The following is a 72089-nucleotide window of genomic DNA, read 5'->3' on the forward strand; positions in this document are numbered from 1 at the left end:
GACGAGGCCCTTGAGCCAATACCGCCAAGATACAATCATGCAGATCAACCGGACCGACCACCCCGTGGACGGGACAAAGCGGCTAATTACGCCAAACACCAGCCCGTGCCCTCTCATCGTAGAGGCAGGGAAACAACGGCTCTGGGATACACATACGACTTACGTCAGGACCTGGACAATAGAGCCGGCTAGACCAGATCAATCTATGGATCAAGGGGGGTGCTCCCACACGAGACGATGGCCATCCAGGCTGGCGCGACAAGCACAACCAAACTCGGGCCGAGAACCGGACACGGATGTCATCTGAACTACGTCGTGACGTCGCCCGATATAGAGGCCTCGCACACCCCATGTGCTTTACCGATGAGGTAATGCAGCAACAGTTTTTGGAAGGGTTTAAACCCATAAACATCGAGGCATACGATGGAACGACGGATCCCGCGGTTTGGATTGAAGATTTTCTTCTCCACATTCACATGGCTCGCGGTAACGATCTCCATGCCATCAAATACCTCCCTCTAAAGCTAAAAGGGCCAGCACGACACTGGTTGAATAGCCTCCCAGAGAACTCCATTGGCAGTTGGGAGTATTTAGAGGATGCTTTTCGGGACAACTTGCAGCGCACTTCTGTCCGGCCACCGGACGCTGGTGACTTAAGTCACATAGTCCAGCAACCCGGAGAGTCAGCCCGCAAACTCTAGACTCGGTTGTTAATCAGAAAGAACCAAATTGTCGACTGTCAGAACGCCGAAGCCTTAGCGGCATTTAAACACAGCGTCCGCGACGAATGGCTTGCCCGACACCTCGGTCAGGAAAAACCAAAGACAATGGCAGTTTGACTGCACTCATGACCCACTTCTGCGCGGGCGAAGATAGTTGGTTGGCTCGTAGAAGCAACAGTACCAGCAACCCCGGCACCTCTGAAGCCAGGGATGGCAATGGAAGGCCTCGACACAGCAAAAATAAGCGTCGGAACAACAATGAAGAAACCGAGGATACGACGGTCAACGCCAGATTCAGCGGCTCCAAAACCGGTCAACGGAAGAAGTCGTTCAAAGGAAATAGGGACGGCCCTGTCGGCGTTCTGGGAATGGGGGTCCCCAGACTTGCCTGCATGCGGCCCACAGCGTGGCTCTGCTAGCCGGCCTGTACGGCCCATCTTCATCAACAAGGCATTCAAGACCCTCGTGAGGGGCCAAGGCTCGCGAGGCGGACGACACAAGACCTCCTCAGGAGCGGCCTCACCAAGCTGGCTCACGAGGGGCAGAGAGATCAAGGTGAGGCAAACCTTGCGAGGTTCTCATGACGTGAGCCATGACGATCGGGACCAGGCGGGCGCCAGGCAGGTGCCAGCGCGCAGTGTCCTTGTTTCCTCTTTGGTGCAAAGGGGGCAAGCGTAGGCGAGGAGTACCGAGGCATCAAGCAAAGGTTTCCCTATCGGTGCAACAAGACCAAGACCAGTAGGACGGCAGGACGGAGGTCACCGTGGAGCCCAAGACGGCGTCACCACCGCGGATCTGCCCCCTCGCTATGACGGCACTCCCGACCACGCGGAGTTCTTGCAGCTTTACGAGCTGAGCATTGAGGCGGCCAACAGCGACGAAAAGGTCATGGCGAATTGGTTCTCCATGGCTCTCAAGGATGGTGCCCGCTCTTGGCTCCTGAACCTGCCTCCCGGCTCCATCTCCTCCTGGGACGAGATGCGCGACCGCTTCGTCGCCAACTTCCAGGGCACTTGCAACCGCCCTCCGGCCGCGGGTGACCTGCGCCGCGTCAAGCAGCAACCACGAGAGCCCCTGCAGAAGTATATCCAGCGCTTCAACAACGTTCGCCTCAAGATCCCCAAGGTGACGGACGAGGCCATCACCTCCGCGTTCTCTGATGGCGTCTGCAACGTCAAGATGAAAGAGGAGCTCGCCATCCACGAGGAGATGTGCACGTCTCTGGAGCTGTTCAACCTGGCGACCAAGTGCGCAAGAGCCGAGGAAGGGCGCCTCTCCCTCCTCGAGCTCCCAGCTGCTGACCCGGAGGAGAAGAAGGCCAAGGCCAAGGACGTGAAGCGCAAGGGAGCGGCCGTGCTCGCGGCGGAGCCGGACACCAAGCGCGGCAGGGACCTGCCCGAGTCATCCAAGAGCAGCCGACCATTTTGCACCTTCCACAACCTGCACACCCACAACACCAGTGACTGCCAGGAGCTCAGGGCCATTCGAGAAGGACGCTTCGGTCGACGCCCCGAGCGCAGCGACCGGGGCTACGGCCGAGGAGGAGGACGCGGTGGCGGATGTTGGGACGACCAAGGCCCACGTCAGGAGTGGCGCGACCGGCCTCGCGAGGACCGCTGGCAGGATCAGCCACGCGAGGGCGCCTGAAGGGATCAGCCTCGTGAGGATCGCCCCCAGGGCAACACTGGCCTTCCTCCACTGCTGCCACCACCAAGAAGGAATGACGCTCACCATCAAGACGAGGGGGTTGGGTGCTTCCAGGAGCCACGTGCTATCGCCTGCATCTTGGGCGAAGCTCAAGCCCCAGCCTCACAGCGTATCTTCAAGCAGTTTGCTCGCGAGGTGAACGCAGTCCTGCCCAAGCTCGAGGCCACGCGCCCGCTCAGGTGGTCCAAGTGCGCCATTACCTTTAGCTCAGCAGACCAGCTGAAGTGTGCGGCCAGTGCTGGTGCCCTCCCGATGCTCTGCTCACCAGTCATCAGCAACGTGCAAGTCACCAAGACCCTTATCGACGGCGGCGCAGGGCTCAATGTCCTGTCCGCCGACATGTTCGACAACCTCCAAGTGCCATATGACCAGCTTCAGCCTACCAAGCCTTTCTCAGGAGTGACTGACGGGTCCACCACCCCGATAGGGCAAGTCCGCCTCCCAGTCACCTTCAGGCAGCGCGACAACTACCGCACCGAGCTCATCGACTTCGACGTCGCCCACATTCGCCTCCCATACAACGCCATCCACAGGTATCCAGCCCTCGCCAAGTTCATGGTAGTGACCCACCACGGCTACAACGTCCTCAAGATGCCAGGAAGCAGCGGGATCATCACGGTCCCTTGCGAAGAAAGAGATGCGGTGTGCTCCCTCGAGCGCGCCTTCCAAGCCGCGGCAATCGAAGACCCAGACAGCAAGAACGAGTACTCTGTTGAGGCCATCCCCAAGAAGAAGAAGCAGCTACTCCGCGCGGGGCCTCAGGGGAGCGGCGCCTCAAGCGGCGCCACGTCAGGATCGACGCCCGCGCCTGGGACGCCACCCTCTCTCGCATAGGAAGGCGCGCCCAGTGCCCTCCTCGGGCTGGGCTCGGGGGCTCTCTTCTAGAGGGCCTCAGACCTTGCCAACATCACGAGGGAGGCGCTCAGGCACCACTTGGAGGCGTGCTTCACGACACGTTTCCCTCAGGAGAACACAGGGCGAGGAGCGCCCACCGCTCAGGAGTTCATCACCAAGACCACTCAGGAACTGCAAGACGCAAGGGCCATGCGTGGCGGCCGCCGCTCACCAGGCGCAGCTCCCCATCCAGCCGAGGATGCCGGGCTGCGTGTCTGCATCGATGTCCCAGGGCTCAACAGGGCCGCATCTCAGGAGCTCTTCTGGCCTTCGCGCGTGGGATGCTGTGAGGGTCCGCCTCACAGCTATGTTCGCATGCCATTCAGCCTGCCGAGCGTGGCGTCCGCCTTCCAGCGCAACCTGCGGAGTGTCCTGGCGGCTCAGGAGGCCAGGCACCACGCTTTCCAGGCGAAGATGGAGACGGTCCTCAAGGAGCCACCTGGGCCCCCAGAGCCTCCTGAGGCTCAGGGACCCGGAAGCTCGTGAGGAGCAACCCCTTCGCCATGCATCTTCAGCTCCCCAACATCCCTTCATCAACAGAACCAGGTGATATTTTCCAAGTTTGTTTAGCTGGGAGCGCCCTCAGGGCTGCATCATTCCCAGGCCGCGTGGGTCCGTCCCTGTGGCATGTATCCCTCTTATGCCTTTAGCTTACCTTGTGGGGGCGCCCCTCGGGCTGTATCATCCCCAAGCCGCTCGGGCCTGACCCAGTGGCACATATCTTCCCTGCATTTACTTGAGCCAGTTTGAACTCCATGATTAATCTACCTATGACTAGCACCTGCTTGATTCTCACCCGCCACGGGGGCTACTCACGCTGGCACGGCGCTTGCGCTCGGGTCCGTCCCTGCAACGTCGACAAATCTGAGCGGTCGAGCTCTGGCTCGCGGCACGCCCCGCGCATGTCACCTCACCAGGCCCTCAGTGCCTTCATCTCCTCGCGGAGCAACCGGCGGCAGACCAGCAACCATAATGGCAAACTGTGTCTCTCCTTGTGCTGGATTGCACGGATCTCCTGAGGATGACGGCAGGCGGCACCGCGAGCTCCCTCTTCTCCCATGCAATCCGCTTGCATGTTAAAAGGGGGGCTCCTGAGCATCGCGACTCAGGAGCTCTTACTGGCTCTCCAGCCCTCACCCCCTGGCCTTGACCACGGCATGCGACCTGGCATACCAGCGGCGGCTAAGCTCGCTCGAGGGCCGGGACCTGAGGACGTAGAGCACAAAGGAGAGCGCAGAGAAGAGGGGGAGGCTCGTATGGGCCCGGCCTAGCCACGCCACGGATACCTACACACGAATCTGACACATCATGAGGGATCGGCTTCGGGCTGTCAAGATAAGTTTCGTGTCCCGGCCGGCCAAACCGCTAAGGCCTAGGAATCACACTAGCCGCAGCCCTGGCACGGCAACATCACCTCCCTTTCTTATCTTTCGATGGCTGCATGAGTGCTAAAGGGGACCTCCTGAGCATCGCACCTCAGGAGCTCTTACTGGACCTCGGGCCGCTCACCTCCTGGCCTTGACCACGGCATGCGACCTGGCATACCAGCGACGGCTGCAGCCTACCTGGGGACCGGGACCTGTCGGCGTAGAGCATCGAGTCGTCGCGAGGTTAGAAAGGGGAGACCGAGCTGAAGCAGGACTCGCGCCCACGCGAGTTCATAATAAGGATAATATTGAGAAAAGACATTACAGACCCTTTACACGCCCCCACAGGGTACTTCCTGATTCCTTGCAGGGTACAAAAGACAAGAACTTGGTGGAACCCTATCTACACACGCCGCTGCGGCCGAGGCCATCATCAACAGTGGGCCACGGGAGGCCGGCGCCAACCCCATCCAGATTAGCGACGGCGGTGGCTGGACGCTACAGCCTTGCTCCGAGCGCGGCGAGAGCTCGGGGGCACGTAGCTATCATCGCTCGTCTCCAGAGTCTCGTAGAGCTCAGGAGAAGTGCTGGACTCCCATGAGCCACTGCTTCTACTAGAGGAGCCGCCGGTGGGGCCCGCATCGTCCTAACGCTCCCCACCGGGGCAGCACTCCAAGCGGCGGCCCTCCGCGTCGAAGACCTTGAAGAAGAGCGTGGAGGCGCCATCAAACTCAAAATCGATCGCGAGGGCGCCCTCAGCACGGCAAACCCGTGCGACCTCACCCCAGCTGCGGGTCATGAAGATCTTGCCGGAGGAGACTACTTCAACTTCTGCCCCGGTCGCCGGAGCATCGCAGTCAGCATGCTGCAGCCAGAGCGCGAGGGGTCCCCTTGGCGGCAGCACATCGGAGAAGAACCGCGTGAAGCGGATCCAGGAGCGCGGAGGCATCGCCGCCCACAGCACAAGTTCGCGCGAGGAGTCCGCGGCGTGAACTCCTGGGGCAGTGGAGCGCGCCACCACGGCGCGGCGGCCATGGCCGCGGCGCGGCCGGCGCCGCTCGCTGTTTCTTCCTCTTGAGCCCTCGGCTTGAGCGTACAAGGGCAACGGGTACCCAAGAGGCGGCCGCTCGTACCAGGGCCTCGTCACCTCCGCCCTCGTGACAATGTCGCGACGATGGACCGACCTCTTCTTTGGCGGAAGCGGCCCGGGCTCGTCGCGGGGAGCTTTCCCTTTTTCCTTGGCGGAAAACCTTCAGATTGGCGCCATTGGTGTCGCTGCTAGCGGTGGAGCGAAGGAGAAGAAGCAAGCGAAAGGGGAAGAGATGGGGGACGGGGGATCCGCCCCTCTCCCCATTTATAACAGGAGAAGGCAAACTAGCGCCTCCTACGATCACTGGTAATGATGGTTTTTCCTTGCATGTCGTAGGGACTTATCAAGTCGGGCAGTTGCCAAGGCAGCGTGGGGAAGTGGAGATGCCCACGTCTAATCAACCGCCACGCATCAACCAAGGCCGCAGGCTGTGAGGGCCCGCGGCGCTCCGCACTTGCCCTTTGGCTTCGCCTTGAAGCCAAGTCCGAACGTGCCTTGGGCCCGGGGGCTACTGTCGGTGTTCTGGGAATGGGGGTCCCCAGACTTGCCTGCCTGCGGCCCACGGCGTGGCTCTACTAGCGGGCCCGTACGACCCATCTTCATCAACAAGGCATTCAAGACCCTCGCGAGGGGCCAAGCCTCGCGAGGCAGACGATGCAAGACCTCCTCAAGGAGCGGCCTCACCAGGCTGGCTCGCGATGGGCGGAGAGATCAAGGCGAGGCAAACCTCGCGAGGTTCTCATGACGTGAGCCATGACGATCGAGACCAGGCGGGCGCCAGGCGGGTGCCAGCGCGCGCAGTGTCCTTGTTTCCTCTTTGGTGCAAAGGGGGCAAGCGCAGGCGAGGAGTACCGAGGCGTCAAGCAAAGGTTTCCCTATTGGTGCAACAAGACCAAGACCAGCAGGACAGCAGGACGGAGGTCACCATGGAGCCCAGGACGGCATCACCACCAGAGCCTTTCGCAGGCGAAGACCACCTTTAGTCAGGATAGCTTGTACTCGCTGTCCCCTTTCAAATTGGCCGTTGTTGGCTCCCTTCCCGCTCAATATTTGGGAAGAGGACCAGGGCCTCTATAAATAGGACTAGCCACCAAAGTAGGAGGCATCTCATCTTGAGCTGATCCTTAGCCACACACCGAACGCAGGAACACCTCAACCTCAGGAGGCTGTTCTCCCCTTGTACTGTTCATCCTCAGCCCGAGAGGCAATCCACCACCACACACTGGAGTAGGGTATTACACCACAACGATGGCCTGAACCAGTATAAATCTTGTGTCTCTTGTGTTGCGAGTTCATCGAGCTTAGCCTTTAGATCGCGGAGTGTGTGAGGGCGTGATCGGTGGAGGAGAGATCTTCATGCGCACCCCAGTGTTCGAACCTTGAGGGTTTTGCCGGAACCCGTGATCCGACAGGCCCATCCAACTTGGATAAAATACTGGATAGGCCTTGTCAAATCCATGGCACCCCTGACAAGCCTGCTAACCACACCAACAGAAACTGCTGGGTTTTTAAACAGGCCGGTAAATTAAATACCGAACACAAGGGGAAAGGGCCTGAAAGCGAGGACGACGACGAGGCCCGCCCTCCAACACAGGAGGACAGAAGAAGTTTCCCCCCGAGGTGAAAACCGTGAACATGATATATGTCACCCACATCCCCAAAAGGGAGCACAAGCGCGCACTAAGGGACGTCTACGCCGTCGAGCCGGTCGCCCGAAATTCAACCCATGGTCGGCTTGTCCGATCACCTTCAATCGCAGGGACCACCCAACCAGTATCCGTCACGGTGGTTCGGCGGCCCTGGTACTCGATCCCATCATCAACGGATACCATCTCACTAGAGTCCTTTTGGACGGCGACAACAGTTTAAACTTGATTTACCAAGACACTATCCAAAAAATGGGTATTGACCCGTCAAGAATCAAGCCTAGTAACACTACCTTCAAAGGAGTAATACCGAGCGTCGAGGGCCGCTGCACGGGCTCCTTAACACTGGAAGTGGTATTCGGCTCTCTAGATAACTTTCGAAGTGAGGATTTGATCTTTGACATCGTCCCTTTTCACAGCGGCTATCACGCACTGCTCAAACGAACTGCTTTCGCCCACTTCAATGCAGTCCCACATTATGCTTACTTAAAGCTCAAAATGCCCGGACCGCGCGGCATCATCACAGTCAATGGAAATATGGAGCGCTCCCTCCGTACTGAGAGCACACCGCGGCCCTAGCAGCCGAGGTACAGAGCGGCCTCATCAAGCCAAACAGCTCATCGGTCATCAAGACCCACGACACTGCCAAGTGAGTCCGATCTACACTACAGCATGATAGCTTGGCGGATCCAGAGCTTGAATAGCAGATCAGCCTCTGCCGATCGCCCAATAAGGTTGCGGTATATGTATCACGCGTGCATAATTACACACTCAAAATACCTTGGGCAGTGCCGAAGGCACACTGCGGATCAGGTTCATAATACGGCTCGACCCTATTCGGACCTGAACCTTTTTTTTTCTCTTGTTCCTTTTTCTTTCTTCTTTTGCTAAAGGTTCATTAAAAACCTACTTACTCTACGGTTGTACAGGGGCTCCCCTCTCTTATAAATGACCATCCATTCCTCCTATCAAAGGATTCCTCACCAAGGAGAAACGGCGCAGACGTGCGGCAGGGCACCACTGGGATCTTCAAAACCACTACTTTTAGGCCATGTGTAAAACTTTCCCTTGTGTAAAATTCTCGGCATGTAAAATAGCCTTGATATTAATGGCACTATCTATAATAGCACGCCTCGACGTATTACTCAGGATATAAAGGAAATAGTTGACAACCACTTTTGTTTGGTACTAACTTATTTTGTCATATGTATTCCCTCCTTACTTCAGATTGCCACACGTGCTTTAATCCAACCTTAACACTGGGGGATGTATTCGGGCCTGCATGTTTTCTAGTCCGAACACCTACAGGGTACTCTTCGGCATCCCGAATATCGCACTATATGCATCAGCTCCAAATCATGTCTTTGGTCTATAGTTGGGTTGCCCGGCTCCTGTGGTTACCACCTAACGTTCCGCTCGTTCGGCTAAGGTGGTAAAGGGAGAACTACTGCGATTGTATTTCTGGTTCGTTCAGTCAAATACCTCAGTAGAGAAAGCCGAAAACTGAATGTCATGATAAAGCGAGAGCTGGTCGGCGATTCAGTGACTTACTACAAATCGATAGCGGTTCATTACGTGTTATACGAGGGGCTGGTCTTCGTCGAGCCGCGTGGAAAAAGGCACCTCAGTTTGGATTGCCGTACACGCACAAGGGGCTCGTACTTAGATCCACTATCAAACTCCTATGGCTAAGTGAAAGTAATAAAGCCACATAGTCTGATTGCCAAGTTCGCCCCGCGGACGCCTACTTTACGGACCAAGACCTTGGATAAAGTGCGGACACGCCTTACACCGAACACCCTCGTAGCATCTACGTGGGGGCTGAAGCCGATGACTGGCAACTCTCAGAATTAAACGGCCGCACAGGAGGAAAATTGCTTAAGATAAAAGGAGGAAATATATTACAACCATGGGTTCACAAACACAGTTTTTACAACCCGGATACATCTACTCAAATATAACGTCCTTGGAGCATTGGCCCTCTACTATTCGGGCACCCGCCAGGACGTCTTCAAAGTACCTCTCCAGCTTGCGGTGGTCCTTGCCTTCGGGCGGGCCTGCGGTCGCCATGTTAGTGGCCTTCATCTTTGCCCAATGCATCTTGACACGGGTGAAGGCCATCCGAGCGCCCTCTATGCACGCCGAGCGCTTCACAACATCAACTCGAGGCAGCGCATCGACGAGTCGCCTCATTAAACCGAAGTAGCTGCTGGGAATTGGTTCGGCTGGCCAAAGCCGGATTATTAGATCCTTCATGGCCATGCCGGCCACCCTATGTAGCTCCATCAGCTGCTTCATCTGGTCGTTCAGAGGCATCGGATGCTCCAGCGCAAGAAACTACGACCAGAACAGCTTCTCGGTCGAGTTCCCCTCCTGGGCTCGGAAGAACTGTGAGGCATCGGCGGCACTCCTTGGAAGATCCGCAAATGCGTCTGGAGGACTCCATAGCCTTGTGAATAACGCATACCGCTGACCTCCAAAAATACTCTGCAAAAGAAAGGCCTTACCAGCCGCTATCTGCTTCACCTGGTGGATCTCCTCGTGAGCACTTCGGGACTCGACCCGTGCCGCCTTAGCATCTTGGAGAGCTTTGGCAAGTTCGGACGATTGAGCTGAAGCCTTCTCCTCCAAACCCTCGCACTTGAGGATGGCGTCCTTTAGCTCCTGCTCGACCTCGGCCACCCGAGCTTCGTGTTCTCGGAGGGCGGCCTGTTCGGTCTCCAGCTCTGCAGCCGCTTTGTCAGCGGCTGCCTTGTTTGCCTTCTCCTCTTTTTGGGCTTGGGCAAGGGTGCCTTTGAGGGTCTCAACCTCGGCTGCACCAACTATGCCCATAAACAAAAGCATTACATGAGTTCATCTCTGAATATACCTATCGATTATGATATACAACCAAAGTTCTAAATATGCATACCTTGCGTTTCATCGAACCACTTGTTAACGCAGTCGATTTCGTCATCGGCCAGCTTCAATTTCCGATTGAGTTCGGAAACTTCGGCGGCCTGGGAGGTTGCTGCCAACAGAGAAGCCTGTTACAAAATAGACAAGTATGTTAGCTCTTCCGAATACTATGTGGACCCTCTATTCGGTTTTTCTCCAAACCAGGCAGAGTCTCAGGGGCTACTATCTATGCATAGGTATATTCCTTTATAGGAAAAAAGCGTCTAGAGCATTACGTCGCATACCTCGAAGCCTGTTAGTAGGCTGGTAAAAGCTTCGTTCAGTCCGCTCCTGGCAGACTGAACCTTCTCTACCACCGCACCCATTAGGGTGCGGTGCTCCTCCACGATGGAAGCACATTGCAGTGCTTCCACTAGAGTATTCGGCGCCTCCGGATTAGTGGAGGTCGCCGATGGAACTGATGCCCCCTCCTTTGAGGGGGGATGCTCACCCAATCCCGGAACCACATTAGTCTCCGGGAGAGTGTCCGGCTGGGGCCCGGATTGTTGATGGTCCCCACCGTCGGTTGCCATAGGGGTAGCCTTTCCTATGTCTTCGGTGACCGAGGTATTACCCTAGGGCGCCTTCTTAACAGCCTCGCGCCGCCCCTCCGCGGCCTGGAGAAGTCCTTCGGGATAACACCTCGGTGTCATCCATGGCGGTAGGCGAGGGGGCTCGTGGCGGCTTCTGCATCCCCAAGCTTAATTCCTACTCGTCCTTGATACGTCTCCAACGTATCTATAATTTTTGATTGTTCTATGCTATTATATTATCTGTTTTGGATGTTTAATGGGCTTTAATATGCTCTTTTATATTATTTTTGGGACTAACCTATTAACCGGAGTCCCAATGCCAGTTGCTGTTTTTTTGCCTATTTCAGTGTTTTACAGAAAAGGAATATCAAACGGAATCCAAACGGAATGAAACCTTCGCGAGGATCTTTCTTGGAACGGAAGCAATCCAGAAGACTTGGAGTTGAAGTCTGGAACTCCGCGAGGAAGCCACAAGGCAGGAGGGCGCGCCCAGGGGGGTAGGCACGCCCCCACCCTCGTGGGCCCCACGGAGCTCCACCGACCTATTTCTTTCGCCTATATATACCCTTATACCCTGAAAACATCGAGGGGAGCCACGAAACCACTTTTCCACCGCCGCAACTTTCTGTACCCGTGAGATCCCATCTTGGGGCCTTTTCCGGCGCTCCGCCGGAGGGGGGATCGATCACGGTAGCCTCTCTGATGATGTGTGAGTAGTTTACCACATACCTTCGGGTCCATAGTTATTAGCTAGATGGCTTCTTCTCTCTCTTTGGATCTCAATACAAAGTTCTCCTTGATGTTCTTGGAGATCTATTTGATGTAATACTTTTTGTGGTGTGTTTGTCGAGATCCGATGAATTGTGGGTTTATGATCAAGATTATCTATGAACAATATTTGATTCTTCTCCGAATTCTTATATGCATGATTTGATATCTTTGCAAGTCTCTTCGAATTATCGGTTTAGTTTGCCTACTAGATTGATCTTTCTTACAATGGGAGAAGTGCTTAGCTTTGGGTTCAATCTTGCGGTGTCCTTTCCCAGTGACAGTAGGGGCAGCAAGGCACGTATTGTATTGTTGCCATCGAGGATAAAAGGATGGGGTTTATATCATATTGCTTGAGTTTATCCCTCTACATCATGTCATCTTGCCTAATGCGTTACTCTGTTCTTATGAACTTAATACTCTAGATGCATGCTGGATAGCGGTCGATGTGTGGAGTAATAGTAGTAGATGCAGAATCGTTTCGGTCTACTTAGCACGGACGTGATGCCTATGTTCATGATCATGCCTAGATATTCTCATAACTATGCGCTTTTCTATCAATTGCTCGGTAGTAAGTTGTTCACCCGCCATAATATATGCTATCTTGAGAGAAGCCATGGTGAAACCTATGGCAGCCGGGTCTATTTTACATCATATTAGTTTTCTGTCAACTAGCTATTTCCGTCGCCGTTTATTTTGCAATCTTTATTTTCTAATCTGTACAACAAAAATACCAAAAATATTTATCTTATTATCTTTATCAGATCTCACTTTTGCAAGTGGCCGTGAAGGGATTGACAACCCCTTTATCGCGTTGGTTGCAAGGTTCATGATTGTTTGTGCAGGTACTAGGCGACTTGCGTGTAGTCTCCTACTAGATTGATACCTTGGTTCTCAAAAACTGAGGGAAATACTTACGCTACTTTGCTGCATCACCCTTTCCTCTTCAAGGGAAAACCAACGCATGCTCAAGAGGTAGCAAGAAGGATTTCTGGCGCCGTTGCCGGGGAGATTTGCGCCAAGTCAAGTCAAGATTTGATCTCCCGACAACTAGCCATTTCTGGCGCCGTTGCCGGGGAGATCTACGCACAAGTCAAGACATACCAAGTACCCATCACAAACTCTTCTCCCTCACTTACATTATTTACCATTTGCCTCTGGTTTTCCTCTCCCCCACTTCACCTTTGCCGTGTTATTCGCCCTTTTTCGTTTGTCTCTTTTTGCTTGCTTCTTGTGTGTCCGTGTGTTAGATCATTTGTTTCGCCATCATGGCCAGTCCTTATATCATTGTTAGTACTCCCGATAATGAAGTTCTTAATTTTGAACAAAGGGAGGGAGAAATTTTAAAATATGCTTGGTATAGAATTTGCAATGCTCAGAATAGATCCACTAGGAAGCAATCTACTTCCGTTCTTCTTCGCATTTTTTATGTAGGCATCACTCCTTGGAACAGATATATCCTTGATACCATTACTGGAGGGAATTTATTGGGTAGCCATACTTTTGATTCTTATAATGCTATGATAGATTTGTTTGGCCCACCACCTCTTTTGGTTAATGGAACTACTTTAACTTTGGAACATGTGATGCAAAGGCTTGAAATTATTGAAAATAAAATAGCCACTGTAGAGTTGATCGAAAATTTGGATAAAAAGATCCACAACCAAATTACCCAATATGGATCTATTGCCAAGTTTATGTATGTTCCTAAAAATAAGGGTGAATCTTCTAGTAAGGAGAATGCGGATCTCAAATCAATAAGTGTTCACGCCAACTTTTTCGCTATCATTAAGGAACCTTTTGCTACAAATGAATTTCTTGATTTCTTGCCTAGGAGTTTGATCATCAATAGAAATAAAGAAACTCCTAAGGGTTATAAGTGTTCAATTGAATAATTGCATACCAAAGATGACAATACCTAGATCTATTCTTGTTTTATGCCTAGCTAGGGGCGTTAAACGATAGCGCTTGTTGGGAGGCAACCCAATTTTATTTTTGTTCCTTGCTTTTTGTTCCTGTTTAGTAATAAATAATTCATCTAGCCTCTGGTTAGATGTGGTTTTATGTTTTAATTAGTGTTTGTGCCAAGTAAAACCTATAGGATCTTCTTGGATGATAATTATTTGATCTTGCTGAAAAAGACAGAAACTTTCTGCTCACGAAAACAATTGTTAAAAATCACCAGAGAGTGATAAAATACTGATTCCAATTGCAGTAGAGCAATAAACAAATTATCTAGGTCGTCCTATTTTTGCAGAATTTTTGGAGTTACAGAAGTATGCGTTTGAATCAGATTTCTACAGACTGTTCTGTTTTGACAGATTCTGTTTTTCGTGTGTTGTTTGCTTATTTTAATGAATCTATGGCTAGTATCGGGGGGTATGAACCATAGAGAAGTTGGAATACATTAGGTTTAACACCAATGTAAATAAAGAATGAGTTCACTACAGTACCTTAAAGTGGTGGTTTGTTTTCTTACACTAACGGAGCTCATAAGATTTTTCTGTTGAAGTTTTGTGTTGTGAAGTTTTCAAGTTTTTGGGTAAAGATTTGATGGATTTTGGAATAAGGAGCAGAAAGAGCCTAAGCTTGGGGATGCCCAAGGCACCCCAAGGTAAAATTCAATGACAACTAAAAGCCTAAGCTTGGGGATGCCCCGGAAGGCATCCCCTCTTTCGTCTTCGCCTATCGATAACTTTACTTGAGGCTATATTTTTATTCACCACATGATATGTGTTTTGCTTGGAGCGTCTTGTATGATTTGAGTATTTGCTTTTTAGTTTACCACAATCATCCTTGCTGTACACACATTTTGGTAGAGACACACATGAATCAGAATTTATTAGAATACTCTATGTGCTTCACCTATATCTTTTGAGCTAGATAATTTTTGCTCTAGTGCTTCACTTATATCTTTTTAGAGCACGGTGGTGGTTTTATTTTATAGAAACTATTGATCTCTCATGCTTCACTTATATTATTTTGGGAGTCTTTTAGAATAGCATGGTAATTTGCTTTGGCTATAAAATTAGTCCTAATATGATGGGCATCCAAGATGGGTATAATAAAAACTTCCATATAGAGTGCATTGAATACTATGAGAAGTTTGATACTTGATGATTGTTTTGAGATATGAAGATGGTAATATTAGACTCGTGCTAGTTGAGTAATTGTGAATTTGAGAAATACTTGTGTTGAAGTTTGCAAGTCCCGTAGCATGCACGTATGGTAACCGTTGTGTAACAAATTTGAAGCATGAAGTGTTTCTTTGATTGTCCTCCTTATGAGTGGCGGTCGGGGACGAGCGATGGTCTTTTCCTACCAATCTATCCCCCTAGTAGCATGCGCATAGTGCTTGGTTTCGATGACTTGTAGATTTTTGCAATAAGTATATGAGTTCTTTATGACTAATGTTGAGTCCATGGACTATACGCACTCTCACCCTTCCATCATTGCTAGCCTCTTTGGTACCGTGCGTTGCCCTTTCTCACCTTGAGAGCTGGTGCAAACTTCACCGGTGCATCCAAACCCCGTGATATGATACGCTCTATGACACATAAACCTCCTTATATCTTCCTCAAAACAGCCACCATACCTACCTATTATAGCATTTCCATAGCCATTTCAAGATATATTGTCATGCAACTCTCCACCGTCTCATTTATTATTACACGCTTTATCATTGTCATATTGCCTTGCATGATCATGTAGTTGACATCGTATTTGTGGCAAGGCCACCATGCATAATTTTTCATACATGTCACTCTTGATTTGTTGCCTATCCCGGTACACCGCCGGAGGCACTCATATAGAGTCATATTTTGTTCTAGTATCGAGTTGTAATCCTTGAGTTGTAAATAAATAGAAGTGTGATGATCATCATTATTAGAGCATTGTCACGTGTGAGGAAATAAAAAAAGGCCAAATAAAAAAAGAGAAGGCCAAATAAAAAATAGAAAGGCCAAATTAAAAAAGAGATGGCCAAAAAAATGAGATAAAAAGAGAGAAGGGACAATGCTACTATCCTTTTTCCACACTTGTGCTTCAAAGTAGCACCATGATCTTCATGATAGAGAGTCTCTTATTTTGTCACTTTCATATACTAGTGGGAATTTTCGTTATAGAACTTGGCTTGTATATTCCAACAATGGGCTTCCTCAAACGCCCTAGGTCTTCGTGAGCAAGCAAGTTGGATGCACACCCACTTAGTTTCTTTTGTTGAGCTTTCATACATTTATAGCTCTAGTGCATCCATTGCATGGCAATCCCTACTCCTCGCATTGACATGAATTGATGGGCATCTCCATAGCCCGTTGATTAGCCGCGTCGATGTGAGACTTTCTCCTTTTTTGTCTTCTCCATACAACCCCCATCATCATATTCTATTCCACCCATAGTGCTATGTCCATGGCTCACGCTCATGTACTGCGTGAAAGTTGAAAAAGTTTGAGAATACTAAAGTATGAAACAATTGCTTGGCTTGTCATCGGGGTTGTGCATGATGAGAGCATTTTGTGTGACGAAAATGAAGCATGGACAAACCATATGATTTTGTACGGATGAGCTTTCTTTGGCTATGTTATTTTGAGAAGACATAATTGCTTAGTTAGTATGCTTGAAGTATTATTATTTTTATGTCAATATTAAACTTTTATCTTGAATCTTTCGGATCTGAACATTCATGCCACAATAAAGAAAATTACATTGAAAATTATGTTAGGTAGCATTCCACATCAAAAATTCTGTTTTTATCATTTACCTACTCGAGGACGAGCAGGAATTAAGCTTGGGGATGCTGATAGGTCTCCGATGTATCTATAATTCTTGATTGTTCCATGCTATTATATTATCAGTTTTGGATGTTTAATGGGCTTTAATATGCTCTTTTGTATTATTTTTGGGACTAACCTATTAACCAGAGGCCCAGTGCCAGTTGCTGTTTTTTTCCTATTTCAATGTTTTACAGAACAGGAATATCAAACGGAATCCAAATGGAATGAAACCTTCGCGAGGATCTTTCTTGGAACGGAAGCAATCCAGAAGACTTGGAGTTGAAGTCTGGAACTCCGCAAGGAAGCCACGAGGCAGGAGGGCGCGCCTAGGGGGGGTAGGCACGCCCCCCACCCTCGTGGGCCCCACGGTGCTCCACCGACCTATTTCTTTCGCCTATATATACCCTTATACCCTAAAAACATCGAGGGGAGCCACGAAACCACTTTTCCATCGCCACAACTTTCTGTACCCGTGAGATCCCATCTTGGGGCCTTTTCCGGCGCTCCGCCAGAGGGGGAATCGATCACGGAGGGCTTCTACATCAACACAATAGCCTCTCCGATGATGTGTGAGTAGTTTACCACAGACCTTCGGGTCCATAGTTATTAGCTAGATGGCTTCTTCTCTCTCTTTGGATCTCAATACAAAGTTCTCCTCGATGTTCTTGGAGATCTATTTGATGTAATACTTTTTATGGTGCGTTTGTCGAGATCTGATGAATTGTGGGTTTATGATCAAGATTATCTATGAACAATATTTGATTCTTCTCTGAATTCTTATATGCATGATTTGATATCTTTGCAAGTCTCTTCGAATTATCGGTTTAGTTTGGCCTACTAGATTGATCTTTCTTGCAGTGGCAGAAGTGCTTAGCTTTGGGTTCAATCTTGCGGTGTCCTTTGATACGTCCATTTTGCATCATACTTTTATATCGATATTTATTGCATTATGGGCTGTTATTACACATTATGTCACAATACTTATGCCTATTCTCTCTTATTTTACAAGGTTTACATGAAGAAGGAGAATGCCGTCAGCTGGAATTCTAGGCTGGAAAAGGAGCAAATATTAGGGACCTATTCTGCACAACTCCAAAAGTTCTGAAACTCCACGGAAGTTATTTTTGGAAATAATAAAAAATACTGAGCGAAGAAAATACCAGAGGGGGCCCACACCCTGGCCACGAGGGTGGGGGGCGCGCCCTACCCCCTGGGCGCGCCCCCCTGCCTCATGGGCCCCCTGGTGGCCCTCCGGTGCCCATCTTCTGCTATATGAAGTCTTTCGCCCGAAGAAAAATCATAAGCAAGCTTTCGGGACGAGACTCCGCCGCCACGAGGCGGAACCTTGGCGGAACCAATCTAGGTCTCCGGCAGAGCTGTTCTGCCGGGGAAACTTCCCTCCGGGAGGGGGAAACCATCGCCATCGTCATCACCAACGATCCTCTCAACGGGAGGGGGTCAATCTCCATCAACATCTTCACCAGCACAATCTCCTCTCAAACCCTAGTTCATCTCTTGTATCCAATCTTTGTCCCAAACCCTTAGATTGGTACCTGTGGGTTGCTAGTAGTGTTGATTACTCCTTGTAGTTGATGCTAGTTGGTTTATTTGGTGGAAGATCATATGTTCAGATCCATTATGTATATTAGTACCCCTCTGATTATGAACATGAATATGCTTTGTGAGTAGTTACGTTTGTTCCTGAGGACATGGCAGAAGTCTTGCTATTAGTAGTCATGTGAATTTGGTATTCGTTTGATATTTTGATGAGATGTATGTTGTCTCTCCTCTAGTGGTGTTATGTGAACGTCGACTACATGACACTTCACCATTGTTTGGGCCTAGAGGAAGGCATTGGGAAGTAATAAGTAGATGATGGGTTGCTAGAGTGACAGAAGCTTAAACCCTAGTTTATGCGTTGCTTCGTAAGGGGCTGATTTGGATCCATATATTTCATGCTATGGTTAGGTTTACCTTAATACTTCTTTTGTAGTTGCCAATAGGAGTTAATCATAAGTGGGATGCTTGTCCAAGTAAGGACAGCACCCAAGCACCGGTCCACCCACATATCAAATTATCAAAGTACCGAACGCGAATCATATGAACGTGATGAAAACTAGCTTGACAATAATTCCCATGTGTCCTCGGGAGCGCTTTTCTCTATATAAGAGTTTGTACAGGCTTCTCCTTTGCTACAAAAAGGATTGGGCCATCTTGCTGCACTTTATTTACTTTTATTACTTGTTACCCGTTACAGTTTATCTTATCACAAAACTATCTGTTACCTATAATTTCAGTGCTTGCAGAGAATACCTTACTGAAAACCGCTTGTCATTTCCTTCTGCTCCTCGTTGGGTTCGACACTCTTACTTATCGAAAAGGCTACGATAGATCCCCTAGACTTGTGGGTCATCAAGACTCTTTTCTGGCGCCGTTTCCGGGGAGTGAAGCACCTTTGGTAGGTGGAATTTGGTAAGGAAAAAATTTATATAGTGTGCTGAAATTTATTGTCAATTGTTACTATGGAAAGTAATCCTTTGAGGGGCTTGTTCGGGGTATCTTCACCCCGACCAGTAGAGCAAATAGTTGCTCCTCAACCTACTCAACCTACTGAAAATGAAAATGTGTACTTTGAGATTCCTTTGGGTATGATAGAGAAACTGCTAGCTAATCCTTTCGCAGGAGATGGAACATTGCATCCCGATTTACACTTAATCTATGCTCGATGATGTTATCAAGAAGAAGGTCTTCCCTTTATCTTTGAAGGGATATGCATTGACATGGTATAGGCTATGTGATGATATGGGATCATGGGATTATAAGCGATTGAAATTGGAATTTCATCAGAAGTTTTATCCTATGCATCTTGTTCATCGTGATTGTAATTATATATATAATTTTTGGCCTCGCGAAGGAGAAAGCATCGCTCAAGCTTGGGGGAGGCTTAAGTCAATGTTATATTCATGCCCCAATCATGAGCTCTCAAGAGAAATGATTATTTAGAATTTTTATGCTCGGCTTTCTGACAACAATCGCACCATGCTCGATACTTCTTGTACTGGTTCTTTTATGATGAATACTATTGAATTCAAATGGGATTTATTGGAAATAATTAAACGCAACTCTGAAGATTGGGACCTCGATGAAGGTAAGGAGTCAGGTATAACACCTAAGTTTGATTGTGTTAAATCTTTTATGGATACCGATGTCTTCCATAAATTTAGCACTAAATATGGACTTGACTCTAAGATAGTAGCTTCCTTTTTTGAATCTTTTGCTACTCATGTTGATCTCCCTAAGGAGAAGTGGTTTAAATATCATCCTCCCATAGAAGTAAAAGTAGTTGAACCTATTAAAGTTGAAGAAAAGACTATCACTTATAATGATCCTATTGTCCCTATTGCTTATGTTGAGAAACCACCTTTTCCTGTTAGGATAAAGGATCATGCTAAAGCTTCAACTGTGGTTCGTAAAAGTAATATTAGAACTTATAAACCTCCTGAGCAAGTTAAAGTTGAACCTAATATTGCTATCGTTAAAGATCTCTTGGCTGATAATATCGATGGGCATGTTATTTATTTCTGTGATGAGACTGCTAGAATTGCTAAACCTGGTTCTAAAGATAAACATAGACCTGTTGTGGGCATGCCTGTTATTTCTGTTAAAATAGGAGATCATTGTCATCATGGCTTATGTGATATGGGTGCTAGTGCTAGTGCAATACCTATTTCTTTATATCACGAAATTATGCATGACATTGCACCCACTGAGTTAGAAGATATTGATGTCACTATTAAGCTTGCCAATAGAGATACTATCTCACCAATTGGGATTGTTAGAGATGTTGAAGTCTTGTGTGGGAAAATATCCTGCTGATTTTCTTGTTCTTGGTTCCCCACAAGATAGCTTTTGTCCCATTATATTTGGTAGACCCTTTTTGAATACCGTCAATGCTAAGATAGACTGCGAAAAGGATGTTGTTACTATTGGTTTGGATGATATGTCTCATGAGTTTAATTTTTCTAAATTTCATAGACAACCTCGTGATGAGGAATTGCCTAGTAAGGATGAAATTATTGGTCTTGCTTCTATTGCCGTGCCTCCTAATGACCCTTTAGTACAATATTTGCTTGACCATGAAAATGATATGTTTATGAATGAAAGAAGGGAAATAGATGAAGTATTCTTTAAATAAGGACCTATTCTGAAACACAATCTGCCTGTTGAAATCCTAGGGGATCCTCCTCCACCCAAGGGTGATCCCGTGTTTGAGCTTAAACTGTTACCTGATACTCTTAAATATGCTTATCTTGATGAAAAGAAGATATATCCTGTTATTATTAGAGCTAACCTTTCAGAGCATGAAGAAGAGAAATTATTGAAAACTCTGAAGAAGCACCGAGTTGCTATTGGATATACTCTTGATGATCTTAAGGGCATTAGTCCCACCTTATGTCAACACAAAATAAATTTGGAAGAAGACGCCAAACCAGTTATTGATCACCAACGACGACTAAACCCTAAGATGAAAGAAGTGGTAAGGAAGGAAATATTAAAGCTCCTTGAGGCAGGTATTATTTATCACGTTGCTGATAGTCAGTGGGTAAGTCCTGTCCATTGTGTCCCTAAGAAGGGAGGTATTACTGTCGTTCCTAATGATAAAGATGAATTGATCCCGCAAAGAATTATTACAGGGTATAGGATGGTAATTGATTTTTGCAAATTAAATAAGGCTACTAAAAAAGTTCATTACCCCTTACCTTTTATTGATCAAATGCTAGAAAGATTATCCAAACATACACATTTTTGCTTTCTAGATGGTTACTCTGGTTTCTCTCAAATACCTGTGTCAGTTGATGATCAAGCAAAGACCACTTTTACTTGCCCTTTCGGTACTTTTTCTTATAGACGTATGCCTTTTGGTTTATGTAATGCACCTGCTACCTTTCAAAGATGCATGATGGCTATATTCTCTGACTTTTGTGAAAAGATTTGTGAGGTTTTCATGGACGATTTCTCCATTTATGGATCCTCTTTTGATAATTGCTTGAGCAACCTTGATCGAGTTTTGTAGAGATGTGAAGAAACTAATCTTGTCTTGAATTGGAAGAAGTGCCACTTTATGGTTAATGAAGGCATTGTTTTGGGGCATAAAATTTCTGAAAGAGGTATTGAAGTGGATAAAGCTAAAGCTGATGCTATTGAAAAGATGCCGTGTCCTAAGGACATCAAAGGTATAAGAAGTTTCCTTGGTCATGCCGGTTTTTATAGGAGGTTCATTAAGGACTTCTCAAAAATTTCTCGGCCTCTGACTAATCTCTTACAAAAAGATATACCTTTTGTCTTTGATGATGATTGTGTAGAATCATTTGAAATACTTAAGAAAGCATTAATCTCTGCACCTATTGTTCAGCCACCTGATTGGAGTTTACCCTTTGAAATTATGTGTGATGCTAGTGATTATGCTATAGGTGCTGTTCTAGGGCAAAGAGTTGATAAGAAATTAAATGTTATCCAATATGCTAGTAAAACTCTAGACAATGCCCAGAGAAATTATGCCACTATTGAAAAAGAATTCTTAGCAATTGTATTTGCTTGTGATAAGTTCAGACCTTATATTGTTGATTCTAAAGTAACTATTCACACTGATCATGCTGCTATTAAATACCTTATGGAAAAGAAAGATGCTAAGCCTAGACTTATTAGATGGGTTCTCTTGCTACAAGAATTTGATTTGCATATTATTGATAGAAAAGGAGCTGAGAACCCCGTTGCAGACAACTTGTCTAGGTTAGAGAATGTTCTTGATGACCCACTACCTATTGATGATAGCTTTCCTGATGAACAATTAAATGTCATAAATGCTTCTCGTACTGCTCCTTGGTATGTTGATTATGCTAATTACATTGTTGCTAAATTTATACCACCTAGTTTCACATACCAGCAAAAGAAAAAGTTTTTCTATGATTTAAGGCATTACTTCTGGGATGACCCACATCTTTATAAAGAAGGAGTAGATGGTGTTATTAGGCGTTGTGTACCTGAGCATGAACAGGAACAAATTCTACGCAAGTGTCACTCCGAGGCTTACGGAGGACACCACGCTGGAGATAGAACTGCACATAAGGTATTGCAATCCGGTTTTTATTGGCCTACTCTCTTCAAGGATGCCCGTAAGTTTGTCTTATCTTGTGATGAATGTCAAAGAATTGGTAACATTAGTAGACGTCAGGAAATGCCTATGAATTATTCACTTGTTATTGAACAATTTGATGTTTGGGGCTTTGATTATATGGGACCGTTTCCTGCCTCTAATGGGTATACACATATTTCAGTTGCTGTTGATTACATTACTAAGTGGGTAGAAGCTATTCCAACTAGTAGTGTTGATCATAAAACTTCTATTAAGATGCTTAAAGAAACTATTTTTCTGAGGTTTGGAGTCCCTAGATATTTAATGACTGATGGTGGTTCACATTTTATTCATGGTGCTTTTCGTAAAATGCTTGCTAAGTATGATGTTAATCACATAATTGCATCTCCTTATCATCCGCAGTCTAGTGGTCAAGTGGAATTGAGCAACAGAGAGCTCATATTAATTTTGCAAAAGACTGTTAATAGATCTAGAAAGAATTGGTCCAAGAAACTTGATGATGCATTATGGGCCTATAGAACTGCATATAAAAATCCTATGGGTATGTCTCCGTATAAAATGGTTTATGGAAAAGCATGTCACTTACCTCTCGAACTAGAACATAAGGCATATTGGGCTATTAAGGAGCTCAACTATGATTTCAAACTTGCCGGTGAGAAGAGGTTATTTGACATTAGCTCACTTGATGAATGGAGAACCCAAGCCTATGAGAATGCCAAACTGTTTAAAGAAAAAGTTAAAAGATGGCATGACAAAAGGATACAAAAGTGTGAGTTTAATGTAGGTGATTATGTGTTGCTATTCAACTTTCGTTTAAGATTTTTTGCAGGAAAACTTCTCTCTAAATGGGAAGGTCCTTAGGTTATCGAGGAGGTCTATCGTTCCGGTGCCATAAAAATCAACAACTTCGAAGCCACAAATCCGAAGGTGGTGAACGGTCAAAGAATTAAACATTATATCTCAGGTAATCCTATAAATGTGGAAACTAATATTATTGAAACCGTGACACCGGAGGAATACATAAGGGACACTTTCCAGAATGTTTCAGACTCCGAAAAGGAATAGGTATGTGGTACGGTAAGTAAACCGACTCCAAAGCAGTTCTAATGGCAATTTTTCTCCGTTTTGGAATATTTAGAAAAATAGGAAAATAAGAAGCAGTCCGGGAAGGACACGAGGCCTCCACGAGGGTGGAGGGCGCGCCCTACCCCCTGGGCGCGCCCCCTGCCTCGTGGGCACCTCGTGCACTCTCCGGACTCCGTTTTCTTGCACGATACTTCTTTCGGTCGGTAAAAATTCATTATATAATCTTTCGAAGGTTTTGACGCTCGTATCATGCAAATATCCTCTGTTTTTGTTTTGAGCTGTTTCTGTAGCAGATTTGGAGCAAGATGTCATCTCAGGACTCGGACGGAGAGAGCTATGTCTCACACCTCATTGCTGACCCAAAGACCTATGGGGATCTATCTCCTTGTGGTCGAACTACAGATGAGGAGGAGGAGGATGCTCATCTAATGAGGTTCAGCGATTCAAGCTCGGAGGAGGAGGATGTCCCTCTACCTCAACCTGGGGATATGCACATGAAGTTCAAGAAGTCTAGTCTCCCTAAGAGGGCTAAACTATCTAACAATCTATCTATTCCTTCTCGTTTTCGGCAGAAAAGCAAAGGAGATTTATGTGACAAGATCTTGAAGCTGGAGTCGGAGGTCGATGATTTAAAGGAGAAAATTGCTCTTCTCAATTACAACATGAAGAAGCTGAAAGCACAATTTACATCATCAACAACTCCATCATCGTCACCTCCGAAGAAAGAGATATAATCACATGGGTATGGGCACTCCCCTTGGCAACTGCCAAGCTTGGGGAGGTGCCCCGGTATCGTATCACCATCACACTCTTATCTTTACCTTTTTCTTAGTTCGATCCTTTTGGTATTATCTTGATCTAGTAGAATAAATTTTAGTGTGATTTAGTTGTGAGTTTTGCTTTATGATCCTTCTAAGTAATCGAGTTCGTGAGCTATATATAATAAAGATTAGTGTTGAGTCAAGGGCTTGATTATCTTGCTACGATCTTGAGGGAATAAAAGAAAAAGAAAGAATAAAAAGAAATAAAGAGATCATATTGATCTTATGAAGAGTAATGACTTCACATAGAGTGAGTATGATGATTAAAGGTTGTTGAGAGTTGACAAACATAGTTTTGGTCATCGTTGCAATTAATAGGAAGTAATAAAGAAAGAGAGGTTTCACATATAAATATACTATCTTGGACATCTTTTATGATTGTGAGCACTCATTAAAATATGACATGCTAAACAGTTGATGTTGGACAAGGAAGACAATGTAATAGGTTATGTTTTCTTATATCTGAGATAAAGTATATTGTCATGGATCATCCAACATGTTGAGCTTGCCTTTCTCTCTCATGCTAGCCAAATTCTTTGCACCAAGTAGAGATACTACTTGTGCTTCCAAATACCCTTGAAACCAGCTTTGCCATGAGAGTCCACCATATCTACCTATGGATTGAGTAAGATCCTTCAAGTAAGTTGTCATCGGTGCAAGCAATAAAAATTGCTCTCTAAATATGTATGACTTATTAGTGTGGGAGAAAATAAGCTTTATACGATCTTGTGATGTGGAAGAAATAAAAGCGACGAACTGCAAAATAAAGGTCCATATCACAAGTGGCAATATAAAGTGACGTTCTTTCGCATTAAGATTTTGTGCATCCAACCCTGAAAGCGCATGACAACCTTTGCTTCCCTCTGCGAAGGGCCTATCTTGTACTATTAGCTTCTACCTTATGCAAGAGTCATGGTGATATTCACCTTTCCTTTTTACATTTTATCCTTTGGCAAGCACATTGTGTTGGAAAGATCTTGATATATATATATATCCAATTGGATGTAAGTTAGCATGAACTATTATTGTTGACATTACCCCTGAGGTAAAAGGTTGGGAGGCGAAACTATAAGCCCCTATCTTTCTCCGTGTCCAATTAAAACTCCGTAACCACAAGTATTGCGTGAGTGTTAGCAATTGTGAAAGACTAAATGATAGTTGAGTATGTGGACTTGCTGAAAAGCTCTTGTATTGACTCTTTCTGATGTTGTGATAAATTGCAATTGCCTCAATGACTGAAATTATAGTTTGTTAGTTCTCAATGAAGTTTCTGATTCATACTTAACATTGTGGATAGATTGTTACTTTAACATAAGAAATCATATGACAAAATATATATATGTTAATGTTATAAGAATGATCATGATGCCCTCATGTCCATATTTTATTTTATCGACACCTCTATCTCTAAACATGTGGACATATTTATCTTTATCGGCTTCCGCTTGAGGACAAGCGAGGTCTAAGCTTGGGGGAGTTGATACGTCCATTTTGCATCATGTTTTTATATCGATATTTATTGCATTATGGGCTGTTATTACACATTATGTCACAATACTTATGCCTATTCTCTCTTATTTTACAAGGTTTACATGAAGAAGGAGAATGCCGGCAGCTGGAATTCTGGGTTGGAAAAGGAGCAAATATTAGAGACCTATTCTGCACAACTCCAAAAGTCCTGAAAATCCACGGAAGTTATTTTTGGAAATAATAAAAAATATTGAGCGAAGAAAATACCAGAGGGGGCCCACACCCTGGCCACGAGGGTGGGGGGCGCGCCCCCCTACCTCGTGGGCCCCCTGGTGGCCCTCCGGTGTCCATCTTCTGCTATATGAAGTCTTTCGTCCGAAGAAAAATCATAAGCAAGCTTTCGGGACGAGACTCCGCCGCCACGAGGCGGAACCTTGGCGGAACCAATCTAGGGCTCCGGTGGAGCTGTTCTGCTGGGGAAAATTCCCTCCGGGAGGGGGAAATCATCACCATCATCATCACCAACGATCCTCTGATCGGGAGGGAGTCAATCTCCATCAACATCTTCACCAGCACCATCTCCTCTCAAACCCTAGTTCATCTCTTGTATCCAATCTTTGTCCCAAAGCCTCAGATTGGTACCTGTGGGTTGCTAGTAGTGTTGATTACTCCTTGTAGTTGATGCTAGTTGGTTTATTTGGTGGAAGATTATATGTTCAGATCCATTATGCATATTAATACCCCTCTGATTATGAACATGAATATGCTTTGTGAGTAGTTACGTTTGTTCCTGAGGACATGGGAGAAGTCTTGCTATTAGTAGTCATGTGAATTTGGTATTCGTTCGATATTTTGATGAGATGTATGTTGTCTCTCCTCTAGTGGTGTTATGTGAACGTCGACTACATGACACTTCACCATTGGTTGGGCCTAGAGGAAGGCATTGGGAAGTAATAAGTAGATGATGGGTTGCTAGAGTGACAGAAGCTTAAACCCTAGTTTATGCGTTGCTTCGTAAGGGGCCGATTGGATGCATATATTTCATGCTATGGTTAGGTTTACCTTAATACTTCTTTTGTAGTTGCGGATGCTTGGAATAGGAGTTAGTCATAAGGGGGATGCTTGTCTAAGTAAGGACAGCACCCAAGCACCGGTCCACCCACATATCATATTATCAAAGTACCGAACACGAATCATATGAACGTGATGAAAACTAGCTTGACGATAATTCCCATGTGTCCTCGGGAGCGCTTTTATATATATAAGAGTTTGTCCAGGCTTGTCCTTTGCTATGAAAAGGATTGGGCCATCTTGCTGCACTTTATTTACTTTTATTACTTGTTACCCGTTACAATTTATCTTATCACAAAACTATCTGTTACCTATAATTTCAGTGCTTGCAGAGAATACCTTACTGAAAACCGCTTGTCATTTCCTTCTGCTCCTCGTTGGGTTCGACACTCTTACTTATCGAAAAGGCTACGATAGATCCCCTAGACTTGTGGGTCATCATCCTTTCCCAGTGACGGTAGGGGCAGAAAGGCACGTATTGTATTGTTGCCATCGAGGATAAAAAGATGGGATTTATATCATATTGCTTGAGTTTATCCCTCTACATCATGTCATCTTGCCTAATGCGTTACTCTGTTCTTATGAACTTAATACTCTGGATGCATGCTGGATAGCGGTCGATGTGTGGAGTAATAGTAGTAGATGCAGAATCGTTTCGGTCTACTTGACACGGATGTGATGCCTATGTTCATGATCATGCCTAGATATTCTCATAACTATGCGCTTTTCTATCAATTGCTCGGCAGTAATTTGTTCACCCACCGTAATATATGCTATCTTGAGAAAAGCCACTAGTGAAACCTATGGCCCCCGGGTCTATTTTACATCACATTAGTTTTTCGTCAACTAGCTATTTCTGTCGCCGTTTATTTTGCAATCTTTATTTTCTAATCTATATAGCAAAAATACCAAAAATATTTATCTTATTATCTTTATCAGATCTCACTTTTGCAAGTGGCCGTGAAGGGATTGACAACCCCTTTATCGCGTTGGTTGCAAGGTTCTTGATTGTTTGTGCAGGTACTAGGCGACTTGCATGTAGTCTCCTACTGGATTGATACCTTGGTTCTCAAAAACTGAGGGCAATACTTCCGCTACTTTGCTACATCACCCTTTCCTCTTCAAGGGAAAACCAACGCATGCTCAAGAGGTAGCAGTCCTCGAGTAGGTAAATGATAAAAGAAATAATTTATGAAGTGTGAATGCTAGCAAAATGCATAAGTTTGATCAATGATAATTTCAATCACTTTTCCTAGCATCATAACATCAATTCTTCTCATAAAATTTCTCATGTTATAGTAGCAACCAATTCACATGTTAAGTTTTAAACAATGAATTCTCTTGAAACTCAACAACCTATGTTCTCAGTCACCAAGCAATTGTAATTCAACTTATTCAACAGAGTCTAAGTAAGAGCTCCACATACTCAACCATCATATAGTCTTCTATGATTGCTAACACTCACCACATACACATGAGCAGAACATTTCAACCAGACACATAGAAAGATAGGGGCTTATAATTTCGCCTCCCAACGTATTCACCTCAAGGGTGATGTCAACAATCATAACTCATGCTACTCATATCCAACTGGATATATGTGCCTAGGTCTTTCCTCACCACATGATGCTTGCCAAAAGAGAAAAATAAAAAGGAATAGAGAGAATAACTTTGACTCTTTGCATAAAGTAAATACATAAAAGTAAAGGATAGGCCCTTCGCAGAGGGAAGTAGAGGTTGCCATGTGCTTATTTGTTTGTATGCTCAACCCCTTAGTGCAAAAAAACGTCACATTATATTGCCCTTTATGATAGCAACCTTTATTATGCAGTCTGACGCTTTTATTCTTTGCCATCACAAGTTCATACAACGCTCAATTTTCTCTTACACTAAATGATCTAACACTTTTACAAGCAATTTTTATTGCCTTATTGCACCGATGACAACTTACTAGAAGGATCTTGCTCAATCCTTAGGTAGGTATGGTGGACTCTTGAAAATAAGATTTGGGTTTAAGGGTTTTTGGATGCACAAGTAGTATCTCTACTTGGTGCGGAATTTTTGGCTAGCAAAGATGGGGGGTAAGCACCACATGTTGAAGGATCTATGACAATATAATTCTATGTGAATATCAGCAAACATAAATCATTACGTTGTCTTCCTTGTCCAACTTCAAAAAATTTGGCATATGATATTCTGATGGGGGCTGACAATCACAAAAGATTTCCATGATAGTGTATTTGCATGTGAAAGTTCTCTTCCTTATACTAATTATTCATGAATTGCTTGTATGACCAATATTGTGATTGTCAAGCCTCAAAAGATTTCACTTTTTAAACCCAATGTGAAGCTACCACTAGGCATGATATAATTTCAACATCATGATATTCAATTCATTCAACAATTTACTCATAGGATATAAGTGAAGCACAAGCATAAATGACAAGCTACCCCAAAAAGATATAAGTGAAGATCATAAGCATAATATTTCTTTCTCTCAAATTAATTAAGTGAAGCAAGAGATAATTTCTTCAAAAATACTAAAGCACACCGTGCTCAAAAATATATAAGTGAAGCACTAGAGCAATTCCATAGAAAAGAACTTCGCTGACGGGATGTGAGTGCCGCTTACCTAGCCTCTCTAGCAACTATTTGAGGACCTCTATTTTATTTAAAAACTTTCAGATCTAAATATTTTATTAAAACATCAAGTAAAATGAAAATAAAATGACATTCCAAGGAGAGCACAACTCATGTGAAGAAGCAAAAACTTAGGATCAACCGATACTAACCGATAATTGTTGATGAAGAAAGGTGGGATGCCTATCGGGGCATCCCCAAGCTTAGATGCTTTAGACTTATTGAAATATTATCTTGGGATGCCTTGGGCATCCCCAAGCTTGAGATTTTGTGTCTCCTTAATTCCTTTTATATCACGGTTTTCCTAAATCTTAAAAACTTCATCCACACAAAACTCAACAAGAACTTGTGAGATAAGTTAGTATAAACCAATGCAAAAAACCTTATCATTCTCTACTGTAGTAAATCACTAAAATTATTATTCAACATTGCATATTAAATGCCTCTGCGTATTTAATACTCCTATCCTCAAATAGAATCATTAAACAAGCAAACATATGCAAACAATGCAAACATAATAGCAATCTGCCAAAACAGTACAGTATGTAAAGAATGCAAGAGTATCAATACTTCTTAAACTCCAAAGATTATGAAAATGTACCAAACTGTAGAGAATTTATCAGAGCTTATTTTGCAAAAAAATCAACATTTTATCACGTTCTAACTTTTCTAGGGAATTTTTGCAACATCGATAAACTATCTGTTTTGAAACAGCAACTCATATACTTGCAAGATAAGCATGGCAAAGGCAATACTTGACATTTTTATTGAAATAAAAGATGCAAAAAATTATTATAAATAACAGAAAGAAAATCCTAGCAAAATAAAATGACGCTCCAAGTAAAACTCATATCATGTGACGAATAAAAATATAGCTCTAAGTAAGGTTACCGATAATGTTGGAGACGAAAGAGGGGATGCCTTCCGGGGCATCCCCAAGCTTAGTTGCTTGGATCTTCCTTGGATGTTACCTTGGGGTGCCTTGGGCACCCCCAAGCTTAGGGTCTTCTCACTCTTTGTTCTCCTCATATCGACATCTCACCCAAAACTTGAAAACTTCAATCACACAAAACTTAACGAAACTTCGTGAGATAGGTTAGTATGATAAAGAGCAAACCATTTCACTTTGGTACTGTCAAAGAAAAGATTCATAATTGTTTCCACACAATGCCTACTGTAGCATATCATTTCCACAATTTATATTGAGTAATATAAGCCATAGAAACTAGAAAACAAGAAAACTATGCATTGAAAACAAAATCTGTCAAAAACAGAATAGTCTGAATGATCTGCAGAATAACCATACTTCTGCTACTCCAAAAATTCTGAAAAATTAGGAACACGTGAGCAATTTTTATATTAATCTTCTTCAGAAAGAATCAACTCAAAAGCACTCTTCTGCTAAAAATGAGAATTATTTTAGTGAGCGCAAAAGTTTTTGTTTTTTAGCAAGATCAAATCAACTATCACCCAACATTATCCCAAAGGCTTTACTTGGCACTTTATTGAATCAAAAGCAATAAAACATGATTACTAAAGTAGCTTAATCATGTGAAAACACAAAAAACAGTAGGTAAAAGTGTTGGGTTGTCTCCCAACAAGCGCTTTTCTTTAATGCCGTTTAGCTAGGCATGATGATTTCAATGATGCTCGCATAAAAGATAAGGATTGAAACACAAAGAGAGCTTCATGAAGCATATGACTAGCACATTTAAGTCTAACCCACTTCCTATGCATAGGGATTCTGTGAGCAAACAACTTATGGGAACAAGAATCAACTAGCATAGGAAGGCAAAACAAGCATAACTTCAAGATTTTCAATACATAGAGAGGAAACTTGATATTATTGCAATTCCTACAAGCATAAGTTCCTCCCTCATAATAATTTTCAGTAGCATCATGAATGAATTCAACAATATAGCTATCACATAAAGCATTCTTTTCATGTTCCACAAGCATAGAAATTTTATTACTTCCACATAAGCAAATTTAGTCTCATGAATAGTAGTGGGAGCAAACTCAACAAAATAGCTATCATGGGATTGAAAATTAAAATCATGATGACAAGTTTCATGGTTATCATTATTCAATATAGCATACATGTCATCACCATAATCATCACAGATAACAACTTTGTTATCATAGTCAATTGAAGCCTCATCCAAAATAGTGAATTCATCATTAAATAAAGTCATGACCTCTCCAAATCCACTTTCATCGTTATAATCATGATAAATAGGAGGCACACAATCATTATAACAAATTAGCACATCAAATCTTGGGGGACTAAAAATATCACTTCATCAAACATAGCATCCCCAAGCTTATGGCTTTGCATATCATTAACATCATGGATATTCAAAGAGTTCATACTAACAACATTGCAATCATGCTCATCATTCAAATATTTTGTGCCAAACATTTTATTGACTTCTTCTTCTAACAGTTGAACACAATTTTCCAATCCATCATTTTCAAGAAAGATATTATAAAGATGATCAATAATATGATGCAACCTCAATTCCATTTTTTTGTAGTTTTCTTTTATAAACCAAACTAGTGATAAAACAGGAAACTAAAAGATTCAGTTGCAAGATCTAAAGATATACCATCAAGCACTCACCTCCCCGGCAACGGCGCCAGAAAAGAGCTTGATGTCTACTACGCAACTTTATTCTTGTAGACGCGTGTTGGGCCTCCAAGCGCAGAGTTTTGTAGGAAAGTAGCAATTTCCCCTAGAGTGGATGACCTAAGGTTTATCAATCCGTGGGAGGCATAGTATGAAGATAGTCTCTCTCAAACGACCCTGCAACCAAATACAAGAAATCTCTTGTGTCCCCAACACACCCAATACAATGGAAAATTGTATAGGTGCACTAGTTCGGCGAAGAGATGGTGATAAAAGTGTAATATGGATGGTAGAAATATTTTTTTATAATATGAATAAGTAAAAATAGAATGGTAGCAAATAGTAAACGGGCACAAAACGGTATTGCAATGCTTGAAAATGAGGCCTAGGGTCCGTACTTTCGCTAGTGCAATCTCTCAACAATGCTAATATAATTGGATCATATAACCACCCCTCAAAGTGCGATGAAGAATCACTCCAAAGTTCCTATCTAGCGGAGAACATAAGAATAAATTTTTTGTAGGGTACGAAACCACCTCAAAGCTATTCTTTTCGTTCGATCTATTCAAGAGTCCGTACTAAAATAAGATAAAGCTATTCTTTCCGTTCGACTATCCTAGAGTTCGTACTAAAATAACACCAAAGCAAATTCATATTCATCATACTCAATCCAACACAAAGAACTTCAAAGAGTGCCCCAAGCTTTCTACTGGAGAAACAAAGACAAGAATGTGCATCAACCCCTATGCATAGATTACCCCAATGTCACCTCGGGAATCCGCGAGTTGAGTGCGAAAACATATATCAAGTGACTCAATACGATACCCCATTGTCACCACGAGTATTCAATTGCAAGACAAATATCAAGTCTTCTGAAATCCGTAAAAGTATTCAATCCGATAACAATGAAATCTCAAAGGGAAAAACTCAATTCATCACAACAAGATAGAGAGGGGAAAACACCATATGATCCGACTATATTAACAAAGCCCGCGATACATCAAGATCGTGACATATCAAGAACACGAGAGAGAGAGAGATTAAACACATAGCTACTGGTACAAACCCTCAACCCCGAGGGTGGACTACTCCCTTGTCATCGTGGTGGCTACCGGGATGATGAAGATGGCCACCGGAGATGATTCCCCCCTCCGGCAGGGTGCCGGAACGGGGTCTAGATTGGTGTTTGGTGGCTACAGAGCCTTGCGGCAGTAGAACTTCTGATCTAGGTTAACCCCGAGGGTTTTTGGAATATTTGTGAATTTATAGGGTAAAGAGGGGGTGCAGGAGGCCACCGAGGTGGGCACAACCCACCTGGGCGCGCCTGTGCCCCCAGGCGCGCCCTGGTGGGTTGTGCCCCCCTCGGGGCACCCCCAGGTGCTACTCTGGCCCATCCTGGGTGTTCTGGTCCATAAAAAATCTCAAAAAAAATTCGCGGTGTTTGGACTCCGTTTGATATTGATTTCCTGCGATGTAAAAAACAAGCATAAAACAGCAACTAGCACTGGGTCAATAGGTTAGTCCCAAAAAATGATATAAAGTTGCTATAAAATATTGTAAAACATCCAAGAATGATAAAATAATAGCATGAATACTTCATAAATTATAGATACATTGGAGACATATCAACATCTCGCTCTCTGCCATTTCTGGTGGCAGAGAACTCCCCTTCAATAGCGAAGCATTCGGGAGATCGCGGGGAGGGCTGAAAGATGCATAACATGATAACTTATGTAATGAGAATAGGAAGACTAAAAGATAAACAGTAAGTATCGAAACACTTACGATTCGGCCAGGGGCTTCGCCCTGGGAGGTTTTTTGGGGACCAGTTTGGCATCTGAGTCCGAACTGTCCTGGAGGGTCATCTTCCCCCTCTTGGCCGCCTCCCCCTGTGGGTCTTCGATGGCCGCCCTCTTCTTCTTCCTCCCCTTGCGGGGGGGAATCGCTCTCCACCTCCTCCTCCTCTTCCTCTTCCTCGTCTCCCTCATGAGAGGAGGGGGTTTCGGTCTCTCCGGACATAGCGTCCACAGGACCCTTGTGGCGGGGGCTGCTCTTGGTCTCCTTGCCCTTCTTCTTCTTGGCCTTCTTCTCCGACGCCTAATAGGGCGCCGGGACCAGCATCTCTGTCAACTGGGGTGTGGCTGGGTCTTTGGGCAGCGGAGCCGGACACTTGATCCGCTCCGCCTTTTCCGTCCAGCCTTGTACGAAGAACAGGCAATATGTTATATTTAAAGTTATTTATCGAATAGGTACTCGGGAAAATCATGTTTACCGGCGAGGCCGGATTCTCGATGTCAAGACCAATGTCTTCAATATTCTTTGGCCACGTTTTTTGGGCCTTGAAGAGCAACTTCCAAATGTCTTCGTGCGTTGTGCCGAAGAAGTGCTTCAAGGTCCGTGGCTCCTCCGGACTAAACTCCCACATATGTGAGGCTCGGAGCTGGCAAGGGAGAGTCCGGCGGAATAGCATCACCTGAATCACGTCTGTGAGACTGATGTTTTTGCCTATCATGCTGGTGATGCGCTTTTGCAGCATCTGCACATTCGCCGTGGACCCCCAGTCGAGGCCCTTCGCGGTCCAGGAGGTGAGCCTGGTGGGGGGTCCAAATCTGAAATCAGGTGCGGCTGCCCAGTTGGCATTGCGGGGTTCGGCGATGTAGAACCACTCCTGCTACCACACCTTGACCGTCTCCACGAACGCCCCTTTGGGCCAGACGATGTTGGGGAGTTTGCTCACCATGGCCCCGCCGCAGTCCGCGTGCTGCCCGTCGACCACCTTCGGCTTTAGATTAAAAACCTTGAGCCATAAGCCGAAGTGTGGTGGGATGCGGAGGAGAGCCTCGCACACGACGATGAATGCCGATATGTGGAGGAAGTAGTTTGGGGCTAGATCATGGAAATCCAGCCCGTAAAAAACACGAGGCCGCGGATGAAGGGGTGAAGAGGAAACCCTAGCCCGCAGAGGAAGTGGGGTATGAACACTACTCTCTCGCCGGGCTGGGGGGTAGGCGTGACCTGGCCCTTGTTGGGGAGCCTGTGCGCGATGTCCGCAGATAGATACCCCGCGCCCCGAAGCTCCTTGACGTCCTTCTCAGTGACGGAGGAGGCCTCCCACTTGCCCTTGGAACAAGATCCAGACATGGCTGTGTAACGACCAGACCTCAAACAGTCTAGTCTCTGTGCATCAGTGGCATCCCTGGATCGGTAATGCTGACACACACAGTACTTGAAGGATTTATAACAGAGTAGCAATCACACACTTATTACATCGAATAGTCTCAAGAGAGAACATATTACAATAAATATGGCTTAAGGCCACCTAAATACGATAACAGCGGAAGGCTTGGAAGATAAAGTGAGTCCATCAACTCCAACGGCATCACTGAGTATAAGACCACGACCTAAGGCTCCTTACTCGTCGTCTGAAAAGTCTGCAACATGATACGTTGCAGCCCGAAAACGGGCCAGCACATGGAATATGCTGGAATTGTAACACATAGAGAGTAATGAACAGAATAATTCTATCACTACATGCATATTTGGCTGGTGGAAAGCTCTATGGTTACAGTTTTGCAAAAAGCCAATTTTTCCCTACTGCAAAGGAATATATTTTTATTTAACTACAAAGTTGGTTGAAAAATATTGAGAAGGTAAACCCCCTCTCAATCCCAATTAAAAGTAATCATTAACAACCCAACAAAATTAGTTAAGTATAAGATGATGAGATTCACATGATAATCCAAGAACTAGATACTCAAGATGTCCATAACCGGGGACACGGCCAACCATGATTAGATTCTACACTCTGCAGAGGTTTGTGCACTTTTCCCCACAAGACTCGATCTCCTCCGTTGGATTTCTCGCACTACATGGTGTTTGAGAAACGGATGACCGAGACACTGTCTTTCAGAAGCATTAGCACCTTACGATGGGTAGACAGTTACACCTACTTTCCCCTACATCTGCTAGTCTACCACTGTAAGAGTTCACACGACTTAATCAACTATGCTAGAGCCCATAATAGCATGTGGCTGCACACGGAAGTTTCTAGCATGAATAATCTCATGATCCCTTTGAGCCTGGGTGGCGGTCCATAAAAAAATAGGCAATCACTGGAATACCCAGGTGCCTCAGTCCACCCAGATGTGTGTTTAAGTTGCCACCTTAAGTAAACCATTAATTAAGAATCTCACATCTGTCATGGATACACTCACCCAATCCACGCCTACTAGCATAGCATAGCAATAAGCAAACGTAGAAGTAACTCCCAAAGGTTGATAATAAAACAGGTAATAGGTACTACCTCATCTACTTCCCGATACCCACAATTTAATTAGATCCTAATCATGCCATTGTTTGAGGATTGATCTAATGCAATAAAACTGGGTATGAAAAGAGGTATGATCAAAGTGTTACTTGCCTTGCTGATGATCCGTGAAACCTAGAGATTCGAAGTAGCACGCTGCGCACTCCGGGTACTCTATCACAAACAAACAAGCATACAATAAGCACTCATCTAATGCATAGGTAAAACTCAAATAAAAGATCTAACCAGAAAGTTCAACTTAAGAACTCCGGTTTGCAAAAAGAATCAAATCAAACGAAGCAACGAAAGTCAAACGGCGAAAGAAACAATCTTCGTTTACTAATCTGGACCTAAGTCAAATTTTACAATAGCAAAAACTTGTTTGAGTTGGTTAAACGTAAAGAGGGTTTCGAGACAAAACTCTAGCCGCTTGAATCGCCTGATTCCGATAAACGAGTGAAAAGTTATACTAGAACGAAAAACAGATCGGAAATCGCGATCAGAAATAATCGCAGAAAATCCGAGAAAAAGAAAATGGACGAACAGGCTAACGAACGAACGTTCGCTGTCTGCGAAAAAAAATGAAAACCATTCGTTAAAATGAACGTACGAATGAGTGTTCGCTAAATAAACTAAACCAAAAAAACAGATCTAGGTTTTAAAGAAAAACGAACGAAAAACCGGGCGGAAAACCGCCGGCGGCGGGGCGGTGGTCAACCTCGGCGGGGCGACGGGCGGCTCCGGTGGGGCGGCGGGGTCGGCGGCGGGACGGCGGGCGGCGGCGGCTCGGGCAACGGCGGATCGGGCTAGGGTTAGGGTTTTCGGCGGCGGGGCGACTTGGACTGACGGGGCCTCGGGGGTGCGCCTTAGAAAGGCCTGGCCGGGCGGAGCCTGGCCGAATACGGCCCAAGGTCGGTTCGCGTTTTTTAAAATAATTTCGCGCAGAAAAACAAATAAAAGAAATACTAAACGGACTCCAAAAATCCCGAAATAAATTTTTCCCGACTTCTAAAATCAAGCCGGACAATATGAACATTTATTTGGGCCTAAAATACAATTTTAAAAAATGCATATTTTTCCTAATTCAAATAAATCAAATAAAATCCAAATAAAATCAAATATTTGTTTTTAATATTTTCCTCCTATATTTCATTATTTTTGGAGAAGTCATTTTATCCCCTCTCATATATTTTGATATGAAATATTTTCGAAGAGAGAAATATTTAAAACAAATGATCCTATTTTCAAAATTTGGGAAAACCCAAAATATGAAAATAACAAAATCCCCAACTCTCTCCGTGGTTCCTCGAGTTGCGTAGAATTTCTAGGATCGCAAAAAAAATGCAATAAAATATGTTATGCATGATGATATAATGTATAACATTCCAAATTAAAAATTTGGGATGTTACAAACCTACCCCCCTTAAGATGAATCTCGGCCTCGTGATTCAGGTTGGCTAGAAAATAGGTGAGAGTGGTCCTTCCGTAGATCTTCCTCTCGCTCCCATGTGGCTTCATCCTCGGTATGGTGACTCCACAGAACTTTGCAAAACTTGATAACCTTGCTGCGGGTGACTCGGCTGGCATATTCGAGAATCTTAACTGGTTTCTCCTCATAGGTCAAATTACTATCCAACTGAATCGCTTCCAGGGGCACTGTATCTTTCAGTGGTATCTTAGCCATCTCCGCGTGGCACTTCTTCAACTGGGATACGTGGAACACATCATGAACTCCCGACAATCCTTCGGGCAATTCCAACTTGTAAGCAACTTCTCCCATACGCTCCAAAACTTTGTATGGTCCTACAAAACGTGGCGCTAACTTTCCCTTAACTCCAAAGCGCTTCACTCCTCGAAGTGGTGATACTCGAAGATAAACTCTGTCTCCGACTTCGTAAACTGTCTCCTTGCGTTTAGAATCCGCATAACTCTTCTGCCTGGACTGGGCTACCTTGAGCCTATCGCGAATCAACTTCACCTTCTGTTCAGACTCTTTAATCAAATCTGGTCCAAACAACTGACGGTCTCCAACTTTGTCCCACAACAACGGTGTCCTGCACCTCCTTCCGTATAGAGCTTCGAAAGGGGCCATCTTCAAACTGGATTGGTAGCTATTGTTGTAAGAAAACTCTGCATATGGCAAATTGTCGTCCCAACTGGATCCATAATCTAGCGCACAAGCTCTCAGCATGTCCTCCAAAATCTGATTGACTCTCTCGGTCTGTCCGTCTGTCTGTGGATGAAAAGCGGTACTGAACTCTAACCTGGTACCCAAAGTTTCGTGCAACTGATTCCAAAACTTTGAAGTAAACTGGGTTCCTCTATCTGATACAATGGTCCTCGGAACTCCATGCAGACATACAATCCCGGTCATGTATATCTTTGCCAACTTAGCACTGGTATAAGTGGTCTTTACTGGGATGAAATGAGCTACCTTCGTCAAACGATCGACTACAATCCATATCGAGTCATAGCCTGAACGAGTCCTAGGCAATCCCATGATAAAATCCATGCCTAGCTTATCCCACTTCCATTCGGGTATCGGCAATGGTTGTAGCAATCCTGCTGGCTTCTGATGCTCTGCCTTCACTCTCTGACATACATCACAAACTGCTACATACTCCGCAATATCCTTCTTCATTCCGGTCCACCAGAAACTGTCCTTCAAATTCAGATACATCTTGGTATTTCCTGGGTGAATCGAATATGGTGAATCATGGGCCTCTTGCAAAATCAACTTCCTAATCTCCGGATCATTGGGCACATAAACACGGTCCTCAAACCATAAGGTATCGTGCTCATCCTCAAGAAATCCCTTGGCTTTTCCTTTACTCAACCTTTCCTTTATCTCAGCAATCTCTTTGTCTGTCTTCTAAGCTTCTCTGATCTTATCCATCAAAGTAGACTGAATCTCCAATGCTGCTACATAGCCTCTTGGAACTATTTCCAAACATAGTTCGCGAAGATCCTCTACTAACTCCTTGGGTAACTCTCCAGTCATGAGTGTTTTGACATGGCTCTTGCGGCTCAACGCATCAGCTACTACGTTAGCCTTCCCTGGGTGATAATGCAATCTCAGATCATAATCCTTAATGAGCTCCAACCATCTCCTTTGCCTGAGATTCAACTCCTTCTGCGTGAAAATGTACTTCAAACTCTTGTGATCCGTGTACACCTCACAATGGTTTCCGATGAGAAAATGTCTCCATGTCTTCAACGCATGCACTACGGCTGCTAGCTCCAAATCATGTGTAGCATAATTCAACTCATGGGGTTTAAGTTGTTGTGAGGCATATGAAACAACTCTTCCCTCCTGCATTAGCACTGCTCCAAGTCCTCGACGAGAAGCGTCGCAATATACTTCATAATACTTGCGTTGATCTGGCAGAATCAATACTGGCGATGTAACCAAACGTTTCTTCAACTCCTAGAAACTAGCCTCACATTCCTCAGTCCAATTGAATTTGGTGTCTTTCTTCAACAACTCTGTCATAGGCTTTGCAATCTTCGAGAAATTCTCAATGAATCTCCGGTAGTATCCTGCGAGTCCTAGAAAACTCCGGATTTCTCCAACTGTCGTGGGTGCTTCCCAATTTGTCACAGTGTTAACCTTGGTGGGATCAACTGCTATTCCTTCTCCGGAAATAACATGTCCAAGGAATCCAACTTCCTTTAACCAAAACTCGCACTTGCTGAACTTGGCATATAACTGATGTTCTCTGAGCTTTCCAAGTACCAAACGCAAATGCTCCTTATGCTCCTCTTCATTCTTTGAGTAAACCAAAATATCATCGATGAACACTACGACGAACTTATCCAAAAACTCCATAAACACTTTGTTCATCATGTTCATAAAATAGGCAGGTGCGTTAGTCAGACCGAATGACATAACGATGTACTCATATAGCCCATACCTTGTGGTAAAAGCTGTCTTGGGTATATCCTGCTCTCGAATCTTCAATTGGTGGTATCCTGATCGCAAATCAATCTTGGAAAATACTTTAGCTCCTCGTAGTCGGTCAAACAAATCATTGATCATCGGCAGTGGGTACTTGTTCTTGATGGTTACTTCATTCAAACCACGATAATCAACAACCATCCTTAACGATCCATCTTTGTTCTCCACTAGAAGTACTGGTGATCCCCAAGGTGACGAACTTGGGCGAATATATCCTTTATCCAGTAACTCCTTAATCCGCTTCTTAATTTCCTCCAAATCCTTAGCGGGCATCCTGTACAGTCTCTTAGATATTGGCCTTGTGCCTGGCAAAAGCTCAATCAAAAACTCAATGTCTCTATCCGGTGGCATGCCTGGCAACTCCTCTGGAAATACGTTAGGGAAATCCTTCACCACTGGCACTTCCTCCTGTACAACTCCTGATAAGGAATTCACTTGAGTCCTCTTCGGCACATGCCGGGATACATACTTAATCCTTCTTCCTTCTGGGGTAGTAAGCAGGATCGTCTTACTGACGCAATCGATGTTTCCTCCATACATCGATAGCCAATCCATTCCCAAAATCACATCCAAACCTTGCGACTCCAAAACTATTAGGTCTGAGGGGGAACATGCCTACCTATGGCCAATGGCATCTGAAAACATCCTTGGCTTGCCATATACTCTGCTCCTGGCGAGGTTACTAACATAGGTGTTCTAAGAACTTTGGTGGGCAACTTAAACTTATCCACAAATCCCCTTGATATGTATGAATGCGATGCACCAGTATAAAAAAGAACGATTGCAGTAAATGACTTAACCAAAAACTTACCTATTACTGCATCGGGCTGTGCTTCAACCTCCTCCACATTCACGTGGTTCACATGTCCTTTGTTGAAAGGGTTGGGCTTCTTCCCAGAGCTTCCATTGCCATTTCCATTCTTAGCTTCGGGACATTCATTTGCATAATGTCCAGTCTTCTGGCATTTGTAGCAAGTGACTTGGCTTAGATCCCTCTTGGCTGGGGTCGATGGGTTGGTACGGTTCTGTCCGTTGCTTCCTCCATTCCCATTACCATTCTTGGGTCCACTATGGTTGTGCGAACCTCCTCCATGGGTATGCTGAAAAGGTCCTCCCGAATTTGGGGTAAAACGTGGCTTCTGATGAGCTCCAGAATTGTACTTCCCTTGTCCATACTTCCTCTTGCAGCTTTCAATCTGCTGCTGCTTCCCTTCAATCATGAGAGCTCTATCTACCAACTCCTGGTAGTTGTTGAAGGTTGCTACCATCAACTGCATGCTCAGCTCACCTTTCAATCCTTCCAGAAACTTCTCCTGCTTGGCTGCATCTGTAGCAATGTCATCTGGGGATAACGTGCTAGTTTACTAAAGTCCTCCACATACTGGCCTACGGTGCGTCCTCCTTGGCGTAAGTTGTGAAACTCACGCTTCTTCATGGCCATAGCTCCTACTGAAACATGAGCAGTACGGAAAGCTTGCTGAAACTGGTCCCATGTGACAGTGTCAATAGGGTGTGTGGCTGTGTAATTCTCCCACCATGATGTTGCGGGTCCATCAAGCTGATGTGCGGCAAAACGCACTCTCTCCGCATCTGTGCATCCTGCAGTGGTCAGCTCCCTTCCAACCTTGCGGAGCCAGTCATCTGCCACAATCGGCTCGGTGCTGGTGGAGAACACCGGCGGATTCAGCCTAAGAAAACGGGCTAAGTGGTCCACAGGTGGTGGTGGTGGTGGGTTGTTGTTGTTGTTGTTCCCCTGGTTCTGAACTAGCACTTGCATCAGGGCATTCTACTGCTGAATCAACTGAGTGATCTCCGGTGGGAAAACAAATCCGGTGTCGCGTCTCGGAGGCATCTGATGGGTTTTTAGAAAAGATGAGAAAATAGAATAGAATGAGGTCTAGAGGGAAAACACTACCCATATGCACATGAGACAAACACAATCATATCACTCCAATCAATTCAAACAAGGCATACAATCGATCTAACTATCGTTACAAAGTGCTTGGACTATACTATATACATGGTGGAATACTACTACTAATTTGGTGGTCTACTAGAAAAATTGCTCAGTTGAAGACTCCATCATATCTGCTCCGGCTTCATCAACATAGTCATCATCGCTGGGGTCTGAGTCCGTGTCGTCGATGATGATGTAGTTCTCCGAGCAAGTAGAATCGTCATCTTCTCCTCCTGGTGCTGGGTCTCCCATGAATACTCCTAGCTTCTGTGTCAGGTCGCCGTTCTTCCTAACTAGTGCGACGATTTCCTCCATATAATCCTCGCGTGTAGCCTTGAGTTCTTCTTCCAGTTCCATGATCCTAGTCTTTGCCTTCTTCAGATCTACCATGTCTGCGCACATCTGGTTTTCCTGGCGACGAATGTGCTGGTTTAACTCCTGAATGAAAGCTGCAATAGATCTATCCTTCCTCGTGCTGATCATCTCCCATTGCTCGTCTCGGCGCCCACAAATCTGGTAGATAGTATCCTTGAGATCATTGTGGTACACTTCTCCAATGCGTCCCATGGTAATGTGAGCTGCCATACTCTTTCCTAGACTCCAGGTTGGTGCATCAAAGGAAAACTCTATGGGTTCAGTGACTGGCGTGAACGTCCTTCCTGGAACTTGAACTTGAATCATCCAGTGCTCCTCTTCTGGTAGTGTGGCGTTGTAGGTCCCGGTGAAGTTGGTATTCCGATGTTCAGGTACCTAGTAACTTCCTTCAAGTGTCGCCCAAAAGGTGTATCCTCATCCGGTTGCGCGAACTTGTTCCTTGCGTCCGCCATCCTAAAAGAGTGGAAGAAAGGAGAGGAGTCAGAAATGAGAAGAGAGTAGTGATCTAGGGCTTTAGCTTAGTGGTCGTGTCCTACAGTCAGCGTGTGCTCTGATACCATCTTTGTAGCGACCAGACCTCAAACAGTCTAGTCTCTGTGCATCAGTGTCATCCCTGGATCGGTAATGCTGACACACACAGTACTTGAAGGATTTATAACAGAGTAGCAATCACACACTTATTACATCGAATAGTCTCAAGAGAGAACTTATAACAATAAATATGGCTTAAGGCCATCTAAATACGATAACAGCAGAAGGCTTGGAAGATAAAGTGAGTCCATCAACTCCAACGGCATCACTGAGTATAAGACCACGACCTAAGGCTCCTTACTCGTCATCTGAAAAGTCTGCAACATGATACGTTGCAGCCCGAAAATGGGTGAGCACATGGAATATGCTGGCAATGTAACACATAGAGAGTAATGAACAGAATAATTCTATCACTAGATGCATATTTGGCTGGTGGAAAGCTCTATGGTTACAGTTTTGCGAAAAGCCAATTTTTCCCTACTGCAAAGGAATATATTTTTATTTAACTACAAAGTTGGTTGAAAAATATTGAGAAGGTAAACCCCCTCTCAATCCCAATTAAAAGTAATCATTCACAACCCAACAAAATTAGTTAAGTATAAGATGATGAGATTCACATGATAATCCAAGAACTAGATACTCAAGATGTCCATAACCGGGGACACGGCTAACCATGATTAGATTCTACACTCTGCAGAGGTTTGTGCACTTTTCCCCACAAGACTCGATCTCCTCCGTTGGATTTCTCACACTACATGGTGTTTGAGAAACGGATGACCGAGACACAGTCTTTCAGAAGCGTTAGCACCTTACGATGGGTAGACAGTTACACCTACTTTCCCCTACATCTGCTAGTCTACCGCTGTAAGAGTTCACACGACTTAATCAACTATGCTAGAGCCCATAATAGCATGTGGCTGCACACGGAAGTTTCTAGCATGCATAATCTCATGATCCCTTTGAGTCTGGGTGGCGGTCCATAAAAAAACAGGCAATCACTGGAATAACCAGGTGCCTCAATCCACCCAGATGTGTGTTTAAGTTGCCATCTTAAGTAAACCATTAATTAAGAATCTCACATCTGTCATGGATACACTCACCCAATCCACGTCTACTAGCATAGCATAGCAATAAGCAAACATAGAAGTAACTCCCAAAGGTTGATAGTAAAACAGGTAATAGGTACTACCTCATCTACTTCCCGATACCTACAATTTAATTAGATCCTAATCATGCAATTGTTTGAGGATTGATCTAATGCAATAAAACTGGGTATGAAAAGAGGTATGATCAAAGTGTTACTTGCCTTGCTGATGATTTGTGAAGCCTAGAGATTCGAAGGAGCACGCTGCGCACTCCGGGTACTCTATCGCAAACAAACAAGCATACAATAAGCACTCATCTAATGCATAGGTAAAACTCAAATAAAAGATCTAACCAGAAAGTTCAACTTAAGAACTCTGGTTTGCAAAAAGAATCAAATCAAACGAAGCAACGAAAGTCAAATGGCGAAAGAAACAATCTTCGTTTACTAATCTGGACCTAAGTTAAATTTTACAGTAGCAAAAACTTGTTTGAGTTGGTTAAACGGAAAGAGGGTTTTGAGACGAAACTCTAGGCGCTTGAATCGCCCGATTCCGATAAACGAGCGAAAAGTTATACTAGAACAAAAAACAGATCGGAAATCGCGATCAGAAATAATCGCGGAAAATCCGAGAAAAAGAAAACGGACGAACAGGATAACGAACGAACATTCGCTGTCTGCGAAAAAAACGAAAACCGTTCATTAAACCGAACGTACAAACAAGTGTTCGCTAAATAAACTAAACCGAAAAAATAGATCTAGGTTTAAAAAAACGAACGAAAAACCGGGCGGAAAAGCGAACGATTTTCTCAAGGAAAACCGCCGGCGGCGGGGCGGTGGTCAACCTCGGCGGGGCGACGGGCGGCTCCGGTGGGGCGGCGGGGTCAGTGGCGGGACGGCGGGCGGCGGCGGCTCGGGCGACGGCGTCGGGCGACGGCGGCGGATCGGGCTAGGGTTAGGGTTTTCGGCGGCGAGGCGACTTGGGCTGACGGGGCCTCGGGGGCGCGCCTTATAAAGACCTGGCCGGGCAGAGTCCTGGCCGAATACGGCCCAAGGTCGGTTCGCGTTTTTTTTAATAATTTCACGTAGAAAAACAAATAAAAGAAATACTAAACGGACTCCAAAAATCGTGAAATAAATTTTCCCCGACTTCTAAAATCAAGCCGGACAAGATGAACATTTATTTGGGCCTAAAATGCAATTTTTAAAAATGCATATTTTTCCTAATTCAAATAAAATCAAATAAAATCAGATATTTGTTTTTAATATTTTCCTCCAATATTTCATTATTTTTGGAGAAGTCATTTTATCCCCTCTCTTATATATTTTGATATAAAATATTTTCAGAGAGAAAAATAATTAAAACAAATGATCCTATTTTCAAAATTTGAGAAAACCCAAAATATGAAAATAACGAAATCCCCAACTCTTTCCGTGGGTCCTCGAGTTGCGTAGAATTTCTAGGATCGTAAAACAAAATGCAATAAAATATGTTATGCATGATGATATAATGTATAACATTCCAAATTGAAAATTTGGGATGTTACAGGCTCGGAGGTTGATGGCGGTGGGAAAGGTTGAGATTTTGGGCGCCGAAGCTCAGAGGAAGGGAAGGCAAGAGCTAGGAGAAGGGCGTGGGAGAAAAAGAAGGAATCTTTACCCTCTTATATAGGCGGTTAAAAGAAGGAATCTTTACCCTCTTATATAGGTTACCCAAAACTGTATTGATGAGGATCCCGTAATGGGCGGGCACGATCTCTGTTTTGACAAGACGTGCCAATGGAGGCTATGCCTCGAAACTCAAAGTGGGAGGCGTGAAAACAGTTCAAAATATTAAAGAGCCAGATATGACGTTTCGCCGAAAAAGTTGTCAGTAAAGAGACACTGTTTTATTTGGATATCTTGGCTTCGTGGCTAAGGGTTGTAACAATTATACAGAGCCGGATACAGTTCCTTTGTTTAGGGAATTGTTTTAAAGTGTTCAGGAGGAGGAACCCGCCTTGCAATGCCGAAGATAATCCGCGTGCCGAACACATCGTCATTGAAGACTGGTTCAGGGGCTACTGAGGGAGTCCTGGATTAAGGGGTCCCTGAGTGTCCGGGTTATTCGGTATGGGCCGGACTGATGGGCCATGAAGATACAAGTAGAAGACTTTCCCCCGTGTCCGGATAGGACTCCCCTATGCGTGGATGGCAATATTGGTGTCCGGATATGTTATTTCCTCCCCCCACAAACCGACTCTGTACAAACCTAGGCCCCTCCGGTGTGTATATAAACCGGAGGGTTTAGTCCGTAGAGGCTATCAGAATTCTCATAGGCTAGATAGCTAGGGTTTAGCCATTACGATCTTGAGGCAGATCAACTCTTGTAACCCCTATAATCATCGAATATAATCAAGCAGGAAGTAGGGTTTTACCTCCTTTAATAGGGCCTGAACCTGGGTAAACATTGTGTCCCCTTTGCTCCCTGTTACCATTGATCCTCAGACGCATAGTTTGGGACCCCCTACCCAAGATTTACCAGTTTTGACACCGACACCCATCTAGGGGGAGGCCAAGGAAGAAGAAGAAGGAGGGGGCTCTCTCCCCCTCTCTCCCGGTGGCGCCGGAGTGCCGCCGGGGCAAGGATCGCGATGACGATCTACATCAACAATCTTGCTACCGTCAACACCAACTCCCCCCCTCTATGCAGCGGTGTAACACCTCTTCTCCCCGCTGTAATCTCTACTTAAACATGGTGCTCAACTCCATATATTATTTCCCAATGATCTATGGTTATCCTATGATGTTTGAGTAGATCCGTTTTGTCCTATGGATTAATCGTGATCTTGGTTGGTATGATTGTATATTTTATTTATGGTGCTATCCTACGGTGCCCTCCATCTCGCGCATATGTGAGGGGCCCCCGCTGTAGGGTGTTGCAATATGTTCATGGTTTGCTTATTGTCGGTGTTGCAGGGGATGACAGCAGCCTAAACGCGGATAAGTGGGTTATGGCGTATGGGAGTAAAGAGGACTTGATACTTAATGCTATGGTTGTGTTTCACAACCTTAATGATCTTTAGTAGTCGAGGATGCTTGCTAGAGTTCCAATCATAAGTGCATATGATCCAAGTCGAGAAATTATGTTAGCTCATGCCTCTCCCTCATATAAGATTACAAGAATGATTACCGGTACTTGTTATCGATTGCCTAGGGACAAATGACTTTCTTGTTGACAAAAGCTATCCACTTTTATTACCTTGCAATTTATTCATAGTTTTATTCTCGCAAAGTACTCGTGGTTTTATTCTCACAAAATAGTTTCATACTTGTTCTAGGTAAAGCAAACGTTAAGTGTGCGTAGAGCTGTATCAGTGGTCGATAGAACTTGAGGGAATATTTGTTCTACCTTTAGCTCCTTGTTGGGTTCGACACTCTTATTTATCGAAGAAGGCTACAAACGATCCCCTATACTTGTGGGTTATCAAGACCTTTTTCTGGCGCCGTTGCCGGGAGCAATAGCGTGGGGTGAATATTCTCGTGTGTGCTTGTTTGCTTTATCACTAAGTAGTTTTTATTTTCTGTTCTAAGTTGTTCTCTATCTTTAGTTATGGATATGGAACACGAAACACCAAAAAAATTAGTTGTACTTGCTACTCATGGAGATGGGGAACCTCCTAAACCCCTCGATGCTCGTTATGTGAAATATTATGCACTACTTTGATAATCTTGAGAAAACCCCATTCAACTTGATAATGGGAGTAACGTTGGATCAACGTGAATACTTTAGGGATTATCACTTGACACAAAAAGGGGAACTATTATGGATCAAATTGAAATGTTGCATTGGTATGCTTGGAATTTATGCCAGAGATATGATTATACTTGTTGCTCTAGGATGAACGCTCCACACCTTCCCTTTTCATGTAAATTTAATGATAATGAAACCTTGGCTTCTTATGCCAATGGTATATACGATTACTATGATGTGGAACGAATAGAAGAATTTGTTGCTTTTAAGGGTGCTTATGAAATTGAATCTTTGTTTGAGAAGTTTGAAGATTTCGATGATTCAGTTTATAGACCTGGAAATTTTGCTATCCTTAAATATTTCTATGATAATTATAAATGCAATTACAATATTGATGTATTTATTGAGAATGTCTCCGTTGTCCAAGAAGAGACTAATATTTTGCAGGAGTCTATGGAAGAAGGAATTGATGAAACTGTGAGCTCATTGGATGAAAAAGATGATGAGGAGAGCGAAGAACAAAAGGAGGAAGAGCGGGTTAGCTACATGTGCCCACCTTCTAATGAGAGTAAATCTTCAACTCATACATTATTTAATTTCCCTTCGTTCTTACCGTAGGATGAATGCTATGATAATTGCTATGATCCCGTTGATTCTTTTGAAATATCCCTTTGTGATGAACTTGATGATTGCTATGCTTGTGGCCAAGATGCCAATATGAATTATGCTTATGGAGATGAACTTGCTATAGTTTCTTATGTTAAGAATGAAATTGTTGCTATTACACCCACACATGATAGTCCTATTATCTTTTTGAATTCTTCAAACTACACTATATCGGAGAAGTTTGCACTTAGTAAGGATTACATTGATGGTTGCATTCTACCACTACATATTATGATTTTGATGAATATAATATGCATGTGCTTTCTGCTCGTACTTGCAATTATTATGAGAGAGGAACTACATCTCCGCCTCTCTATGTTTCCAACATGAAAGAATTGCAAGAAACTTCTTATGCTATGTATTGGCATTTACTTGATGTGCATGAATTGTTCTTGTATGACATGCCGATGCATAGGAAGAGAGTTAGATTTCGTCATTGCTTGATATATGTTGCTTTGTGCTCACTACTAAATGCCAAATCATTGCTAATTAAAATTGGTTTTGATATACCTTGGGATCCGGGTGGATCCATTACTTGAGCACTTTATGCCTAGCTTAATGGATTTAAAGAAAGCGATGCCAGGGAGACAACCCAGAAGTTTTAGAGAGTCATTTCTTTCTATTGAGTTCTTTTATAAAGTTCAAAAACAAAAAAATATAGAGGGGAACTTAAAACCTTTTCACAAAAGAGATGCGATTGGAAGTTATGCATTGGAGAAGTGAGGGTCGACCTTGAACACTTGTGTTCATGCTCATGGAAACAATGTAGAATTATTCATGAAGATTATCAAAAAAATAATTATCCCCTTGTACAATTCCATTGTATTATAAAAATAATGTGCCAAGATTTGCCTTTAGGATGAGTAGATTGCTTGTTGGTATGTGCGGTGCAAAAATAGAAACTTTGGCTGTAGTGCGCGATTTTACATTTTTTACTGGAATGTTGAAAGTTTCTGAAACTTTTTGCACAGTCTTGATATACAATTTTTTTATTTTTTACTAATTTTTCAGAATTTTTGGAGTACCAGAAGTATGGTGAATGTTCAGATTACTACAGACTGTCCTGTTTAAGACATATTCTATTTTTGATGCATTGTTTTGCTTGTTTTGATGAAACTATCGATTCTATCGGTGGTATAAGCCATCGAAAAGTTATAATACAGTAGCTACAATGCAAAAACAAAATATGAATTGGTTTTCAATAGAACATAGAGTACTAATTTCCTTTATTATACTAACGGATCTTACCGAGCTTTCTGTTGAGTTTTGTGTGGATGAAGTGATCAAAGATCGAGGAGGTTTCAATATGAGGAGAAGGAGGAGAGGCAAGAGCTCAAGCTTGGGATGCCCAAGGCACCCCAAGTAAATATTCAAGGAGACTCAAGCGTCTAAGCTTGGGGATGCCCCGGAAGGCATCCCATCTTTCTTCAACAAATATCGGTATGTTTTCATCTTCGTTTCGTTCACGTGATATGTGTAAATCTTGGAGCGTCTTTTGAGCTTAGTTTTCACTTTTCTTTTATGCACCATGCTAGTACAAGATTACAAGAATGATTACCGGTACTTGTTATCGATTGCCTAGGGACAAATGACTTTCTTATTGACAAAAGCTATCCACTTTTTATTACCTTGCAATTTATTCATAGTTTTATTCTCGCAAAGTACTCGTAGTTTTATTCTCGCAAAATAGTTTCATACTTGTTCTAGGTAAAGCAAACGTTAAGTGTGCGTAGAGCTGTATCGGTGGTCGATAGAACTTGAGGGAATATTTGTTCTACCTTTAGCTCCTTGTTGGGTTCGACACTCTTATTTATCGAAGAAGGCTACAAATGATCCCCTATACTTGTGCGTTATCACCCTTGAGGTAAATAAGTTGGAAGGCAAAATCACAAGCCCCTACCTTTCTATGTGTCCAATTTAGACTTTGTGCTCTATAAATATGCTTTGAGTGTCAGCAATCATAGAAGACTATATGATGGTTGAGTATGTGAACTTGCTAAATAAAGCTCTGACATGGACTCTTTCAAAAAATATAATGGATTGTGATTGTTTCAATGACTAAGAACATAGTTTGCTAGTTTCCAATAAAGTTTATGTTCTATACTTTAGATTGTGAATGAATTTTACTCTAGCATGAGAAGTTTTATGATGATATTGCTATTTTGATAATGACCATGATGCTTCCATGTCCGTATTTTAATTTTATCGACACCTCTCTCTCTCTCTAAACATGTGGACATGATTATCGATTTCGGCTTTCGCTTGAGGACAAGCAAGGTCTAGGCTTGGGGGAGTTGATACGTCCATTTTGCATCATGTTTTTATGCTGATATTTATTGCCTTATGGACTGTTATTTCACTTTATGATATAATTCTTATGAATTTCTCTCTTATTTTGCAAGTTTCACATAAGGAGGGAGATTGACGGCAGCTGGAATTCTTGACCGGAAAGGGCTATATCGGAGGCATTTTCTGAACATCTAAAAATGAGCTGAAAATTAACGGAGAATTATTTTCGAATATATAAAAATTATTGGCGAAAGAAATACCAGAGGGGGACAACAAAAAGCATGGGGGGCGCGCCCCACCCCCCTAGGCGCTCCCCCCGAGCTTGTGGCACCCCTGGCAGGCCTCCAGGGCCCATCTTCTCCTATATGGTGCCATTTGCCCTAGAAAAAAAATCATAAGGAAGGTTTTCGGAATAAAGCGCCGCCTTCTCGAGGCGGAACCTGGGTAGGAACACTTTTGCTCTTTGATACGTCTCCAATGTATCTATAATTTTTGATTTTCCATGCTGTTATATTATCACTCTTGGATGTTTTACAATCATTTTATAGCAACTTTATATCATTTTTCTGGTACTAACGTATTGACATAGTGCCCAGTGCTAGTTGCTGTTTTTTGCTTGTTTTTACTTTGCAGAATATCAGTACCAAACGGAATCCAAACATAGCAAAACTTTTTGGAGAATTTTTCTGGACCAGAAGACACCTGTTGGGCCAAAGAAGTACCAGAGGGGTGCCCCGAGGGGGGCACAACCCACCTGGGCGCGCATGGGGGCCCAGGCGCGCCCTGGTGGGTTGTGCCCACCTCGGTGGCCTCCCGCACCGCCTCTTCGCCCTATAAATACCCAAATATTCCAGAAACCCTAGGGGAGTCGACGAAACACAATTCCAGCTGCCGCAAGTTCCAGAACCACCAGATCCAATCTAGAAACCATCACAGAGGGGTTCATCATCCTCATTGGTGCCTCTCCGATGATGCGTGAGTAGTTCATTGTAGACCTACGGGTCCGTAGGTAGTAGCTATATGGCTTCTTCTCTCTTTTTGATTCTCAATACAATGGTCTCTTGGAGATCTATTTGATGTTACTCTTTTTGCGGTGTGTTTGTTGGGATCCGATGAACTTTGAGTGTAACATCCCAAATTTCCAATTTGGAATGTTATACTTAGATCATTCATACATATCATATTTTATTGCATTTCGTTTCGCGATCCTCAAAATTCTAAGAAACTCAAGGACCCACGGAGAGAGTTGGGGATTTCATCGTTTTCATATTTGAAATTTTTTCTCAAATATCGAAACGAGGATCATTCTGTTTTAATTATTTTTCCCTTCAAAAAATTATTTCATATTAAAATATATGAGAGGAGATAATATGACTTCTCCAGAATAAATGAAATATTCGAGGAAAAATATTAAAATCAAATAAGTATTTTATTTGGACTTTTATTGCTATTCTATTTGAATTAGAAAATATGCATTTTTCAAAATTATATTTTTAGGCCAAGAAAATTTTCATCCTGTTCTAAATATTTTATTTAGACGGTGAAAATTTGTTTTGGCATTTTTAGACTTTTTATATTATTTTCTAGGATTTTTCCGGCAAAAACTGTTTTTTTAATCAGCGCTCGACTGGGCCGAAGGCACATCCGTGCCAGGCCTGAGTCCGGCCGGGATATGGGCGAGCCGCCGTCGCCGCCCGGGACTCCTCCCGAGGCCGAGCCCCCCATTCTTAAATAGCGCCGCCCGCACCCCTTGGACTCCCAAGTCGTCGCCGCCTGCCCACGCCAGCCCCGCCGCCGAGCCTGCGCCGCGCCGCTCGCAACTCGCCGCCGCTGCCGCGCCCCGCCCCGCCGCTCACCTGCCCCGCCTCACCGGAGCCGCCGCCGTCCTGATCCGAATCCGAGCCGCCGGTTTTTTTCGGTTTAGGTATAGACCGATCTGTTTCTTTTCAAAAACCCTAGTTTCATTTTTATCGGTTCGTTCGGTTTTCCGTCGGTTTATTATTTAACGCACGTTCGTCCGTACGTTCGTTTAAACGAACATTGTTCGTCAGTTAGCCACAGACAGCGAACGTTCGTTCGTTAGCCTGTTCGTCTCGTTTTATTTTCCAGGGTTTTTACAAGATTATTTTCGATCGTGATTTCTGCCCTGATCTTCGTTTTAGTTTATCTTTTCGCTCGTTTATCCAAATCAGGTGAAGCAAGCGCCTAGATCTTCGTCTCGAAACCCTCGTTCTGTTTAATTAACTTGAACAAGGTTTTGACAATTTAAAATTTTGTTTCAAGCAGATTTGATTTCGAAGTTCTTTTTATCGTAGTTTCAGTTCCGTAGCTCCGATTTGATTGATTCTTTTTGCAGATCGAATCTCTTTAGTTGAGTTTTCAGATTTGATCTTCTTACTTGAGTTTTACCTGTGCATCGATGCTTGATTGCTTATGTATGCTATTGTTTGTTTGCGATAGAATTTCTGGAGTGCGAAGCGTGCTACTACGAGTCACTAGGTTTTGCGGATCGTCAGCAAGGCAAGTAACACATTGATCATACTCTTTTCATACCCAGTTTTTATGCATTAGATTAAATCCTCAAATACTGCATGATTAGGATGTGATTAACATGTGGGTATTGGGAAGTAGATGATGAGGTAGAACATATGCCCTGTTTATTATCAAACCCTGGGAGTTACTTCTACGTTATGCTATACTGCCATGCTATGCTCGTAGACGTGGTTTTGGGTTTGAGAGATCCATGACAGATGTGAGATTGTTAATTAATGGTAAACTTAAGGTGACTACTTTAATACACATCTGGGTGGATTGTTGATTTGGGCACCTGGGGTTATACCAGTGTTGTCCTAGGAGATCCCGGGGTTATACCGTGTGATCCTCCTATGGTCCGCCACCCAGGCTCAAAGGGATCATAAGATTATTCATGCTAGAAACTTCCGTGTGCAGCCACAAGCTATTATGGGCTCTAGCATAGTTGAGTATGTTGCATGACTTCTTCCAGTGGTAGGCTAGCAGATGTAGGGGATGTAGGTTGGTATTGTCTACCCGGGGTTAGAGTTAATGCTTCTAAAAGACTGTGTCTCGGTCATCCGTTTCTCAAACATCATGTAGTGCGAGAAATCCAACGGAGGAGATCAAGTCTTGTGGGGAAAAGTGCGCAAACCTCTGCAGAGTGTACAAACTAATCATGGTTAGCCGTGTCCCCGGTTATGGACATCTTGAGTATATGGTTTTTGGATTATCATATGGATTTCATCACTTTAAATTAATTTGTTGGGTTGATAATTACTTTTTAATTGGGACTGAGATGGGGGTACCATTCTCAATGTTGTTTCAACTACCATGATAGTTAAATAAAATATATTCCTTTGTAGTAGGAAAAAATTGGCTTTTCGCAAAAACATTGTAACCATAGAGCCTCCACCAGCCATATATGCATGTAGTGATAGCATTTACTTGTTCATTGCTCTACTGTGTTACTATGCGAGCATATTCCATGTGCTGGCCCGTTTTCGGGCTGCAACGTATCATGTTGTAGACTTTTCAGACGATGAGTAAGGTGCGCTAGGTCGTTGTCGTGCACTCAGCTATGCCGTTGGAGTCGATGGACTCACTTTATCTTCCAAGCCTTCCGCTGTTATTTATTTAGATGGCCTTAAGCCATACTTATTGTAATAAGTTCTTTTTGGAGACATTCGATGTAATAAGTGTGTGATTGCTACTCTGTTATAAATCCTCTGAGTACTGTGTGTGTCAGCATTACCGATCCAGGGATGACACTTATGCACAGAGACTTGACCGTGTGAGGTCGGGTCCCTACAAGATGGTATCAGAGCACACGCTGAATGTAGGACACGACCACTAAGATAAACCATAGGTCACTCTTCTCTACTCATTTCCGACTTCTCTCCATTTCTACTCTATAGGATGGCGGACTCAAGGAACAAGTTTGCACAACCGGATGAAGACACGCCTTTTGGGAGACACTTGAAGGAAGTCACTAGGTACCTGAACATCGGAATACCAAGTTTCACCGGGACCTACACCGCCACTTTACCAGAAGAGGAGCGTTGGTTGATTCGAGTTCAAGTTCCAGGAAGGACATTCACGCCAGTCACTGAGCTCATAGAGTTTTCCTTTGATGCACCAACCTGGAGTCTAGGCAAGAGCATGGCAGCCCACATTGCTATGGGACATATTGGAGAAGTCTATAAATAGGAGCTGAAGGACACTATCTACCAGATATGTGGGCGCCAAGATGAGCAATGGGAGATGATCAGCACCAGGAAGGACATGTCCATTGCAGCTTTCATCCAGGAGTTAAACCAGCACATTCGACGCCAGGAGAACCAGATGTGCGCTAGCATGATAGACCTAAAGAAGGTGATGACCAGGAACATGGAGCTAGAAGAGGAACTCAAGTCTACATGCGACGGATACGAGGAGGAAATCGCAATACTAGTGGAGAAGAATGACGAACTGACAAGGAAGCTCGGAATATTCATGAGAGACCCCGCGCCAGGAGGAGAAGACGACGAACCCAAGGAAATTTGTTCTGAAGACTACATCATCATCGACGACACTGACTCCGACCCCGACAACAGTGATGATATCATGGAGTCTTCCACCGATCAAAATTTCTAGTAGACCACCATATGATCAGTAGTATTCCCCCATGTAAATAGTATAGTCCGAGCACTATAACGATAGTTAGATTGATTGTATGCCCTTGCTTGATTGATTGAGTGATATGATATGAATGTGTTTGTCTCATGTGCATATGGGTAGTGCTTTCTCACTAGACCTCATTCTATTCTAATCTCTTCCCTCTAAACCCATCAGATGCCTCCGAGACGTGACCCCGGATTTGTCTTCCCACCGGAGCTCACTCAGTTGATCCAGCAGCAGAATGCCTTGATGCAGTTGTTAGTTCAGAACCAAGGCAACAACAACAACAACAACAACCCACCACCACCACCCCCAGTTGACAACTTAGCCCGTTTTCTGAGGTTGCAGCCACCGGTGTTTTCCAGTAGCACTGAGCCAATAGTTGCTGATGACTGGCTACGCAGGATTGGAAGGGAGTTGACCACCGCAGGTTGCACAGATGCTGAGAAGGTGCGCTTTGCCGCACGCCAATTGGATGGACCCGCAGCCTCATGGTGGGAGAATTACACAACCACTTTTCCTATAGCCAATGACACTTGGGAGCAGTTTCAGCAAGCTTTCCGCACCGCCCATGTCTCAACTAGAGCTATGAGCATGAAGAAGCGTGAGTTTCGCAACTTGCGCCAAGGGAACCGTACTGTAGCTCAGTACGTGGATGAGTTTAGTAAGTTATCCCGCTATGCCCCAGATGATGTAGCCACAGATGCCGCGAAACAGGAGAAGTTTATGGAAGGGCTGAATGATGAGATGAGCATGCAGTTGATGGTGGCAACATTTAACAACTACCAGGAGTTGGTAGATAAGGCTCTTATGATTGAAGGGAAGCAGCAGCAGATTGAGAGCCGCAAGAGGAAGTATGGACAAGGGAAGTACAATTCAAGAGCTCAGCAGAAGCCTCGTTTTACCCCGAACTAACCATGGAGGCCAAACACACAATGGAGGAAGTTCCCACGACCACAGTGGCCCCAAGAATGGAAACGGGAATGGAGCTGGCAGCAGTCAGAATCGCTCTAACCCAGCCACACCCGCCAAGAAGGACCAGAGTCACATTACCTGTTTCAAGTGCGGGAAGACTGGACACTACGCCAATGATTGTCCTGAGTTGAAGAATGGCAATGGAAATGGAAGCTCTGGGAAGAAGCCCAACCCTTTCAACAGGGGACAAGTGAACCACGTGAACGTGGAGGAGGTTGAAGGGCAGCCTGATGTAGTTATCGGTAAGTTTTTGGTTAAGTCATTTACCGCTCTCATTCTTTTTGATACTAGTGCATCGCATTCATACATTTCAAGGGGATTTGTGGACAAGTTTAAGTTACCCACCTTAGCCCTTAGGACACCCTTGCTAGTGAGCTCACCAGGTGCAAAGTATATGGCCATCCGATGGTGCGACCGATTACCCTTAACCATTGGCAGCCATGTTTTCCCCTCAGACCTAATAATTTTGGAATCACAAGGATTGGATGTGACACTGGGAATGGACTGGCTATCGAAGTATGGAGGAAACATTGATTGCGCTAGCAAGTAAATTCTTCTCACTACCCCAGAGGGAAAAAGGATTAAGTATGTATCCAGGCATGCACCAAGGAGGACCCAAGTAAATTCCCTCTCCGGAGTTGTTCAGGAGGAAGTGCCGGTAGTGAAGGATTACCCAGATGTGTTTCCACAGGAATTACCAGGCATGCCGCCAGATCGTGAAATCGAGTTTTTGATAGAGCTGTTGCCAGGTACCGGACCTATATCGAAGAGACCATACCGGATGCCCGCAAATGATCAGGAAGAGATCAAGAAGCAGATTAAGGAGTTACTGGAGAAAGGTTACATCCGATGAAGTTCATCACCATGGGGAGCCCCAGTGCTCTTGGTTGAGAAGAAGGATGGATCATTGAGGATGGTTGTTGATTATCGTGCGTTGAATGAAGTGACGATCAAGAACAAGTACCCACTGCCGATGATCAATGATTTGTTTGACCAACTGTAAGGAGCTAAAGTGTTTTCGAAGATCGATCTGCGATCAGGATATCACCAGCTGAAGATTCGAGAAAAGGATATACCTAAGACCGCTTTCACCACAAGGTACGGGCTTTATGAGTACACGGTTATGTCATTTGGATTGACTAATGCCCCTGCCTATTTCATGAGCATGATGAATAAGGTATTCATGGAGTTCTTGGATAAGTTTGTTGTGGTGTTCATTGATGATATTCTGGTATACTCGAAAAATGAAGAGGAGCACAAGGAGCATTTGCGTTTAGTTCTCGAGAAGCTCAGGGAACATCAGTTGTATGCCAAGTTCAGCAAGTGTGAATTGTGGTTGAAAGAAGTTGGATTCCTTGGACATGTTATATCAGGAGAAGGTATAGCAGTAGACCCCACCAAGGTTAAATCAGACACTGATTGGCTATCACCCACCACGGTTGGAGAAATCCATAGTTTTCTGGGACTCGCAGGATATTATCAGAGATTCATTGAGAATTTCTTGAAGATTGTAAAGCCCATGATGGAGTTGCTGAAGAAGGACACTAAGTTCAAATGAACAGAAGAATGCGAGGCCAGTTTTCAGGAGTTGAAGAAACGTTTGACTACAGCCCCAGTGCTGATTCTGCCGGATATACACAAGGATTTCCAAGTGTATTGCGACGCATCTCGCTTAGGACTTGGAGGTGTACTTATGCAAGATGGAAAAGTTGTTTCATATGCCTCACGTCAACTTTGACCGCATGAGTTGAATTATGCCACGCATGATTTGGAGTTAGCAGCCGTAGTGCATGCACTCATGACCTGGAGACACTTTCTTATTGGAAACCGTTGTGATGTGTACACGGATCATAAGAGTTTGATACATTTTCACACAGAAGGAGCTAAATCTCAGGCAAAGGAGATGGTTGGAGCTCATAAAGGATTATGATATGAAGCTGCATTATCATCCAGGCAAGGCCAATGTCGTAGCAGATGCTTTGAGCCGGAAGGGTTATGCCAATACCCTAGTAAGCAGAGGATTGCCCAAGGAGTTAGCCGACGATCTCAGGGAACTTCGTTTGGAGATTGTTCCCAGAGGTTTTGTTGCAGCAATGGAAGTTCAGTCTACATTGTTGGGAAAGATTCGTGAAGCTGAGAAGGATGACAAGGAAATTGATGAGATAAAGGAGAGAATGAGCAAAGGAAAAGCCAAGGGTTTTCGTGAGGATGAGCACGGCACCTTGTGGTTTGAGGACCGTGTATATGTTCCCAATAATGCAGAGATCAGGAAGTTGATACTTCAGGAAGCTCATGACTAACCATACTCGATACACCCCGGAAACACTAAGATGTATTTGGATTTGAAGGAGCGTTTCTGGTGGACTGGTATGAAGAAGGATATTGCTGAGTATGTAGCCGTATGTGATGTATGTCAGAGAGTAAAGGCAGAACATCAGTAGCCAGCAGGATTACTGCAGCCTATGCCGATATCCGAATGGAAGTGGGATAAGCTCGGCATGGATTTTATCACCGAATTACCCAGGACCCGATCGGGATATGACTCTATCTGGGAGTAGTTGATCGCTTGACCAAAGTGGCTCACTTTATCCCAGTGAAAACCACCTACACAAGTGCGAAGTTGGCCAAGATATATATGACCAGGATTGTATGTCTGCATGGAGTTCCAAGGACCATCGTATCAGATAGAGGAACAGAGTCCACTTCAGAGTTTTGGCATCAGTTGCACCAGACTTTGGGGACCAGGCTAGAGTTTAGTACAGCCTTTCATCCACAGACAGATGGACAGACCGAGAGAGTCAATCAGATTCTGGAGGACATGTTGAGAGCTTGTGCGCTAGACTATGGATCTAGTTGGGATGATAATTTGCCATACGTAGAGTTCTTATACAACAATAGTTACCAGGACAGTTTGAAGATGGCACCGTTCGAAGCCCTGTATGGAAGGAGATGCCGAACACCGTTGATGTGGGATGAGGTTGGAGACCGTCAGTTGTTTGGACCAGATTTGATCAAAAAGTCAAAAGAGAAAGTTAAGCTGATTCGCGATAGACTGAAGGTAGCACAGTCTAGGCAGAAGAGTTATGCAGACTCAAAATGCAAGGAGGTAGTCTATGAAGTCGGAGACAAAGCATATCTTCGTGTATCACTGCTCCAAGGAGTTAAACGATTTGGAGTTAAGGGAAAGCTAGCCCCGAGATTTGTAGGACTATACCGAGTTTTGGAACGTATGGGAGAGGTGGCCTACAAGTTGGAATCACCCGAAGGACTGTCAGGAGTTCATGATGCGTGTCACGTTTCTCAGTCGAAGAAGTGTCATGCTGAGATGGTAGACATTCCTCTGAGAGATACAGTGCCCCTAGAAGCAATTCAGTTGGATAGTGATCTGACCTATGAGGAGAAACCAGTCAAGATTCTCGAGTTTGCCAGCCGAGTTACCCGCAGCAAGGTTATCAAGTTTTGCAAAGTTCAGTGAAGCCACTTGGGAACGAGAGGATGATCTACGCAAGGACCACCCACACCTATTTTCTAGCCAACCCGAATCTCGAGGGCGAGATTCATCTTAAGGGGGGGTAGGTTTGTAACATCCCAAATTTCCAATTTGGAATGTTATACTTAGATCATTCATGCATATCATATTTTATTGCATTTCGTTTCGCGATCCTCGAAATTCTAAGCAACTCAAGGACCCATGGAGAGAGTTGAGGATTTCATCGTTTTCATATTTAATTTTTTTCTCAAATATCGAAACGAGGATCATTCTGTTTTAATTATTTTTCCCTTTAAAAATTATTTCATATTAAAATATATGAGAGGAGATAATATGACTTCTCCAGAATAAATGAAATATTCGAGGAAAAATATTAAAATCAAATAAGTATTTTATTTGGACTTTTATTGCTATTTTATTTGAATTAGAAAAATATGCATTTTTCAAAATTGCATTTTTAGGCCAAGAAAATGTTCATCCTGTTCTAAATTTTTTATTTAGACGGTGAAAATTTCTTTTGGCATTTTTAGATTTTTTTTATTTTATTTTCTACAAATTTTCCGGCGAAAACTGATTTAAAAAAATCAGCGCCCGACTGGGCCGAAGGCCCAGCCGAGCCAGGCCGGCCCGCACCACCGCCGCCGTGCCCGAGTACGGCTGGGACACGGGCGAGCCGCCGTCGCCACCCGATACTCCTCCCGAGGCCGAGCCCGCCCCCCCGACCCCCAAGTCGCCGCCGCAGCCGCCTGCCCACGCCAGCCCCGCCGTCGGGCCCGCGCCGCACCGCTCGCCGCCGCTGCCGCGCCCCGCCTCGCCACTCGCCTGCCCCGCCACGCCGGGGCCGCCGCCGTCCCGATCCGAATCCGAGCCGCCGGTTTTTTCGGTTTAGGTATAGACCGATCGGTTTCTTTTCGAAAACCCTAGTTTCATTTTTTTTGATCGGTTCGTTCGGTTTTCCGTCGGTTTATTATTTAACGGACGTCCGTCCGTACGTTCATTTAAACGAACGATGTTCGTCAGTTAGCCGCAGATAGCGAACATTCGTTCGTTAGCCTGTTCGTCCCGTTTTATTTTCCAGGGTTTTTACGCGATTATTTTCGATCGCGATTTCTGCCCTGATCTTCGTTTTAGTTTATCTTTTCGCTCGTTTATCCAAATCAGGTGAAACAAGCGCCTAGATCTTCGTCTCGAGACCCTCTTTCTGTTTAATTAACTTGAACAAGTGTTTGACAATTTAAAATTTGGTTTCAAGCAGATTTGATTTCGAAGTTCTTTTGATCGTAGTTTCAGTTCCGTAGCTCCGATTTGATTGATTCTTTTTTCAGATCAAATCTCTTTAGTTGAGTTTTCATATGTGATCTTCTTACTTGAGTTTTACCTGTGCATCGATCCTTGATTGCTTATGTATGCTATTGTTTGTTTGCGATAGAATTTCTGGAGTGCGAAGCGTGCTACTACGAGTCACTAGGTTTTGCGGATCGTTAGCAAGGCAAGTAACACATTGATCATACTCTTTTCATACCCAGTTTTTATGCATTAGATTCAATCCTCAAACACTGCATGATTAGGATGTGATTAACATGTGGGTATTGGGAAGTAGATGATGAGGTAGAACCCATTGCCCTGTTTATTATCAAACCCTGGGAGTTACTTCTACGTTATGCTTATACTGCCATGCTATGCTCGTAGACGTGGTTTTGGGTTTGAGAGATCCATGACAGATGTGAGATTGTTAATTAATGGTAAACTTAAGGTGACTACTTTAATACACATCTGGGTGGATTGTTGATTTGGGCACCTGGGGTTATACCAGTGTTGTCCTAGGAGATCCCGGGGTTATACCGTGTGATCCTCCTATGGTCCGCCACCCAGGCTCAAAGGGATCATAAGATTATTCATGCTAGAAACTTCCGTGTGCAGCCACAAGCTATTATGGGCTCTAGCATAGTTGAGTATGTTGCATGACTTCTTCCAGTGGTAGGCTAGCAGATGTAGGGGATGTAGGTTGGTACTGTCTACCCGGGGGTTAGAGTTAATGCTTCTGAAAGACTGTGTCTCGGTCATCCGTTTCTCAAACATCATGTAGTGCGAGAAATCCAACGGAGGAGATAGAGTCTTGTGGGGAAAAGTGCGCAAACCTCTGCAGAGTGTACAAACTAATCATGGTTAGCCGTGTCCCCGGTTATGGACATCTTGAGTATCTGGTTTTTGGATTATCAGATGGATCCAATCACTTTAAATTAATTTGTTGGGTTGATAATTACTTTTTAATTGGGATTGACATGGGGGTACCATTCTCAATGTTGTTTTGACTACAATGATATTTAAATAAAATATATTCCTTTGTTGTAGGAAAAAATTGGCTTTTCGCAAAAACATTGTAACCATAGAGCCTCCACGAGCCATATATACATGTAGTGATAGCATTTACTTGTTCATTGCTCTATTGTGTTACTATGCCAGCATATTCCATGTGCTGACCCATTTTCGGGCTGCAACGTATCATGTTGCAGACTTTTCAGACGATGAGTAAGGTGCGCTAGGTCGTTGTCGTGCACTCAGCTATGCCGTTGGAGTTGATGGACTCATTTTATCTTCCAAGCCTTCCGCTGTTATTTATTTAGACGGACTTAAGCCATACTTATTGTAATAGGTTCTCTTTTGGAGACATTCGATGTAATAAGTGTGTGATTGCTACTCTGTTATAAATCCTTCGAGTACTGTGTGTGTCAGCATTACCGATCCAGGGATGACACTTATGCACAGAGACTTGACCGTCTGAGGTTGGGTCGCTACATTGAGTTTATGATCGGATCTATTTATCCATGAAAGTTATTTGAGTTTCTTTGATGTCTTATATGCATGATTACGTATAGCCTCGTATTTCTTCTTCGAATATTTGGTTTAGCTAGGCCGACTAGATCGATTTTTCTTGCCATGGAAGAGGTGCTTTGTGATGGGTTCGATCGTACGGTGTTCGTTCCCAGTGATAGAAGGGGCAGTAAGACACATATGTATCATTGCTATTAAGGATAACAAGATGGGGGCTATTCCCACATGAATAGATCTCGTCTATATCATGTCATCATTCTTATTGCATTACTCCGTTTCTCCATGAACTTAATACACTAGATGCATGTTGGATAGCGGTCGATGTGTGGAGTAATAGTAGTAGATGCAGCCAGGAGTCGGTCTACTAATCTTGGACGTGATGCCTATATAATGATCATTTCCAAGATATCGTCATAATTTTTTTATGTTCTATCAATTTCCCAACAGTAATTTGTTTACCCACCGTATGTTATTTTCTCGAGAGAAGCCACTAGTGAAATCTACGCCCCCGGGTCTATTCTTTATCATATATTTTTAGAACTATATTGATATTTGCCTTTTTCTTTATTTGCATCTTTTATTTTCAGATCTATATTACCAAAAACACAAAATAATCTCGCTGAATTTTATTTGCCGTTATTTTATTTGCATCTACCAAACTACATCTTAACCAATCTTTTACCCGAGAGGGATTGACAGCCCCTCTTACGCGTGGGGTTGCAAGTATTTGTTCTTTGTGTGTAGGTACCATTTACATAGTGTTGCTTGGTTCTCCTACTGGTCCGATACTTTGGTTTCATAACTGAGGGAAATACCTACTGGCGCGGACACAAGCCATCAAGAAAGAATTTCTGCGTCGTTGCCGGGGAGACATCATCAATATCTATCGGGTTCCTAATCAAAAACCTCATCTCCTTGCAATTTACATTATTTGCCATTTGCCTCTCATTTTCATCTCCCCAACTTCACAAAAAATTGCCTTTTTATTTGCCTTCTTGTCCGGTTGCCTTTTTCTCGTCAGATCTCTTGTTTTCTATCTCTACTTGTCTTACCATGTGCCTTCTATTGGCTTGCATCTTTGCTTGCTAAAAATCTATTGATACGGATCCTCATCCACTTGCTAATCTTTTCAAAAGATCCAATTATGATGAACCAATTGATAGCGAATTGAGTTCACTAGATTGTCTGTATGAAGTTTTGCTTGAGATTCGTGAATCTGGAAATTGTGATGAAGAGTTAAACAAAGAAATTTATAAAGTGATTCATGATAGCTCCTTGAATGAAAAGCATGATTGCAATGATGTTATTATAAATTCTATCAATGTCAATTGTGTTAGTGATATGCTAAACCCCAAGCTTGGGGATGCTTGTTTTGTTATGTCCACTACTTATTGCAATGATCATGATTGGGGTGATAATGATTCTTATGATCTTGAAAATTTATTTAAACCTCATGATAAATATGCTTGCGATAATATTAAAAGTGGGTTTGGAAGAGTGTCAACTTTAGCTAAAAATAATCCCACATATTTGGAGAGTGTTCAATCTTATCAACTTTTTGATAAAAGTGGGCTTGGAGAGGTCATGACTTTATTTGATGATAATCCCACTATATTGGAAGAGTGTCAACTTTGCATGCATGTGGATCATGTAGAGAATATGTTATGTGATAGCTATATTGTTAAATTTGAATATGGTACCACATGTAATTATTATGAGAGACGGAAATATGGTATATAAATTTTCATGTTACTAAATTACCTCTCGTTGTGTTGAGATTGCTATTGTTTCTTTCTTCTTCCTTTCATATGCTAAATATTTCTTGTCTTGATAATTTGTTTGCCTACAAAATGCCTATGCATAGGAAGTATGTGAGACTTAAATATGTTTTTATGTCATATGATGCTCTCTTTGTGTTTCAGTCATTATCTTTCATGAGAGCATCATTGAAATCTCAAGCCTATCTTAATGGCTATAAAGGAAGAGCTTATTGGGAGGCAACCCAATGAATAAAATTTATTTTTGCCTTTTCCTTTCTGTTCTAGAGTGTTTGCACAATTATGTTATTGTTATGATTGTGTTTTTATGTTTTAATTAGTTTTTGTGCCAAGTAAAGCCTTTGGGATCATGTTTGGTGATAGTTGATTTGATCTTGTTGAAAAAAAGAAACTTTTCCGTCCAGTAAAATAATTTTGTAAATTCACAGAAGCACGATTAAATTCTGAATTTTTACACAAGATTTATATACAAATTTCCTACGTTGTCCTAATTTTTCAGAATTTTTTGATTTACAGAAGTATACGAAGTTTTCAGATTGCTACAAACTGTTTTGTTTTTGACAGATTATGTTTTCTTTGCATTGTGTTCTTATTTTGATGAATCTATGGACTTTATCGGGGGGTATAAGCCATAGCGAGGTTGGAATATAGTAGATATAATGCAGTAATAAAATATGAATGGGTTTGCAACATTACTTAGAGTGGTGATTGCTTTGTTATACTAACGGATCTCACGAAGGTTTTGTTAAGTTTTGTGTGATTGAAGTTTTCAAGTTTTGGGTGAGATGACGATGGATGAAGGAATAAGGAGTAAGAAGAGCCTAAGCTTGGGGATACCCCATGGCACCCCAAGATAATATTCAAGGAGAAACAAACAACTAAGCTTGGGGATGCCCCGAGTGGCATCCCCTCTTTCTTCTAACGACCATCGGTATTTTACTTGGAGCTATATTTTTATTCGTCACATATCATGAGTTTTGCTCTGAGCGTCTTGTATTATATGAGTCTTTGCTTGTTTTGCTTTTTAGTTTGTCACAAGTATCCTTGCTGGACAAACCTATTTGAGAGAGCCAAAATTATGCTATGATTTGTTAGAATTGCTCTTTATGCTTCACCTAAATTTTTTGAGCTATTGAATTGCTCTAGTGCTTCACTTATATCTTTTTGAGCAAGGTGTGCTTTAATATTTTTAGAGAAATGCTCTCATGCTTTACTTGGATTTATTGAGAGTTAGTAAATTGTTGAAAAACTCTCTCATGCTTCACTTATATTATTTTGAGAGACGAAAATTTTATGCTCATGTTCTTCACTTCCATTTGTTTGAGCTTATCAAAAGCAAAAGCAACATATGAAATTAGTCCCAAAGTGATAGATATTCAATAAGGATATAATGAAAACTTTCATGAAGATCATTGGATAAAATAGACTTGATTCTTTGTAATAGTTTAAAGATATGATGATAGTGATATGCGAGTCATGTTGGTGAGTAATTATGCTTTAGTAAGAATATTGGTGTTAAGGTTTGTGATTCCCTATGAAAGCACGAAAGTCAATAGTTATGCAATGAAATTACATCCTACTTGTGGTGCATTATTCGGTGTTAGTTATGCTTAATGCTCGCTTACGTGATATTTCATTTCTTGGTTGGTTGCTTCTCAATCTTTTTGCTAGCCTCCATTTGTACTAAGTAGAAATACTACTTGTGCTTCCTAAATCCTTAAACTCGGTTTTGCCATATGAGTCCACCACACCTGCCTATATGTGGTATTCCGATGCCGTTCTAAGCAAATTTGTATGTGCCACCTCTAAATTTCAAAATAATTTCCTTTTTGTGTGCTCGTACCGCTCATGAAGCGGTAGAGGGCGGCCAATATTTTCCATGCTAGCTGTGTTATTCTCAAGATGAGTGTGTATTCACTTGTCATTGCACGAGAGTACGACGATAATAGGGAAGCCCAGTCCCAAAATGAAAAAGAAATTTACTTTATGTTGTCAAATAATAAATTCCTTGGAAAGTGTTGGTATGGACGACACCCATGGATACGGCTAGCCGTGGAATGTGAAAGAATGGTGGAAAAAGGAATAAACTTTATTTTCTGTTTGGGAACCGCCTATGATATATCTAGCATGGAAAGTGTTGGAAACTACTCAGTCATTTTCTTTGACGGGAAAAGTATACCTCTCAAAAAAATATCTCTCAATTTTCGGCTTGAGCTCTTGCACCTCTACAAATCCCTACTTCCCTCTGTGAAGGGCCTTTCTATTGACTTTACGCAATATTTATTTTTATTTGAGTCTCCATCTTCTCTTATAAAGCACCAACTAAGGGACACTATGATCGTACTTGAGAATTGGATGTAGCTAATAAGCGAGTGTGTTTCATGAATGGATCAATGATTCAGCATGATGGGCTAGGGATAACTTGCTTTAGTGTTGATATTTTGAAAGACATGGTTGCTTGTTGATATGCTTGGGTATTGAAATCTTCATGTCAAAACTAGACTATTGCTTTGAACCATATAAAAGTCCATATGTCCATGCTACAAAAGAAAAGAATATGTGATGAACATGTTAGGCAACATTCCACATCAAAAATTCTGTTTTTATCATTTACCTACTCGAGGACGAGCCGGAATTAAGCTTGGGGATGTTGATACGTCTCCAATGTATCTACCATTTTTTATTGTTCCATGCTGTTATATTATCATTCTGGATGTTTTACAATCATTTTATAGCAACCTTATATCATTTTTTGGGGACTAACCTATTGACATAGTGCCTAGTGCCAGTTGTTGTTTTTTGCTTTTTTTACTTTGCAGAATATTAGTACCAAACGGAGTCCAAACGCAATGAAACTTTTTAGGGAATTTTTCAGGACCAGAAGACAGCTGTTGGGCCAAAGAAGTACCAAAGGGGTGCCCCGAGGGGGGCACAACCCGCCTGGGCGTGCATGGCGGCCCAGGCGCGCCCTGGTGGGTTGTGCCCTCCTCGGTGGCCTCCCACACCGCCTCTTCACCCTATAAATACTCAAATATTCCAGAAACCCTAGGGGAGTTGACGAAACACAATTTCAGTCGCCGCAAGTTCCATAACCGGCAGATCCAATCTAGAAACCATCACGAGGGGTTCATCATCCTCATTGGTGCCTCTCCGATGATGCGTGAGTAGTTCATTGTAGACCTACGGGTCCATAGGTAGTAGCTAGATGGCTTCTTCTCTCTTTTTGATTCTCAATACAATGGTCTCTTGGAGATCTATTTGATGTAACTCTTTTTGTGGTGTGTTTGTTGGGATCTGATGAACTTTGAGTTTATGATCAGATCTATTTATCCATGAAAGTTATTTGAGTTTCTTTAATCTCTTATATGCATGATTACTTATAGTCTCATATTTCTTCTTCGAATCCTTGGTTTAGTTAGGCCGACTAGATCGATTTTTCTTGCCATGGGAAGAGGTGCTTTGTGATGGGTTCGATTGTACGGTGTTCTTTCCCAGTGACAGAAGGAGCAGCAAGACACGTATGTATCGTTGCTATTAAGGATAACAAGATGGGGTCTATTCCTACATGCATAGATCTCATCTACATCATGTCATCATTCTTATTGCATTACTCCATTTCTCCATGAACTTAATACACTAGAAACTAGATGCATGCTGGATAGCGGTCGATGTGTGGAGTAATAGTAGTAGATGCAGGCAGGAGTCTATCTACTAATCTTGGACGTAATGCCTATACAATGATCATTGCCTGGATTACGTCATAATTATTCGAGGTTCTATCAATTGCCCAACAGTAATTTGTTTACCCACCGTATGCTATTTTCTTGAGAGAAGCCACTAGTAAAATCTACGGCCCCTGGGTCTATTCTTTATCATATATTTTCATATCTATATTGCTATTTGCCTTTTTTTTATTTACACCTTTTATTTTCAAATCTATATTACCAAAAACCCAAAAATACCTCGCTGAATTTTATTTTCTGTTATTTTATTTGCATCAACCAAACTACATCTTTACCAATCTTTTACCCGAGAGGGCTTTACAACCCCTCTTACGCGTCGGGTTGCAAGTATTTGTTCTTTGTGCGCAGGTACCGTTTACATAGTGTTGCTTGGTTCTCCTACTAGTTCGATAACCTTGGTTTCATAACTGAGGGAAATACCTACCATAGTTGTGCCGCATCATCCCTTCCTCTTTGTAGAAATACTAACGCGGACACGAGCCATCACTCTCCGGCGGAAAGATTCCGCCCGGGAAACTTGCCTCTGGGAGGGGGAAATCGAAGCCATCATCGTCACCAATGATCCTCTCATCATGGGAGGACAAATATTCATCAACATCTTCACCAGTACCATCTCATCTCAAACCCTAGTGCATCTCTTGTATTCAATCTTTGTCTCAAAACCTCAGATTGGCACCTGTGGGTTGCTTGTAGTGTTGATTACATCTTGTAGTTGATGCTTGTCGGTTTATTTGGTGGAAGATTGATACATCCATTTTGCATCATGTTTTAGGTTGATATTTATTGCATTATGGATTGTATTTCACTTTATGGTACAATACTTATGGCTTTTCTCTCTTATTTTACAAGATTTACATGAAGAGGGAGAATGCCGGCAGCTGGAATTCTGGACCGGAAAGGAGAAAATCTGAGAGACCTATTCTGCACAACTCCAAAAGTCCTAAAAAATTACGAAGAATTATTTTGGAATATATAAGAGTTATTGGGCGAAGAAAATACCAGAGGGGACCCACCAGGTGGCCACAAGCCTGGGGGTGCGCCTACCCCCTAGGCGCGCCTCCAGGGATTGTGGGCCCCTGGTAGGTCTCCGGTGGCCATCTTCTGCTATATGGTGGGTCTTGACCTAGAAAATATCAGAAGATAGCTTTTGGGACGAAGCGCCGCCATCTCGAGGCGAAACCTGAGCAGGAGCAATCTAGAGCTCCGGTAGAGCGATTCTGCCGGGAAACTTCCCTCCCGGAGGGGGAAATCGTAGCCATCATCATCACCAACGATCCTCTCATCAAGAGGGGGTCAATATCCATCAACATCTTCACCAGCACCATCTCCTCTCAAACCCTAGTTCATCTCTTGTACCCAATCTTTGTCTCAAAACCTCATATTGGTACCCGTGGGTTGCTAGTAGTGTTGATTACTCCTTGTAGTTGATGCTAGTTGCTTTATTCGATGGAAGATCATATGTTTAGATCCTTAATGATATTCAATACCCCTATGATCTTGAACATGAATATGCTTTGTGAGTAGTTACATTTGTTCCTGGGGACATGGGAGAAGTCTTGTTATAAGTAATCATGTGAATTTGGTATTCGTTCGATATTTTGATGAGATGTATGTTGTCTTTTCTCTAGTGGTGTTATGTGAACATCGACTACATGAAACTTTACCATGATTTGGGCCTAGGGGAAGGCATTGGGAAGTAACAAGTAGATGATGGGTTGCTAGAGTGACAGAAGCTTAAACCCCAGTTTATGTGTTGCTTCGTAAGGGGCTGATTTGGATCCACATGTTTCATGCTATGGTTAGATTTATCTTAATTCTTCTTTCATAATTGCGGATGCTTTCGAGAAGGGTTAATCATAAGTGGGAGGCTTGTACAAGTAAGGACAGCACCCAAGCACCGGTCCACCACATATCAAATTATCAAAGTAACGAACGCGAATCATATGAGCATGATGAAAACTAACTTGACAATAATTCTCATGTGTCCTCGGGAGCTCTTTGCTTTATATAAGAATTTGTCCAGGGTTGTCCTTTGCTATAAAAAGGATTGGGCCTCCTTGCCTCACCTTTGCTACAGTTGTTACTTGTTACCCGTTACGAACTATCATATCATGAAACTATCTGTTACCGATAAATTTAGTGCTTGGAGAAAATACCTTGGTGAAAACCGCTTGTCATTTCCTGCTGCTCCTCGTTGGGTTCGACACTCTTACTTATCGAAAGGACTACGATAAATCCCCTATACTTGTGGGTCATCAAGACTCTTTTCTGGCTCCATTGCCGGGGAGTGAAGAGCCTTTGGTGAGTGGAATTTGGTAAGGACAAAATTATGTTGTGTGGTGAAATTTACTGTCACTTGTCACTATGGAAAATAATCCTTTAAGGGGTTTGTTCGGTGTTTCTTCACCCCAACCGGAAGAACAAAGAGTTTCTCCTCAACCTACTGAACCTACTGGAAATATTTATTATGAAATTCCTTCGGGTATGATAGAGATACTGCTAGCTAATCCATATGCAGGAGATGGAACACTACATCCTGATATATATATATATATATATATATATATATATATATATATATATATATATATGCATCTAATCTTTGTGGATGAAGTTTGTGGATTATTTAAGCTTGCAGGTTTTCCCGGAGATGAAGTAAAGAGGAAGGTCTTCCCTTTATATTTAAAGGGAAAGGCGTTGCCATGGTATAGGCTATGTGATGATATTGGATCTTGGAATTACAACCGACTGAAATTGGAATTTCACCAGAAATTTTATCCTATGCATCTGGTTCATCGTGATCGGAATTATATATATAATTTTTGGCCTCGTGAAGGAGAAATTATCGCTCAAGATTGGGGGAGGCTTAAGTCAATGTTATATTCATGCCCCAATCATGAGCTCTCAAGAGAAATTATTATTCGGAATTTTTATGCTCAGCTTTCTCGTAATGATCAATCCATACTCGATACCTCTTGTACTGGCTCTTTTATGAAGAAAACTATTGAATTCAAATGGGATCTCTTGGAAAGAATTAAACGCAACTTTGAAGATTGGGAGCTCGACAAAGTTAAGGATTCAGGTATAAACCTTAAGTTTGAATGTGTTAAATCTTTTATGGATACCGGTGCTTTTCGTGAATTTAGCATAAATATGGACTTGATTCTGAGATAGTAGTTTCTTTCTGTGAATCATTTGCAACTCATGTTGATCTCCCTAAGGATAAGTGGTTTAAATATCATCCTCCCATTGAAGTAAAAATAGTGGGACCCATTAAGGCTGAAGAACAAAATGTTACTTATAATGTTGATCCTGTTATTCCTACTACTTATATTGAGAAACCACCTTTTCCTGTTAGGATAAAGGAACATGCTAAAGCTTCAGTTGTGGTTCG

The sequence above is a fragment of the Aegilops tauschii genome, chromosome 6 (assembly GCF_002575655.3).
Source record: "Aegilops tauschii subsp. strangulata cultivar AL8/78 chromosome 6, Aet v6.0, whole genome shotgun sequence".
Taxonomy (NCBI): Eukaryota; Viridiplantae; Streptophyta; class Magnoliopsida; order Poales; family Poaceae; genus Aegilops; species Aegilops tauschii.